This window comes from Phragmites australis, chromosome 13 (genome assembly GCF_958298935.1).
Source record: "Phragmites australis chromosome 13, lpPhrAust1.1, whole genome shotgun sequence".
NCBI lineage: Eukaryota > Viridiplantae > Streptophyta > Magnoliopsida > Poales > Poaceae > Phragmites > Phragmites australis.
Window position 1 is genome coordinate 19351741 of NC_084933.1, and position 70411 is coordinate 19422151.

Sequence of the window (70411 nt, forward strand, 5' to 3'; positions counted from 1 at the left end):
ATGTATAGTTTATAAGATTGTTCATTTACGTTAAAATTTATATACGAGAACTAAGTAAAAATAACTATAAGATAGTTGAAAAAATCAATGGATGAATAAGTAACTGATGAAAGGGATAGACGTAAGACGCCTTATATACAGCTGGTCTCAGCTTTGTTGCGGATTTTAGAACCAGCAGCTCTGCACTACACGAGTCGTTGCTCTGTTATGTTCCATCCTGTGAGCGGCACCAGCTACCAGCGTGGATAGGATGGCCATTGGCGGGGCCGCGTCTCCTGTCCCTCCCAACAGCTCGCCGGCCGTGCTGGCTGCAGGGCCTGGAGCAGCCCCTCCTCCAAGCCCACGGCGCCGTGCAGGCGCGCAAGGAGCCAGCGGCGGGCGACCACGAAGCGCAGTGTCGTTCCCCGGAGCCCGACGGCGCCACCTTCGTGCAGACCTGCTTCAATGGCCTCAACACCCTCTCCGGTGAGTACAATCTTTGTTGCAAGCTTCTCGCACGGAGAACGGCTTGTCAGGGTTGCCAAATTTGTTCGACCTTGGTTGTGCAGGTGTGGGGTTGCTGTCCATCCCGTATGCCCTGTCGGAGGTCGGGTCGCTGAGCCTGGTGCTCTTGCTCGTCGTCGCGGGGGTCTGCTGCTACACGGGCCTGCTCCTGCAGCGGTGCATGGGCGCGTCGCCGGCCGTGCGGGGTTACCCGGACATCGGCGCGCTCGCGTTCGGGCACAACGGTCGCCTAGCCGCGTCAGTGTTCCTATACGCGGAGCTCTCGGTTTCGCACTTGATTTTAAAAGAACAACTTAGATATATTTTACATGTATATTAATATTATGTTAAATATGGTGATATCATAAGTGAAATCATTACAATATTATTATATAATGATATAGTTTATTAAAAAAAGATATGTAGACCTTAAAAAAACACTATGATAAACTACTAACAATAGCGGATCTTTCATCATCTACATGTGTTATTCAGAAAATGTCAGCCTAGAACATGATCTCTCGGTCAAAGCCTTCCTCCTTGAACTCTACTTCATCACCAAGTTCTGAACAATAATAGGTCGCAGCGGGGTAAATAGAAAAATAAAAAAAAGGATGAGTACACAGAGTACTCAGCAAGTGTGAAAAAAAATATGATACGGAGATTTAAAAGAAATGCTTGACACAAGTTTACTGTAATTAAGCCATCCTAACCTAAGAATTAAAAAGGCATAGCAGACCTATTTACTATGTGTGATGACACCAATATTAAGGGAAACAGCTCATCGGATTCCATTTAACTACCAAACTCATCAGGTATCCCACAACTTGGCTATCAACTCATCGGGTTACCACCACCCGACTACCAGAATCAACCATCCAAGATCCCCCACTAATCATGAAGAAGTATAAGCCCGCTTTTAACCGTGAGCACGACTGATATATCAATTTTACACTCTGCAGAGGTTGCATATTTTACTCACGAGTCATGATTCTCATATTGCTTCCACTTCCAGGGTGTAGAGTTAGGATCTCACTACAAGATCTTTACAAAGCGCCTCTAAATCTGCGTACACTAATTAAGGTTTCATCACTAACATGGATTCTATCTACTGCAAAGGCCCTCTCTTGTGCCACTCAATAGCTAATTGGTACCTACAGAATAAGGAGGACATCTAATTAATTGGTCAGATCATATCCATATAAGTCTCGTGGTTACGCTGTTGTGCCAAGTTACATGATCCACAAAATAATCCTTAGGATCTAAAGCAGGTACTCGTATATTACCCAATACACGCACATCAACCATACTAATCAAATCAACCTGACTAGATCACTCTAATTCATGTTACTACAAAAGATTACCCAAACCAATTTATGTTAAATAGACGATTAGTCAGGTCATTAAGTAAATCATCCATATCCATGACAGTGGAGATAAGCAAATCTACCCAGGACACCCTGACTCCAACATAGGTAACAACTGATAAGGATAATAAAAAAAGTACTAAGTAAACCCTAAACATAGGATTCATATTGACAAGCTTACAATTGAACAAATAAATGGCACACTTTCATACAATGGGATCAATGTGATCAATGACACTTGTCTTCAACAGTAGGTTGCTCACAAATATTGAAGGTCTGATCTTGCAAGTTCACACACTGCTCGTCTCCTATTGCATTCATAAACACTAAAAATAAACAAGTATAAACAACTAAGAACAGTACACCAAACCATATCAAAAGGCTAAAACAAGCTTACTACACGTCACTACGATCGTGTGAGCGTAAGAATTATAAAAAACAGAGCAATAACAGAAAAGTATTAAGGGTTTTAAGTTAAGGAGTTTTTCTATTAAAAAATAGGGACTATTTAAGTAAAAATAGAAAGTTTAGGAACTATTTTTTAATAAAATAATAAGTCTAGGGGTACAAATGTAAAAATAGAAAAGTCTAAGGGTTTTAATGTAAAAACAAAGCTTACAGGGGCATTTTTGAGAAAATAGGAAAAATCTAGGGACCTAATGCAAAATTATCTAATTAAAAAGATTAACATATTAATTTTAATTATAGAACCCTAATTATCACGCAATGCTAACGTCATAGCTGACGAGGCCTGCTGACTCGACTTGGGTGGCTGACACGGCCGACATGTGTCGACACGTGGTGCTGACGGGACTACACTATCTGACTAGGATTATGTGCACACATGGCAGTTTCCTATTGGCTCACGAAGGGGTACGTCTTGGATCTAATCATAGTCGTACACTATACAGATCGAACAACCAGGGCGACTAGGGAGGGAAATGGTGGTCGACGGTGATCGGAGAGAGGCGGTGCCATCGTGGATTTTGCCAAAACTTTGCCCTGGCTATCCGATCTGCACCAAACACAACAAGGAGTGGTGAAAAAGAATGAGAAGGCGACGGGGAATCTCATCGAGGGCTTCACGGTGGTTGCAGGCGTCTCGGCGATGGTCGGCGACAGAGAGGACTGGGCAGCGATGATCGGAGCTCGACAGGAAAGTAGTTCCGGCGGCGAGGAGAGGGAGCCGAGGGTCGGGAAAGCTTCTGAAGATCAAACGATGTCGAAGAGATGGTCAACAGGCCTCGGGGTGCAACGGAGAAAGCTAGTGATGGTGCGCGGCAATAATGCTCACCAGAGCTCGACGAGGGATGTTCCTCGTGCCCCTGCAAAGCTGACAGCAGCCTCAGACGCGTCGAGAAGGGCTCGGTTACGGTGGTCATCGCGCGACGGAGCTTTAGGCGGTAATGGCGGCTCAATGATGGTGATGAGCGGATGAGAAGCAACAGAGAGGGAGGGCGAGGTTGAGAACGGCTTTATAGGCATGAGCGGTGGCGGGAAGGGTGCACACACAACGAGACATGGGGGGACGTGTGCTGGCTGGTTTCAGCCCAATGACGAGGCGCAGGGGATGGGCCGGGCCGGTGAAAAGAATTGGGGCGTTACACTCGTCGCCATCGGGTTCCTGATACTGGAGGGGGACAACCTAGACAAACTGTTTCCCGGCACCAGCCTCAGACTCGGCGGGCTCGTGGTCTCCGGGAAGCAGCTCTTCGTCGTGCTCGTCGCGGTCGTCATCCTGCCGACGACGTGGCTCAGGAGCCTGATCGTGCTCGCGTACGTGTCAGCCAGCAGCATGCTCGCGTCGGCCGTCGTGATCTTCTTCGTGCTGTGGGCAGCTGTGGTCTACGGCGTCGGGTTCCATGGGAAGGGGAGGATGCTCAATGTCAGTGGCCTGCCTACTGCTCTGGGCATGTACACCTTCTGCTACTGTGGGCATGCAATTTTCCCAACACTCTGCAATTTCATGAAGGAAAAGAAAAAAGTTCTCCAGGGTGAGTAGTAGACTAGCAATCCATTATGTTGATGTCACCTAAGAGTGAAGACATAGCTAAACATGCTGGCATCTTTTAGTTCATTTTATCTCTGCATTTTTTGGTGTTAAATTGAAAATAGGAGATAACCAACATGTAACATTTCTTCTGACAAGAGTTTCAGGTACCAAAAGAGGGAACTGAAATATAACTACTGTGCAGTGTTTCTGAGCGTCATTGAATCAACTATTTGATGCTCAGTCAATCTGATACAAGCCCTGATTGTGAAGTACTAATCTTCAGTAGGCTTCTTCCAAAAACTTTAGCCTTCAGTAGTAACAGCTGTCCTGCACATCGCATCATCACCGATTTATAATACTGCATCTAGTACCTCGGGAATTAGCTACTTTGCAGCTTTATTGTTTGGTAACAAATTGATGTGTCAATTATTTTGTCCTCGCGTCGAGCTTGTAGCTCGGTGGTTGGGTGCGAGTGGTACGTGACAAGATCCTCTGACGTTGTGCAGCGATCACTGACATGTTAGACCTACACGTCTGAGCCTACACGCAGTGATCACTGCCCTCTGACGTTACGTCAGAGGAAATGCTTCCGAGTGGCACGCCCCGACGCGCCCAGGTTCGAGTCGTGTTTTAAGACTCACGGGTAGTTAGCGTGTGTGTTTGTTACTAATTTTTTTGTCTTTTACAATAGTGCAGTATTGAACAGTAGAAGCAGAACCGCAGAAGATGTCTGACAGTGACCGAGCAGAATTCTATACAAGAAATATAAATTACAGTATCAAAATGCGACTGAAGTAGATAAATCTTTATACTGCCCCTGATCGAATTTAGCGTTGTGTGTCTTATGCTTGCGTAGGTGCTGGTCATGCTTCGTCGCCTGCACTAACTACGGTACTCGGCTACCTCATGTACGGTGACGACGTCAAATCCCAAGTGACGCTGAACCTCCCCGAGGGGAAGATCAGCTCAAAGCTGGCAATCTACACCACGCTGATCAATCCGTTCTCCAAATACGCGCTGATGGTAACGCCGCTCGCCACGGCAGTCGAGGAGAGGCTGCTGCTCGCTGGCAACAAGAGGTCCGTCAACATACTGATCAGGACCCTCATCGTCCTCAGCACGGTCGTCGTCGCCCTCACGGTGCCCTTCTTCGGCCGCCTCATGGCGCTCGTCGGCTCGCTGTTAAGTGTCATGGCCTCGATGCTGCTCCCTTGCATCTTCTACCTCAAGATCTTCGGCGCGGCGCGCTGCGGCAAGGCGGAGCTCGCGCTGATCGCCACGATCATCGTTCTTGGTTCCCTGGTTGCGGCGACGGGGACTTATTCTTCTCTGGAGAAGATTGTTCATGAGTTCTGAAGAGGACATAAGAAAATACCTACGTCGGGATTGGTGTTCTTTTGTAGGCCTGTAGCAGTGCAGCTCCATATCTCAACATCAGTAGACTAGTCTCAATAAGTTCTTCGATGCTGTAGACAAGGTCATGTACTTCTTTTGTAAGAAAAGCTTGTAGTCAATTGCCATTGTAGGAAGGGCTCCATCGGATCCGGCTGTAAGAAGTAAATAAATTGAGGCATTTTATTGAAGCTGCGTGAACTGTGTCGTTTACTACTTTCAGAGGTTCAGGCTAAAGCCTAAGCACTAGTGGGCGCAAATTTTATCCTAAACCAGTCTTCTTTTGGCGAACTGATGGTGTTTTTGTTTCCCTAACGAAATGAACATGTGTTTTGGTTGGCTCAACAGAACAAAAACTCACGTCCAAGCAGTTATTACTGGTAAATGAAACAGAGATGAACTGGCACACCAAAGTGTCAGTAGGAACGAAACAGGGGCAACGGCCGCAACACAATCACATAGACTGCCTTCATCATAATAAGCTAAAGAAGCTGCAAGCCTGCAAGAAGCCAAGAACTAAGTTCTTCTGTTGTTCACCATGAAAAGGACGAAAGTACATACAAGATACAGACAATTTCGGTAGACTAGATGTCACATGATTCAACAATTCACTACACAGGCATCTCACATCTAGGAGAAGCTATTCCTTTTTCTGAAGAACCAGAGGAGCATTGGAGCATAGCTGCAGCGGAGCAAACGAAGGATGATGCCTCGCGCGCATCAATCAGAGGGAGATGAAGCCTTCCTTGACGAGGAGGGCGAAGATGAGGACGCCGAATCCCGCGGCGATGCACTGCGTGCTGGACACCACCGTCTGCTCGTACGCCAGCAGCGTCACGGCGGCGCCCACACACCCGATCAGGAACCCGCTCAGGTTCCGGTCCATGATTCCGCTGCCCGCCGCTTCTCCTCTTCTTGCCGTCGCTTCCTGCTGCTCCTCCTCTTCTTGCCGCTCGGATGCTGTGGCAAGGGACGGGGGTTGGGGAAGGGGAATTAAAGCTGCAGAGTCAACGTCTTTGGTGCTGATGAGGGGGAAAGGAGTCAGCTTATGGAGGGTTCGGAAGGCCGGGGGTGCCGTTGTCAGACTTGGGAAGCGTCGATTCGGGCGGGGTCTCAAGTTTTCAGCACCCTTCACCGATGAGCAGAATTTGCTTACCGGTTGTAACGAAAATGGTTCTGTTAAATTATAATTTTAATTTTAATGATTAATACTAATTTAGTTATTAAAAGTAACATATTTGTTAAGAATATATGTTATTAGGGTTTATAGATGTAATACATGAAGAATTCATTGTAATCGAAATAAAGTTTGGTTGAATTAAAGAAATCCTAATAAAAATGACTACACCAGAAGGTCTGGTGCAAAGTAGTTGTGAACGTCGGAGTGCTTTCTTGCCTGATGTTTTTATATGTCGGATGATCCGACGATGTGGAGATATGAACACCATAGTATTTTTGAGTTGAAGCTCAAGGATGGTATACGCCGGGAGGTCTGGCGATCGAAATGTGCATGTTGGAGCATACATCGGAGCATTTATTGCATATAAGATGTCAAAGTTTGATTTGGTGTAGTTCAACACGTCGGATGGTCCCGCGATGAAGCAAAACAACGTCGGAGTATTTTGTATTGAGCAAGGCGTGGGATAGCTTAGTTGAACACGTCAAAGGTCCGATGATAGAGCTGGTGAACATGTCGAAGCATCTCATGTTTACATTGGTTTTAAGTGAAGTTTCAACGACTAGTTTTTAGAAGGTGTACACGCTAAATGTTCTGGTGACTACAATCTAGCTACACCGAAACATCCGGCGTATATAGAGAATTTGAGCTGTTGGGACAATGGCTAGTCTGCGAGGTTGAAGCTATAAATATACCTCCACTCAATCATTTGAAGTTGCTAGAGTCCAGAAAATCTCATATACACTTAGAAGACATACAAACCATCAAAGTGCTAAAAATGATCATCTAAGGTGATTAAGCTCACCATTAGAGCGTGACTAGTACTTATAGGTCTAGAGAGAAGTGTTGCTAGATGGTGCAACCTAGAGAGTGGATCAAGAAGTGATCCAATCGTATACTGAGAGGTATGCTGATGTCTTGGAGTCTTGGTGCCTCATCGGTAACTTGTTGACCCTCCGACTTGATGTGTAGCGACAGCAAAAAGATTGTGCGGGGACGCAGAGACCCTTGTCATTGTGACTAAAGCTCTAAAATGAAGACGACGTACAAGTGATCGGAAGAGAGGTTCGTGGTCAGATCTCGCCTTGGTGGGTTGGTGACTCATCGAGCTTGAGGCATTGTCATGGTGACTAAGTAGCTTAAGAATCGTGACCGAAAGAGACTTGGTGGCCAGGAGCATATCCTTTATGGATCTCCAACGTGAACTAACAGTGGTTTGTGTGCCATCGATACCGTGAGATAAAAATCTCTTGTGCCGAGTTTATCTCTCTATATTATTTACGTTTCCGCACTTATATACTTGTAATTTACCTTGCTAGAGTAGGTTGCAATCCTCTTAAGCATAGAGTAGACATACAGATAAATATAGAGCATATTTAAATAGAAATTGAGATAGTTTTATCCTGTGAAGTTTTTGGAGTCATTAGTTTCATAGTGTCATAATTCACCCCCTCTTAGGACATCAATGTTTCCTACAATTAGTATCAGAGTCTCGTGCTCTTGATAGGATTAACATCCGAGAAACGTAGAAATGTCCCAAAAAAATTAAAATTCTAATCAGTACAAGAAAGGGACTACGACTGATACAATTTCACCAGCATAGATGCGTGCAAGCTCATCCTTACCAGATAAAAAAAGTAGCTTAATTAAAATTTAGTACAACTTGATAGGCACAAAAATGGAACTACAAAATTAAATTGCCTAAACAAACCCTGTTTGTAAAACTATAAAAAGAGATGGCCCCCTTTATGAAATCCAGGACAAGGTAAAATCGGTACTTTGCTAGACAAGTGTCAAAAAAGTACAATGTTTAATATTGGCAATAGGATGCCGCTAAAAATATAGCATCCGAATTTGGCAACAAAGAATGAATACATAAATGGCAATTGCCTACCTGAAAAGAGTAGCTCAACTGCACTACAAAAGGATGATCAACTTTTGTCAGTATATCTCTCTCGGCTTTCATGTACTCAGCATGATTCTTCTCTAAAATCTTGTCCTTCGTCATAACTTTCATTGCATATATTTCTGAAGTATCTTTCTTTCTCACCTGATAGACTTTGCCAAATTCCCCTTGGCCAACAAACTTCAAGACTTCAAAGTTATCGATTGAAGTCTAGCATTTACATTCTGAAGAAAGTCTATTATGCAGGACCTTATGCAACTAAATTCAATAATAACAAAGAAAACACATCAAGGAAAGAAACATACCTCACAAAAAATCATGAAAAAAGGATAGGTAATGCTTAATAAATGTAGGAATGAGATTGACGACTAGAGGGGGGTGAATAGGTCTCTCAACAAATTTCTTGCGAAATTGATGGCATTCTCCTCTTTGGATCACCCAACGCACTTCAAAACTCAAGTGGAACCAAAATAGAGAGAAGTTTTAACAAGAGAAAATCGAGGCAACATGACTTCACAGATGGTATATTAACAATAGGTTCCATTTAAGATTAATCCATGTGTCTTAGCACTCGAAAGATCACAACTTGCAAAGAAATAAGAAAAGTTGATTGTATAGAGGCAAGAGAATTCAAGACTCCATCATATAAGCGTGTGTATGCAAATTTATGCCTCTAGCAACAAGAAGAATGACCTCACAAGGTGCTGAAATATCAACTCAAAATAAAAAAAAATCAAATTCGAAAACCAAAAAACTTGCAAATTTGCAAGGGAACCAATAGAGGGAAACTAGAAAGAGGTGAGCACAATAACATAAAGAAAAATAAATTTCATTGTAGCAGAGGTCAGTCCTATTTTAGACAGATTACAAAGATTTTTCTCACAAAGCTCTTACCTACTACATAGGCTAAGTACTCTTCTTCCTCATCTCTAAAATCCTAGCATAAGACTCTCATATGGATGGCACAAGTGGCTCAAAATGGCTGGTTCCTCTCCTCCTATAGCCCTACCCCTCTATTTATAAGCCTAGAAAACTTGACCCCTAGGTTTCCTAGCTTTTTTCCAAAATACCCTTCTCTTGTAGTATATTCTTACCTATCACTAAGAGTATTTTGGTCCATTTTCTTCTCGATTCATCGAACGGTCGTGACGCTTTCACAACTTAGCTTCGTCTCGACGCAAGCTTCACGATGGTGCCACATACTTCTCCAGTCCTCCCACGGTTTTGAGGCCAAACCGTGAAACCCTAGCATGCTTCTCAAAGCGTGACTCCCCACTTGCTTACACCTTAAGCAAGTACTTCGATGTCTATGCGTGTACTCCATCTTGCAATCCTGACCACCGATAAGTCTCTCCCGCTCCTGATCCCTCAGTCGCCTTGTCACTTGCACCGATATCCCTTTCACTTGACTTTGTCAACACACTGTCTCCATCCGCTTTCCATGCTTTGCTTGATCTCCACGTGTTCAGCTAGAATAAACCTTGACTCCGCATGGCCTCCTTGATCGTCCGGCACCGAGCACTCCGCTTGGCCCCAATCATCCGGCCATTGACCGTCAAGTTGCATCTATCACTTGCACACCATAAGACAAGAAAATACATATCTCTAACTCCAACTCCAGTTAGTCCATAATCAATGCTCAAATGAAATTCTAAATCAATTCAAATCACATTAAAACTCAAGCAAAACCAAATATCATCAAACAAAATAAATACCGATGTTAATCACTCATCACAAGTAACCAAGTTATATTTCAACTTGGTTTCTCAATCTCCCCCCTTGATGAGGGCATTGACAACCCTTAAAGCACACAAATTTTGGTTTGAAGAAATTAAAACAAGATAAGCTCATTCAAATGATAAAAACTCGAGAAAAAGTAAAATATGTCACTTGGCATAATAAATCTTGCAAAAACCCTAAGAGAGGCAAAGACAAGGCAAAAACCTCAAAAGAGCAAGAAAAACATAAAAACCCAAAAACTCCGCTTTCGATCCCTCGGGCTGCCTTATCACTTCCACCGGCATCCTCTTCACTTGACTTTGTCAGTATGCCGTCTCTATTCACCTTCCATGCTTTGCTTGACCTCCACGTGTTCATCTAGGATCACCCTTGATTTCCCCTAGCCTCCCTGGCACCAAGCACTCCGCTTGGCTCTGATCATCCTGTCGTCGACCACCAAGTTGCATCAATCACCTGCACACCATAAGACAAGCAAACATATATTTCTAATTCCAATTCCAGTTAGTCTATAATAAATATGCTCAAATAAAATCTCAAATCAATTCAAATCACATCAAAGCTCATACAAAACCGAAGGTCATCAAACCAAATAAATATCATTGTCAAACACTCATCACAAGTAAATCAAGGCATATTTCAACTTGATTTCTCGACAAATGAAGTGTGCATCTAAATTTACCAATGTCCTTGCATTGCACATGCCATATGAACTTGAAATATAACCAGAAAGACATTCAGTAAGTACAGGTTAAAGATATATGCAAAAATTGTTTTGATAATAACCAAAATGTCATATGCAGAAAGCATGATACCATATGCCAAATGTCACAAAAAAAGTTTGCTAAAATATAAATTGAATGTACAACACAAATTAAATTTTGGGTTATAGATGCAACAATCTACAAAAGGAAGAACAAAATTGACACACTACAAAGTAGGCCATCAAATGTTTTTTCATGCCTTATAATTTACAAAGAATGTCTATGTCACACCCGATTTTAAGACCAAAACTAGATATAAACTATATGTATGTCAGGATCAGTTTATTCATATATATAGCAACGTCATCAGTGCATAACAGACATAATGCTTCTTATTACAACGTTATTTAATACAAAATGACCACACCCGGGTCTAAAAGAAAAAAAATACACCACAGCGGAAAAGAACAGTGCAGCTCCATGCAAACAGGCAGCCGACCGGGAGCTCCACAAGCCTAGAACTCGGCATCATCTTCAGGGAAATCATCCTCAGGGAATTCTTCAAAAATTTCACCTTCTGAAACAACAAGCATGAGTATTTCTAATACTCAACAAGTGGGGGAAAATTAAATTTGATATGGTGGCTTGAACCAAGGTTTCCTATTCTCTAGGGTTTCATTTGCATAAAAGCCGATTTTATCTCTAAACTATGGAAAAGCAAATTTTATTTTAAAATTTAAGGAAAAGACGCACAAAAGATTTTCTTTAACATCCGAGAATTCAACCAATTCTCAACCATGAAAGACAACCACCCGACTAATCATGTGAGGGTCCATGCTGCTCATAACCGTGAGCACGGCTGAATATTCAGTTTGACACTCTGCAGAGTATGTACACTTTACCCACGAGTCGTGATCTTCTCTGTTGCCGGTACCTTACACACTTCCGAGGTATGCACCATGAGATCACTACGAGGCTTTTCCAAAGAGTCTCCTAGTATGCACTTGCCCACTGAGGTTTCACCGCCGTACATAAGTTGAGTAACCCTCCACCCCAGAAGCCCCCTCTTGTGCCGGGTAGAATCGGGAAGTAACCCTTCCTTATCTACACATCCATTTGGCTCATACAACACTGGGAGAACATCTAATTACTAGGCCAAGTTGTACCATATTGGTCTCGTGGTTGTTCTGTTTACTATGGATGGTCGCTCCACGAATCGGTCCTTAAAATGGTCTGGGCAAGACCGCCAATAATCCCATAAGGGTAGATTACCAAATATTTTCAATCAACCAACCATGCCGAGAATACCCCTTTCTTGCTCAAAATATTTCCAGTCAACTCCCTTAACAACATCAGTTTTCATGTCAAATTTCTTATATCAACTTCTAGTTCACAACTCATGATTCATCACCTACATGCTACAGGTTTATCTAAAAGCATGGCTAAGCATATACATGATGTTATTTTAAGGATAAAACATCTAAAACTAACACTAGTATTTGCTATACTACCCATTTTGTAAAACAGCGTGCATATTGGATAAAGACTATCTTTATATAAAAACTGGGTTTGCAACATGGTCAAGACACTTACCTTCGACGAAGTGATGCACATGTCCTTCAAAATCCTCTTCCTGGAAGTTCCCGAACTCCTGGACTAAATCGCCTACATGAGCACACAATCATACATAAGAACAGTACACCAAACCGTCCTAAAACTAGGGGAAAACCTTATAAACAGAATCTACACGTCGCTATGAGAATATGAGTGCAAAGATCGCCTAAATCAGAGCTACAAGCAAAAAGTTGTGAGCGTTTCAAGTTCCAGGGGTGTTTCTATAATTTTTACTTATTATCAGAGAAAATCCGAATTGTTTTTATACTGGACATTGGATTCATGATGTCATAAACATTTATTGATTTATTCTTCTATTAGAAAAAGATGTGAAATGGGTTCATGAGCCCATGGACCAGGATGGCCGGTCCACGAGTCCACGGTGGTCCGAACTTCAAAAACAAAGGGGGTTTTAATCCTGGCCGTAAAAGGGAGATCGGACCGCCGAGGTTGATCTGGGTTCGGTACGACAGCGCGAACGGCTGTCGACGACGGCGGGGTGGTCGGAGTGCGGCCGGAGTTAACCGAATCGGGCTCCGGCGGCCGGGCTGCTCCGACGAGCGGCAGAAAGGAGTGAGGGGAGTCCGGCGAACTCACCTCGAGCAAAAGGAAGGCTGGAGAGGCGTCAGGGTGACCTGGCAACAGCGAGGGTGGCGGCGGCGGTCGGTGCAGCGGCGGAAGGGAAGCTCCGGCACTCGAACGACGACGGCGAACCGCGAAACCGAAGCCGGAGGGTCCTATGAAGATGATGGACGGGTCAAATTGGCCGGAGACGGTTCGTTCACGATGGCAATCCGAGAGAGAGAAGAAAGGGCGTAGAGGGTTGGACGGGGCGCGCAAGAGAACGGCGAACTCAGTGGTTTCGGATTTTATAGAGGGGAAGGAAGGGGGGAGGGATGCACGGCCAGCCGGACTTCAATGCCGGAGCTAACTCCATACGGCTGGAAACGGCAACGGACGCCCGTTTCACCAAATTGAAGAAGGGAAAAGAAGGGGGAGGGGCACGTGGGAGGCCGCAATTGAAAAACAGCGATGACGGCGTTAAACAGGGAGGCGGGCGGACGGAGGTGGGAGAAGGAGAGCCGTCGGCTCGATTCGGCGCGCGGCTCGGCGGCTGGCTTCTGCTCGGGTGGGGCCCACGCGGCAGAGGGAGGCGACCGGCTCGGGACGCCAGCAGGCCGGCTCAGCCTGCGGGCCGGCACAGGGAAAGGGAGGCCAGCGGCCCATGCGGGAGAGAAAGAAGAGGGGAGGAGGGGGTTTGGGCCGGGGAAAAGAGAATTCGGCCCGAGAGCATTTTTCTTTTTAGGAATTCTTTTTCCATTTTGATTTCAAATCAATTCCAAATGAGTTTTTAAAGCGGCGAAACCTAGTGAAATTTGTAAACTTTTTCCACCCAATAAAACCTTATTGCATCTACAACGGCATAAATACAATCAAACAATTTTTTTTCCTAGGCCAAGTTAATTTTAGAAATTAATTTCCTATTGAGCTAAGTTGCAACACCTGATTAATTTCTAGTAAAATTTTAAATTATTGCAAATATTGAATTTTTGGGTGTTATAGTCTACAACATGCATTCACTGAAAGCAGGTCTGAGCTGAAATAGTCATGAGGTAAACTTCATCATGATTTGTCCAATCATTACTTGACCCTTAATCTACTGAAAGGACCATCCAGGTTAGACAAAAAAATTTAAGGCTGCCAAAGCACATATGTTGTTGGTAACTCTCTATTTCTGAACTTCCTAAAGCAGTGTTGCGAGTACTGATTCCCCTCATCGAAGTTTTCCAGGATGCCTACCGCCCTAATCTCCTTGGTGACCCTGTTGGATAACACATGCATCCAAGCATCAGAAGGGTTGAAGAATGAAATGTATATGATCTGGTAGGATGGCCAGATCTGATATGCAACGATGACCCTGACATCGCCAACCAAACAGTCAACAATAGGATGGTGTTTGTCCCTAAGTTATGCCTATGATGGCGAGATGTGTAGGGGCCAAAATCAGTTTTCTCCAATTCGATCGGAGGAAACAATTCTAAAGGCATTTTTCAGAACTCAAGAAACTCCATTTGAATCACATGTTATTTTCTCTAATTCAACAGGCTCTAGAGTAAGTAATTTTTGCACAGAAAATTTCTCTATGACTACGTAAAAAATAGGATGGGAAAACACAAGCTCTAGAGTACGTAATTCTTGTGTAGAAAATTCCTCTATGACTACGAAAGAAACAGGATGGGAAAACACAAAACGAAAAATAAGAAACAGGAGCGATGATGGATCCAGATGTACCTGACTTCTGGGTCGGTGGTGAGCGGCTAATGAGCTACATCGTGCAGATGGCCACGGCCGTACCCATCGTGATCTTTGCGTTTCCAACCAATTAGAAGGTTTTGTGGCTCGTGGAGACAACGAGGGGCCGCTTCAACCACGCACACGTCGGAGATTTTGCAACGAAGAAGCGTGTTGTCACGTCACAGGTGGTCACCAGCACTGGTTTGTCTCCCAGGTCCGGCGGCAGTGCACCTAGAACGAGGGCGAGCGGCCGAGCATCACGTAGCGGTCGGCAGCGGCGGTCGTAGTTGGTGCTCTTGTCAGAGTCGGAGAGCGTGGAGTAGGCAACGTGGACATGGATGAAGTCCTTGGTGGAGGCGAGTGCGGGGTGACGTACCACCACCTTGATCTCTGGCGCGCTAGATCCCGGGTGGAGGCCGAGGATGTCATAGAAGGAGTTGGTCGTGGCGGTGGCGATAGTGGATGAGGAGGGGGGAGAATGAGGTGGAGAGTGGTGGCGGCGTGTGGAAGCGAGGGGACGGGGCAACGACTACCTAGTAGTTCATAGGGGAAAATCCAGCTGCTACCACCCGGATCTGAGAGAGAAAAGCAAAACAAAAAAAAGGAGGAGAGAGGAAGCAGGAGGAGGAAGGAGACGTGGAGGACACCACTTGGTGGCCAGTGGCGGTGGCGACGGCCATCATTAGGCGAGTGAACGGGGGTGGTTGGGCTGCAGTTGTGACACCGCTTGCCACATGATCGAATTGGATCTTTGAGAGGGAGAGGGAAGGAGCGGAAGAGGGTTGCGGCGACACGTGGTTTTTTCATAGGAGCTCAGATTGGGAGAGGAATTGAAGGGGGAGCGACATGCAGAGATTATTGCGGAGTGACCACCTATCAAAACTTAGAGAGGGGTGGTAGGACGTCCTGTCTGGTGCGGAAAATAGTATATATTTTTTAATTAGTAGAGATTATAATTATATTCTAATAGAAAACAATGGTCAAAGTTGCATATCAAAAACTGTAAAAAGTTAAATGCTACAAGTATTTATGATCAGATGGAGTATCACCCGACCATTGCTCTACGAAGCCTTTAACAAAGGAAAGATAAACATGATGTCATCATAGGGGGGTCCTACAAAGTGGTACCAAAAGAAGAAGCAGACCGGGAGTCGACATTGCAGCTTAGGTTTGGCAATGTGTTAAAGGAATGCTTAGTTGAAGGAATTAGAAATAACTAGGTTGATTGGCGTGTCTACACCGCGCTGTTTTTTTTTTGTTGCACAAGCATGACAAAAGAAGACTAAAAAATTAGGTTCACCAATTTTGAACATCTCAATATTTATTTATGAATTTATCAATATTTAACATATTTACTTAATTATAGGGAAAATATTAGTACTTTCATGCATGCACATAATTTTAAAATGCAGACGAAAGTAATATGAAACTAGCAAAATTTGTTTTATATTTTTTTTGAGTTTTAGTATTTTTCTTTGCATTTTAGATTATTTAAGTAATTTATTAATATAACTAATATTCCTTTCGACATTTTTCTAAAATTTCCTGAAAATGAAAATTATACATATACGTACACGGATATATATAGGTACGTATATGTATACATATACATATATATATATATATACACATATACATACACGTGTATGTATATACGAACGGAACTCGCTGCTGCAGTAGCTACAGGAACATACTCTGAGAGGCCGCAAATTCCTGGACCTTTAATATATGTTATAGATTATTGCAACTTGTTAGCCTCATTTGAGCAAGTAAGGGCAGGTGCAGAGTCAACCAACGCCAATGTGAGCTTTAGTTGGTGTCAACAATTGATTGTCAAAGCCACCTAAATCACCACCTCTGGCTCTGCCCTTTATGATCGAGCAAACGAGCTGTTGGTTTTGTTGGGGCGTATGCTGGTTATCCTATTGTGGAAACCTCAAAGCTATCATGCATGTATAAGAAGGCCTGACCACCGATAGCCATCTCATCGCAAACACGAATCACCTAGCAATCAACTTCTTCAGTAGCTTGTTATCCCAGCATAGTTGGGTCGGCGCTCGGGGAGATACGCGATGACGAAGGACGTCGTGATTGAGCATGGGGAGAGCTCCAAGGCGCCCTTCGTCGCGCCGGTGGCGGCCGGCGTCAACCGCGCCGTGTCCATCATCGACGTCTTCCTCCGGTTCATCGCCATCATCGGCACCATCGGCAGCGCCATCGCCATGGGCACCACCAACGAGACGCTCCCCTTCTTCACGCAGTTCATCCAGTTCGAGGCCAAGTACAGCGACCTCCCGTCCTTCACGTAAGTTGTCACTGCTATATACAGGAAGCTAGCCTTCAATTCAATCACGGCCGGTACACTTCAGCTCTCGCAGCATTGCAAACTTGATGCCACCATGCGCAGGTTCTTCGTCGCGGCGAACGCAGTCGTGTGCACGTACCTCGTCCTGTCCATCCCGCTGTCCATCGTGAACATCATCAGGCCCAGCGCGCGCTACAGCCGTCTGATCCTGGTCTTCTTCGACGCGGTAATAACGTCGCTGAATGAAGAAGCGCTTGCTGATGATCAGTGATAACCGACAGTGGCACAGTATCTCACGCTACTTCGCCTCGTCGTTTCTGTGTTTGAATCAGGCAATGCTCGCTCTGCTGACGGCCGGCGCGTCCGCGGCGGCGGCGATCGTGTATCTGGCGCACAAGGGCAACGTGCGGGCTAACTGGTTCGCCATCTGCCAGCAGTTCGACTCCTTCTGCGAGCGCATCTCGGGCTCCCTCATCGGCTCCTTCGCCGCCATGGTCATTCTCATCGTGCTCATCTTCCTGTCCGCGCTCGCGCTCGCCAGGCGCCACTGATCACGGTCAACCCACCGTGGATGCTATTCGATCGTGCATGCACCAATATTAACGCATGCCTCTGTTTTTTGTTGTCGCGACTTCTTTCCCAGATATGCTTTGTGTTGCTCTTTGGAATTGCTCTCTTTGTAACTGTCCGGTGTGGTCCTTGAACTATGAAGGACGAGTCAAATTAAGGTTTGTAGTGTGATGATGATTTTTTTTTTTTCAAATAGAAGGGGACGAGTCAAATTAAGGTTTGTAGTGTGATGATGATGGTCGGAAAAAAAAAAAGGAAATATGTGAACTATACAATATCTCAAGCTGGATATGTTATGGGTGAGATGCGGAAATGGATGTATGATCGAATTGTACAACTGCTGGCTCAGCCACGGCCACGGCAGAAGAGTCTCAAGCGGGACAGCGTCGCTTGCCGTCAGCGCGGCACAGACGCAGCACTCGGCTCCCTCCCCCGTGGCTGCGCGCCGGCCGTCGAGGTAGTGCAGGTACACGCACGAGAGGAATCCCCACACGGCCATGAGCATGGCCACGGCCTTGATGCCCGTCATCCTGTCCCCTAACAGCACCACCGCGAACACCGGCACCAGCGGCAGCGGCAGGGTGCCCGTCACGTTCGTGAACAGCGACGACACCCTCGCGATCAGCCGCACCGTCCCCGCCGCCGCCGCCTGCCACGGCACCGCCGTCCCCACCAGCGTCAGAGCGTACCTTGCCCTCCCGTTCTTGAACGACGCCATCTCCCCCCGGATCGTCCGCCACTCCCGCGTCGCCAACAGCCCCACCACCGACACCACCGACGCCACAAGGTTCGTGTACAGCTGCATCGGAACAGCCGCACGCCCGCACCCAAGGCCGTCACACGGGCCCACGGGGGCAACAACGACCAGGCCACTGCGCCCGAGGCCACGGTCCTCGCTCCGCTCGCATCTCCTTCTCCCACTCTCTCTCTCGTTCCTGTTGTGGTGCTCGGCTACGAAGAACCAGCGGCGGCGGCCTCCGCTCAACGGAGAAGAACCAAGCCGTTTGAAGTGCATCTCGGTTAGGGGAGGAAATAGCCTCACGGTTGGCCTATCTTTGCTCAGCAATTCAACAATATGGAAATTTACTGCGGCTTGGATTTCTCAGCGTCTCAGCGACTCATTTGCTTGGATTTTTCTACAACTAACAAGATGGTTACGTGCTAATAGTGTGGCTAGACTCATTATAATATCTATTTTAGCATCCTTTTATCGTAAATTCATTAGCCTAAAATCGATGTATATTTAATTGTTGTATGATTTCTGAATTTTTCTAATGAATTCGGTCAAATATAGTCATATATGATTGTTTAGTTGGTCATACAAAGACTCTCCTTGCCCTCCAACACCTACCATGATGACCGCAAACTACACCACCCAAGCAATGCTCTCTTGTCTTGACATGCTAATCCATGACTTTGTTAGTGTCACTTATCATTGTTCCCTTAATAGATTCAATCAAACATAGTCGGCTTTTTTAGTTGTTAGTAAAAAATTCAGACCTTGCCCTTGCCCAATATTCTGCTATGTTGGTCCATACCTCCATGGCTTCATTGATGTCATATGTTACTCTGCTGTTCGCCACTCCATCTCAAGCTCTATGGGTTGCGCTTTGCCTTGCATTGCAGGGTCCTGACCCGACTCCCTGGTTCTATCATGATAATCCATGACTATGACTGTGTCATTTGTTGCTACCGCATATCAAGGTTTATCGAATGAATTCAATTAAACATATTCCTATAGGGTTCTTCCATTGGTTATACAAGGACTTCGCCCTCGCTAGCTTGTCGCTGTGATCGCGAGCTGAATGGCTAAGTCTGGCTCCTGCATTAATCCACTGCTTTTGTCGATGTCACTGTCGTTGCCACAGGTCACCACTCTACCATCTCTAGCCATATAGGTTAGGCCTTGTCTTGCGCCTGCCTAACGTCGCGACGTTGAGCTGTGGAGTCCCCTAATCCAAATTTTCATGGATACAACCAACTTAACAACAAAATTCTATTGACACATTTTGCAGTGCAAATTTCTCACCAAACATTCATATTTCAGGACGTATGACTGGAAGGGAGAGAGAGAAAGAGTGTATATATAAAACACTAACATATGTAATATTAAATTAATCACATAATCAAATGATATAAGAACCTGTTTATATGGATATGGGTTTGCTTGTTTGATCTTTGTCTATGTCATTTGCAATGGATAGATGGACTCAGACCGCCAGATGCAATCTCTTCCCTAGAAGAACAGCGGAGAGCGCAGCTTTGTCCGCGTCGACGTTCCATCGAAGAATCTGTTTTTCCAACTTGGGTTGACAGTGCCTCCTCGCGGACACGGCGTCCGACCACACACCGTCATCGTCTCCTCCCCATCGAATCCGACCGCCTCAGAGCCCGTCTCCATACGCTCGCTAGCCGCTTCCCTGCGTTGTGCCACTGTCTTGGCCTCGCGCTTGCCGTTGTTCTCACCGATACTTGCTAGCCGCTTCGCAACGCTATTTGCTAGCTGCTTCCTGCGTCATGTTGCGCTCTTGGCCTCTGCTACCAATCGAGGGTGGTGCTGAAGCGTACCAAGAGCTGGTTGGGCAATCTCCACACCTCCTCTCTCTTCAACATGGGAAGGAATCTGATTATGAAGAATTAGTTTTCTTACAGATTTGGATGGAAATGTCTCTAGCCTAAAAATTTACTATGCCTCGGATTTTCCCATGGCTTGAAATTTACCATGGCATGGGTTTCCATTATGTTTCTGCGACTTGTAAGTCCGATCTCCCGGCTTAGTCAGTTTGGCCATAAAACTACTCAATGCCAAGATTTTCCCTATGGCTTGAACGCCGGTTTGAGCTAAAGCCCATAATGTTACTGCGACTTGTAAGTCCGGTCCCCCGGCTTTGTCCATGACTTTGTTTGGGCCTAAAACTAATTAATTTTCCATGGCTTGGATGCCGATTCAGGCTATAATGTTTTGCGACTTTGTCCTGACGTGGAATGCTCAGCTACATCCTTTATTTTGTGACAACTCTTACCCCTCAAGCGCCTCATTCGGACACTTGGGACCCGAGGACAGGGGCTAATGTTGGAGATATCTCTCCAGCATACGTGGATTAAAGGTTGGCTATCTGAAGAACTCGGAGGCATGAAGACACGTCACCCGGGGAACTTGAAGGGAGTCCAAAGACCAGAGGATCTAAACCTCCAAGGCGCTAGAAGATCCTATAAGGAAATACGCCAAAAGATATCGGGTCCCGCACCCCACCAGACCCACACACAGTAAACCTGACAAGTGAGGTAAGCAGATGACAATAGCACTGTATTTCTTTAATGTACTATTTTTACCCTTAGTCAACCACCAATCAATCTCATCAACCGAAGAACAACACATTCTTTTATACATGGCCTCCTCTAAAACTTATATATACCCTATATAATTCTCTCATAAAAATGACTCAACTTATTCAGGGTTTTCCTTAGAGGGCTTTGGACGTTGGGTGCCTCGTGATGCTACACCAGTATAAATATCGTGCCTTCTTTGACTTTCAGACGCAAGACTCATAAAATGGTCAAACATCTCTCGCTCATATTTATGTGGCTACAAAAGGCATCTCGACCCGAGTCTAATCACGTGAATGCACTTACCCATGCTCGTTTATAACAACATGTATGGCACAATCTACATCAGAAGCCTCGAATCGTTCTTCTGCCATGCTGCTGTAGATACCTTTTGTTTGGTAGGCCCAATCTTTAAAGAGATTTCGCAGCTCACCATATTTTTAGAAACAATTCTATAGTCTCATGTCTAAAAAAAATTTACGTAAGATCATATCTATATTATTTATCTTATAATTTAATAGTTAGATTGAAAAGAAAAAATAAAATAAATATATATCATGACAGAAAAAAAATCTTTTATAAGACAAGTTCTATAAAATTTTATAAAATAGACATCTTATAAAATTTAAGTAGTTTGCGCTCAGAGAAAATGCACGCGGCCGGGAAGCTTTCCCTGCCTCGCAGCGCCTCCGCCTCCTCCGCTCGTCGAAACAAGTCGCGACTGCCTCCGCCTTCGTCCCTCGCCGCGGCGCGCCTGCCCGGCGACCAAGTGAGCCTGCTGCTCCCCCACCCATCCTAGGTTCCCCTCTCCTCCTCCCACTTGGGTTCCTCACCTATTTTCTCATAGATCTCAGGGCTGCTGACGGGCCCGCTGCTGAAGTACCTCCGCATGGCAGGTCCTCGCCGCCGTCGTCATCAGCGACTCCAGATCGGCCCTTCCGACGGTATCTCCTGCACATGCACCTTGAAGGCAACCCGTCAACCGCTAGCTCAAGATTGAACATCTGGTTGTAGTGCTACAAAGCTATACCGAGCTTATTAGTACAGACAATTGTTGGTGATAACTCAAATGTGCGTGTTCGATTCTTGCTTATTGGTGTTAGGATTGTTCGATGGATTTTTTTTTTGGCAGAAAACTGAAATTTCTTGGTTCTTCTCAACACTGTGGTTAGGATTGTTCGATGGATTTTTTTTTGGCAGAAAACTGAAATTTCTTGGTTCTTCTCAATACTGTGGTCTTCTCATCTCCATTGTTTCGATTTTTTCTGTTTTTTTAACATAAGGATAATCTTCTCTGCTCCTCCCAAATGCAGACGGGGATTTTCTCCTCGCTGCAGTTATCCTCAGAAGGCCACCCAAAATCCTCCCTAGGGTCATTTGCCCGTGGATTTGTTCCCTAAGCATCCAAACAAGCGATGTCAAGAGTTTTATTATTAACAAGTTGATCTGTCGAGGAGGATCCTGATTTGGCAGTTTCACTTGATTGCTTCGCATGAAATTTCAAGCGTTTGGCTCCCAGAAATTAGCTCTAGAAACAAGTAACAAAGGGAATTTGATTCCAAGTATGAGGACGATGTTACGGCAATCTGGCTGCCACTTGAGTCTCAACTAGGCCCCTATTCTCTAGCGCTAACTGCCCTGCCCTGCCCTGTCCATCCAGTCACTCCGCCGCATCTTCCCCCACTCCGCTGCATCTTCCCTGGCCTGCTGTCTCTGCTGCACGCCTTCATCACGCTTGTAGCCTCCGGCCCCGTGCTGACAAGGTGTTCCGCCTCATCACCGAGCAATTCCTCGCCCTCGCGATGGAGATACACATCGAGTACAGCGGTGCCGATCTATCCTATCCGCATCTAGATCATATTGCGCGGTGCGCCTTCTCGATCTAATGTCAAAGTTTTTGTAGGCTTTTGGTGCTCGCTTCCATTACTTGTGATAAATCTGCCAGGGAATTTTTGGATCAGATAACTGAGGGGCTTTGGATTTGGGGTGTTTCTTTATCTTTTTTGGAGAAAGTTTATTGGTTGTTCATTATGTTGATTTTTCACAAGTAAAAAAAAAAAAAACTTGCACTTCACCAATTCCATGTGACATGCCAACAGAAAATTTGTGTTTGGTAGTACTGGCTGGAATCAAAGTCAGATTCAATTAGAAACGGATGATTTGAAATCTCAATGAAAAGTAGAGTGGACTGTACTAGATTAGTTCCTGGAAATTGCTAGAATGATTTGGATTCTAACATGTGCTAGGCTATTTGGACGAAAATCATGGTGTGTGCTCAATTGAGTAGGCTTTCATAACATATTCCACTTGGAATTTCTGTTTATGTAGATAGTAAGCATATCCTAAAATTTCTCTATGTTATCTGTTCATTGTTGCAGAAGCGTAGCAACGCTTTGGTGTGCTGACAATGTCCATCTTCCGCTCTGTTCTCCTGAGAGTAGTAAGGTCTAATGGTTGGAGATGCTTTTCTACTGGGGTCCCTTCTGATCCTATAGCAGAGCTAAATAAGGTTAGGCATTCGAATGTCTTCTGGATTTTGTCTTTCACTGCTATTTATTTATCCTGTTATCTAGATAGTATACTGAAACTAGAGTACACAGTCTGCACATTGGCACATTCTATTTGAAACTTAAACGAAACGGAACACAGTAACAGGTTCGGTACTCCAGGTTTCAGACAAAACTGTATGTGCAGTTTCAGTTGAAATCAAACCATTACCTGAATAGCTGATTGCTTATGATGTTACTCACAATATGGTATTTTGGTGCCTCGACTAAAATAACGTCTACATGTTGTCAACCAAAAGTTGGGACACACTTATGTTACAAGTAGAAACATTTACAGCACTACCACAATACCAAATTAGTGAGAATCGTACCATGTCCTAATGCACTTGAGTTGTGGCCAGTTCTTATCTATACTTTTATGACGAGTAATGTGCCATTTTTACTTTCCAAGTTGTGCTCATGAGTTAGAATTTGCCACTTAAATTTACGGTCTTAGACTCTTAGGTGCTGAATTATAGTATTCTGCAAAATTATAAAAGTTCACAATATCCACGAAAGCTAAATATTGGTTTCTAACTTTGTCTTGTGCAATTTCTTCATAAAAGTGTGTTTAAATAATTGTCCTTGGGTATTGAAAGGAATTATTAATAACTATCTCGAAATTTGCGATCATAGGAAATGGAATCAATATTTGGAGAATCTCCTTCACCCAGTCTTTTAGGCTCAAGTCCTCCCCAGCAACCAGCCCAGCCCACTTATGGAGCTGAGGGTTCACAACCGGTTCTTACCCATACCGATAGCAGCGGGCAGGCGAAGATGGTTGATGTCTCACCCAAACAAGACAGCAAGAGAGTTGCTATAGCCAGCTGCAGGGTTTTGCTAGGACAAAAGGTGTTTAATTTGGTGGCATCAAACGAGATTGCGAAAGGAGATGTCCTTACTGTTGCAAAGATTGCTGGAATAATTGGTGCAAAGCAAACTAGCAACCTCATACCCCTGTGCCACAACATTAATCTTTCCCATGTTCGTGTTGATCTTACTCTCAATGAAGAGGATTCTAGTGTCGTTATAGAAGGGGAAGCCACAACTAGCGGAAAGACAGGGGTTGAAATGGAAGCAATGACTGCAGTAGCTATTGCCGGCCTCACAGTTTATGACATGTGCAAAGCCGCTTCAAAGGACATTTGTATAACAGATGTCTGTCTCCAGCACAAGTCTGGGGGCAAGAGTGGGAATTGGTCCAGGAATTAAATTATTGCTCTGAGCATATGAACTGCAAGCATGATTTGGGCATCAAAAGGTTTTCTAGTTATCACACCAAAAGGTTTTGATTTGGCTTTGAATGCAGGCTCCTCCTTGAATGTTTTTGAGACATCATTTGAGCCTCTGTACTCCTATTGTGTTGTAGATATATTGTTCAATGATTTTAGAATAGCTGGTTGTATCAATTGATTTTAATGTATAGTTGGTTTCCTTGGTGCATTATCCATTGTAATTATCCGTTCTTGTATTTCCCATCATCCCTGGCGTTCAAAATCAAATCATATTGAAAACTGAACCAAATTTGCCAAAATGTGTGGTACATAGGGCACATGGTCTTACTTTTATTTTTAACGTTCAGAAAGCGTTTTTGTTTACTGGAGGAAACAAAAATACCAGATGTACCAAAGTTATCCTTTCATTGCCTTGAAGTACCATATTCAGATATACTCTTTCCAATCTTTTTGGGTAATTTTCTTGAGTAACTTTTACTTCTATGCCATTTTGGATTTCAAGTATATCTGTAGGTCACTTCGGTGACACATCAGTACGTGGTATTTCAAACTGCATATCAATGTTATCCTGTCGTTTCACGTTAATTTGAATAAAAAATGGTATCCATCAACATCATAATGAAATAATTTGAAATTGCTCGGCATTGAACGAAATTTAATTGGTAATATGTATTTTAAAAAATGACATATTTAATTAATCAAATTTCACAGCTGTATCTGCTAATCGTGAAAAAACAAGACTGATGCAATCTTCAGTTGGTGTGGCGTTGTAAATAACAATGTCGATTATGAACAAAAATACATCTGACAATCTTCAGAGATGTAGCTCAAGTCTTATCGTCTGGGTCTTGTATCTGCTAATCATGAAATACAAGACTGATGCAATCTTCAGTTGGTGTGATGTTATCAATAACAATCTCTTGATCTCACTGTGGATGTATTTATCCATGTTTCATTACATTGCAGCAAAATGCTTTCCTTCATAAACATGAGCCAGTATCCCACTCTGCTTTTCATGTCGTACCCAGGTCAGCTTGGTGTGCGCAGGCAACTTCATTATCTTCGGGCGGGCGCCTTTGTATGGACTCAATGTCTTGTGGCCGCTTCCTCCAAAACATGGGAAATGAAAATCCTAATGAACAATTGCAGATATTATTTTGTTTTCGTCCAGCTACTTTATGATGAAGAGGCATGCAAACGTTCAGAACTTTTCGGCCTAGTTCATACAACCCAATGAAGTCAGGTAATGACAGAATCTTAACCCTAACAATTGCCCAACTACTGTGACTTGGTTCATAACCTACCACAGATATCATTTTTCTTCCTTTAGTTGGTATCACCTCTGCTTTCTGTTACTCTGATGATGCTATGACTTTCTGATCATACAGGGAAAACATTTATATCCTCATGTGCCCAAACGTGGCGACTGTTTAACCCGTTGGCTGAACATGCTGGACATGAGATATTGACTCAGAGAAGAAGGGACAACAGAACATCAAGATCAGTTTAGGTGATACTTCACATTTTGCTTATGTTTTGTTATTCTCTGACGAATTTATCTAGCATTTGTTCAGCGCGTTTAGTTTAAAGCTCAAACATGCAGGAGGTGAGACAATGACTGTATAGCATAGAGAATACAAATACCCTGTCATGTTTCTTGGTTTCTTTGAAGCAAATAGTTTTGCTTTCAGTTACTTTCTGCTGATATGAGCTGTATTATCAGTTACGGCTGCAGGCACTGTGCGCCCATGCTTACATTGAGAAGAGCCAGACAGTCCATGAAATGACGCTATTGATGAACACTGCAAATCTGAAGTAGTTGGGATCCTTATATCTATATTAGCATTCAAATGGTGACAAATGAACACCTCCGTTGAAGGTTTGGGTATGTGTTCACCTGCATTTGTATTATTGAGATGACATATTGGATGACAAGAGGTTTTGCACTTATTTGTTGTGCATCACACCTGCAATGTGGCCACCTCATCGACGACTGGAAACAGACACCGTAGATCCTGTCTGACATTTCAGTTATTTATTGTCATTGACCAGAGATTGGTTATTGGAAGTATGCTTTCTCTGATGACGCCATCTGAAAATGTCAATTTCTGCAAGGCCTCGTCCCAACCACTCAGAAATTGGTGTGCTGGCCAGTGGAAAGAAGAGAGTAAGCAGCTACCATATGACAAATGCTGCACCAGCAGATTTCGGTCAATGACCCTTAGCGTCTACATACCCAACAGATCTTGCGTATCGCAATTTGACCGGCATTCGATTCTGAACAGTGAGTGCCTTTTTTCCCATTCAGCGCCATGGTAGCATCTATGAACCACATGTTATGAATTCATGCAAATTATACTGTTTTGCAAATAGTCGGATATACTTTGAGCGAATAGGTAAAGATGATCTGTCTGTCTGGCAAGCATGGAGAAATCCAAGTACGATGCTTCTTTTCTGGTTTCTGCTATTAGTTGCTAAGCGCCTAACATTAGCATCCTGATCATTTCTGTGAAACGATTCTGTGGTTTCTTCACCTTGAATCATCACGTACCTACTGGTTTAACATGATTTTTCTGAGGGATAGGTTCCAGAAATGGTGGGAAAAGAAGCTAGCACATCAATTAGGATATGATTATGAACTTGATATATGCTGGACGTCATTTTCAGCTAGGAGGTTTGGTCCATTTGGATTGGCCAAACTAATGAATGCGTTTGCCGTGCGTGCTCGCGACGGGACGAGAGACGTGAAGATTCGAAAAAACAGTCGGGTCAAAAATTGCAGACATGAACAAGTAAAGGAGATTAAAGGAAGGTAGTGTTTGTTCTCTTTGTGGCCAGTGGGGCGAATTGTGCTACAGTGATCAATTAAGGCGCCTTTTAAAAAACAACTCCATATATATGAGAATAATAGTTGCTTGGGTGTACCTAAAGGGATTCGAGATACGTAGAGAGAAGTTGCAGTGCATCGAGTTGTAGATTTTCATGTGATTTTGCGCTCACTGGATAATATTTAAATCTACATTTAACGCTTTTGCCTCCTCCATGACATCTGATGCTAATCGGTAGCACACATCAGAAAATCACTACTTGTAACAACGAGTCCTGGAATACACACGTACGTGTAAACCTGCAAACGCTCAAGAACACAAACGCACACGGTACATCCTCTTCCTCGCAATATCATATAGAGCAAAACCGGAGAAGCAGCACGTACACATGGCAGATAATCATCAGCTTGGCACGATCCAAAGCCACGACGCAACTACGAAAAGATGCAGAGATGATGTTCTTTAAACAAGCGTTCCTTTCAGAAGGTTTCTTTAATCAAGCGAAACGGGACGAAAGAAAAGCTTACTCGATCGCCGGCCTCCGACCTCCTGCGCATCCCCAGAAGTCGTAGCAGCCGCGCACACCGTCACTGGGCCAGTCCGGCTCCGGTTTTCCATTATCCTGACAATTTTCTCACGTCGTGTCTCCGGTGCAGGTGCGGCAGTGTGAACCGTTCCGCGCGAGCAGACGTGACGCACGTTGCACGTACATGCCCGAAAGCGAAATGGCCGTGCCGAGTCGCGGTGCGGAGCTCCACCGCATGCGTGCGGGTGGGTGGACGTCGGCGGGAAAAGCGTATCATATCGCCCGCACGCGCGGGACTCCTCGCCCGGCGGCGACACGCGTCGGAGGTCGATCGGCGCGCACGTCGCCGTCTCGCCCCCGAGAGCGCGCGCGCGGCCGGGGCTCGCGGGCGATCCACCGGGAATGGAAAGCCGTCGCGCGCCCGGCTTTGACTTGCCCGTTTCGGGCGCGCGCCTGTGAAGGCGCAGGCTGCAGTGATGAAGATCGGCGCGTTTTCCGTGGATGGCGGCATGGTGTGTCACCGCGACACCAGTGCGGGTAGGCGCACGGCCGGACACACGGGAAAAATGGTCGGCACGGCGCAGCGCGCGCGGAACAGGGGCACGGCGCGGGGCGGGGTGTGGTGCGGTGCTCTCGTGGCAGGGCGCCGTGCGTGGCCGGCGCGGCGAGATCTAGCGAGACGCTCGCATGAACCAGATACCAGATTACCAGCAAGCCATGACGGCATTAAGCTGCCCACAGCTGGGAATATCCATTGCTTACGATGGAAGATTAAGCATAGCTTTCTATCCAAGAATCGCAGCTTAAGTTCATGATACTATCTGAGTGAAGTGTCTAAAAGTCACAGGCTATATGGTCACATCCGTGGCCGTGCAATGATTGGAATCCGAAAGCCACGGCTAGTCGGCTAGCTCATGCGTAGCGAAGTGACCAGTGACACGGATCATGACTAGGGAAGAAGCCCCTTTGTCTGCTATTGATTTCGAGAGGACGGGAGCCATGCCAACGTAGACTGGGGCAGGCTCTGGAGATTGCATTATATTGATAGCCCATCAACATGCATGACAGCGATGACACCACCAATCTTACCTTGGCACACAGGAAAAGACAACTCCACAAGAAGATGCGGATACACGAGCTATCTTGATCGTCTATCTCTCCCATCTGATACGTATTTATCTATTAATTCTCCTATATATACTATAATTTTTTTACCTACCATTCTAACACGAATCTTAATATAAATAAACGGTCTAGATAATGAATGATGCATGTGGTTGCAAGTTCTAACTGGCTCCTCCCATTTCTACACAGATATGGCTTATTGATGGCAAGATTTGATTTTTATAGTGACTATTGCAGTGAAATGGGATTAGTACCCGCAACCAATGAATAGTATATCTAACCAACGATTAAGATCTTCGACCAGTGAATGGTACTTGTGACCATGAATAGTACATCTGACCAGTGATCGGTATCTCTGACCTGGAACAATACTCCAACCAGTGAACAATACTCTAATCAGTGAACAATACCTCTGATCAGCGACCAGGCGACACAGATAGATGTTAGGATTGAGAATGTAGTCAAATCAAAGAAGGCCAAACTATAATAAAAAATACTCGAATCGATATATGTGAATTTACGTAGTTGAATAGGAAAGATATATTAGTTACTGAGAGTTTATGATAAAAAAGCATAGCTAAATCATATCTATAAGTTTTATTCGATTTGTATTAGGAATCCTAATCTTATACGGTTAAGTTTTGACATCCTTTAAATATGAGAGAGTCATGATCGATTGAAAGAATCAACCAATCAATCAACAATACAATCGCATCTATTTTTTACCTAGCTCCCGTAGCTCATCCCTCCTTCTTCCTTCTCCTGCTGCTACTCGTTCTTGATCTCGATGACCAAGAACAAGCCATCGGTTGATCATGCCCTAACGGGTCCTTCCCGAGTGCGATTTGCTAATGAAGATCTGTCGTCACAATACCAGACTACGCTTCTCAGATACTGCTCGCCGGGTTAGTTATCCATTACCGGTTTGCTCGTAAATCGGTCGCTCATTACCACAAAAACGCAATAATTATCTCTATTGTTGTACATTCTGCACGTGATGCTACGGATTGCATACGAAATGCTAGTGTGTTGACACGAGGATCTCTATTTTTGTGCCAACATGGCTCTAACTTTCCGAGTCGCGTCTGTGGTAACATTCGGTCTTTTTCTGCATTCTGGCTATGTGTTGTTAGCTGAAACTCATCTGGAATGACGTTTTTCAGGTTAAGTTTGTCTCTACCTGAGTTTTTGATAGCACCAGAGATTCACGATTGATGCACCGATCGGCAATTGATTAGAGCTTCTACCTTGCTGAATTAATTGCAAAAACTGCTGTGAAGAAGTTCAGTATAGCAAAGGAAATTGCCTCTGATGCTTGAACTCTTTTATGAAAGAATATCAAAATTCCACTGTCTATAAGAAATATATTATATTAGTAATTGTTCAACAAAAGAAACCTCCTTCTTTGCTCTTAAGCCCTAAAAATTACCATGTTAATCATAGAAAAAAGAAAGCAAAATACCCTTATACATGCTTACAAATTATCTACCATTGCCCTTACGAAACAATTAACCCAAAATATCCATATATCTACATTAAAAAAATAAAGCCAAATGCCGGCAAAATAGACAACATACTTTAATCTATTATCTTAGCCAAGTACAGAGCAGGACATTGGAGTAAAACGGTACATGAGGGTACGGGCTACACTACACCGGGCTTGAACAATGTAGCTTAAGGTCGTAGCATTAGGAAGTGTCAAGGAAAGACCATCTACAGACTGTGTAAATGATGGAGCGTGACCTCCCGATCTAAACAAAAGTTTTCGACTGGAATAGTGAAGAAAAACTAGAATAAATGCCAGAGAAGCAGAATCTATATAAAATAGAATAAAGAGATGATGATGATGATGCCCAGATAGATGAAAACATCGTTACGGTAGCCTCATGTTCGAATTATGCCCATCAAGAAGCAAGCACAGTTAGTAAAGCCCAAATTTGTGATAAAACTAGGATGGTATAACGGTAAATGCATAGTTGGATGATACTAGTCACGTAATTGCGCGGGCCTCCCTGCTATTTACTAATCGATCGGCATGCACAAATAATTTTAGAATAATCTATGCATTTTTCTTTATACAAGACCACAAAACTTAGTCTCTAGATTATTAGGCATGCATTCGTCACTCACAATATATCCTCTAGAGGCGACAAATAATACATTTATCGCATACAAGTCCAATTCAAATTCTGCAGTGGACACCCACAGGGAATAACGCACAGTAGCCCTGTCTTGTACATATATCCGTGTAAGCCCCACAGCTCCAAATTGATCCTTCGTGCCAGATGGCTCTGCACTTCTGTAGGGACGGTCTTTAAGAAACGGACGAGCACATTATTGGATTGGATTCTCGGTCTCTTTGGATCGATATGCATTCAAAACGTTCTGATCATCCATTTCTTGTCACCTGTGATCAGTGTGCTGTCTCTGAGCATCAGCTGGATTGGCCTCAGCTGGACTCCTGCATCCTTTTGCGTCGGTAGGAGGCCAAACTTCTAATAATTTGGTAAAACGGCAGGGAAGTCTTGACATCAAGCTCATACTATATCCGTGTGACCGCGTGTGTGTTTAGATTAGTACAATCGCAGAATCTGGTCTGTTCGATTGTGCTCTCAATCTTCTGAAGATGCAGAAAGAAGTGATTAGTCTGGTCGCTTTCTTCGGTTCCCGGGCTTATGATGCGCATATACAAATATGATTGCTTAATTGATGCATATAGTAGGCATAATAATTTACTGTAAGACTCGTTCAGAAGAGTGTAGAACGATGAATTCAGTGAATCCAGAAAAGCTTAGAGTAAAACATTTTGATCTTGCTGGTACAGCAAACCCTGACTGTGAAGGAGCAGGTTATAATTGGTCAATGAAACAGCAGTTGTACAACCATCTGCTCCCTATTAGGCAATAATTAAGCACCCACTCATCTAGTCATCTCCCAGGGAGTTCCTTCACACCACGCCTCTTTCTACTAAAAGGACGCCGTGCCGTTTCATCAGTATTTAAACCCAGCACCTCCATCTCCCATTATTTTCCTTTGATCACTTCTCTCTCTCTCACCTTGAATCTGTGCCTGCTCTAAGAGGTAATAAGCTTATTGCCACTCCCCCGCCCCCCTCTCTCTCTCCTCGATATGCTTCTGTTTTCTTTCTCTAAAAACTTCCTCAGAGTTCTGTCTACTGAATATATACTTCTTGTTGCACCTATTGAATTTCATCTGTTTGCTCTTTCTGCTTGTCCTGCCATGTACTTTTTCATCCATTTTTTAAGATCTGCCGATTTACTTGGTTCCGGAGGTGTTAGGGATGTTAATTTGTACTCGTACTCGTAGTTGGTGTTGCTACCTCGTCTCTGAATTGAATTATCTGAAGTTCTAGTTTATGCGAATCTTCCATGTTTAAATGTTTCAGGACAGCGGTTGTGGTTGGCAAAACAGCAGAGACGCCAGCCAGCTCTGCCGCTGCATAGCGAGCAGGAGGAGCAGCCAATGGAGCAGGAGTTGCACCAGCCCATGGACCTGCCCCCGGGCTTCCGCTTCCACCCGACGGACGAGGAGCTCATCACGCACTACCTCGCCCGCAAGGTCGCCGACGCCCGCTTCGCCGCGCTCGCCGTCGGCGAGGCCGATCTCAACAAGTGCGAGCCCTGGGACCTGCCATGTAAGCGCTCACCCAAAGCATCCTCCTTTCATGTGCGCCACGTTGTTGTCGCACGAACTGTATGTACCCATCGATCTAAAGCAAGAGCATGGTGGACTTGCGCATGCAGCACTGGCGAAGATGGGAGAAAAGGAGTGGTACTTTTTCTGCCTCAAGGATCGTAAGTACCCGACAGGGCTGAGGACGAACAGGGCAACGGAGGCCGGATACTGGAAGGCTACAGGCAAGGACAAGGACATCTTCAGGGGCAAGATCCTCGTCGGCTCCAAGAAGACGCTCGTCTTCTACAAGGGGCGGGCGCCCAAGGGCGAGAAGTTCGGCTGGGTCATGCACGAGTATCGCCTCCACGGCAAGCTCAACGGCGCCATCCCCAAGGCCACATCCAAGGTTGGATTTTTTATCGTCTTGAATTAGCATGCGTATGTGCTTAATTCGCACCGGATCGATCGATCATGTCTGATAGATTCTTCCTCTCTTAATTTGGGCCGTGTCTTTGTGGGCAGAACGAGTGGGTGCTGTGCAGAGTGTTCAAGAAGAGCCTCGCAGGAGCAGTACCACCACCAGCCAAGAAAGGCGCCGGGAAGGTGGACGACATGGCCATCTATCACCTCCCCCCGCTGATGGACATGTCCGGCTCCGCCGCCGTCAACCCCGCGGCGGCACACGTGACCTGCTTCTCCAACGTGCTGGAGGGCCAGTTCTTCAACCAGACGGCGCCACAAGCCGCCGCCGTGGCCGGCGGCACGGACCATCTCAGCCTCGTCTCCTCGTCCCCGTGCTTGGCCAGCTTCGCGCAGTACGGGCAGCTGCACCACGGCGAGAGCCTGGTGCAACTCCTGGAGAGCAACGGGTACGACGACATCGCCTCCTACTCGGGCAAGCAGCCGGCGCCCTGCAAGGGCGAGCGGGAGAGGCTGAGCGCGTCGCAGGACACTGGCATCACCTCCGACGTCGTGAACCCCGAGATCTCTTCTTCCTCCGGCCAAAGATTCGACCACGAGCAGCTGTGGGGCTACTAAGCCTTACGCACACCGCGTCAATGGCGACTAGCATATATAGTAGTACTGTAAATAAACCTGTGAGAGCGATCGACGCATCGAGCTTCGTTCCATTTGTTCGTGTGCTTGCAGATTACTAAGCGATTTGGGGGTGCAATTAGCACTGCTGTATTCGTGATTTGGTGCAATATTTCCCTGGTTGATACCAATCAAGCTATGGATGGTTACCTCTGCTAGCTAAGTAGTTAGTTAGTTAGTCTCAGTTAGTTGTTTGTGAAAAGGGGCTAGTGTGATATCATCCTGAAGTGAACGTACCTAAAAGTTTGACTTGCTTTGATACTAGTAGCAGCCATAGCACTCCTATCTAATCTAGAATTTAAAGCTTGATTTGTTGTTGCCTCAGGAAAGTACGCACGCATCATTATGCTGCTGCCATTGACCCATGACCTGCATATCTCAACCATCACGCACAAATCTAAGCCCAGTTGCTGGTCACTTCCACGGTTCCATACTTCCATTGTCCTTGGGCGATCACACTGCACATGATGGTGAGCTAGCTGTTGGCCATGTATACAGGACAGCTTAGGAGGGCACAAGAACACGCAGCGCCCATGTCGCCGGTTCGGTTCCCTGCCTTGTCTCCACGCCGGCGGTGTGGGGGCCGGGCCCCTAATCATACGTGCACCTCATTGTCACACGAGGCCCCCCACGCCTTGATTGATGGCGGCTCCTCCACGGGCGGGCCGTGCGTGTTGCTGTCGATCGGAATCCTGATGGCGCCGGCTCATGAGAAATAATAAGGGCAGCTCCGATGCTAGCTTTAACTATTAGAGCTGTTCTAAAATCATCTCTAACTATATTTTTTTTATTTAATTCTCTTTTTATTTCACTTTTCATTCTTACCTTTTTATTTTCTCTTATCTCCAACAGTTTTTTTCAACGGGATTGAATTTTATTTTGAAGAAAATAATTTTAAGAATTTTTTTGACAAAAACCTAAAAAAACTGTTGAAACGCTTAAAAAAAATTAAACTCTAACAAGAATCGGTTAGAATAGTCTAATATCGCGGCAATACGGCGGGGCGGTTAGGTCAACTAATCGATTGGAGCTCGCATCTCGCGGTTGGACAGCAGGGGAGCTCGCCAATGGCGCGGGGACACCTGCGAGATCTTCTTCTGTCGCAGGGCAGTAGCACCGTACCCCGATTAAATTTATGATATCGCCTTTTGTTTAGCGTGTCTCGTATCTCCTGGACATCTTCCCCGCTGGAGTTCTGTCCCTCCCTGTCGATTAAAGATTTGTGTTGAGACACGAGACAAGCTTTGATTTGACAAGGCATCACACTTGAGGGTTAGTAAAAAAATGTCTTTATAAACAAAGTACGACGTGGCTGCCATATCTTTCATATAGCTACGCGTAATAATATTATCTTTAATAAAAAATTTACTATGAATACGATGTACAAAATTTGTAGATTACTTTTTTTTCGTTTCTAGAGGCTACTGCAATAGAAATCAAAGGGAAGATATCCTGAATGTTTGTCACTGTTTGGAGTGGTGGCGATACAAATATTTGTTAAGAATAAGTGGTCGAATAATTATAGATTGCAAGCTTAATGTTTTATAATCTTCATCATTTGGTTTCCGGTTTTTGGGAACTTTGTAATAATGCACTTGGCCATATGCACTGAACGATGTAAAAGCTGGAATTTATTTCCCTTATCTAAATAAATAAATAAATAAAATGTGATGAAAGCCAACACACATAAATGACTCAAGCTTGAAGTGGAAATGGATAGAAATGAAACACCATGAATGATTTTCTGGACCAAAGTTCTCTTTCACCGTGTATCAACGATCTGTATTTATAGTACCTTACAGATGACAAGTGTACATGTATACCCTTATGACAGGGGCTAAGATACAAGTTGTCGCTATACAACCGAGACCTAGGGTCAGCATGAAAAATATTACTTAGTTTCAGATAATTTTGTACTTACTTTGATGACATAATTTAGCCATAGCACTATAGTTGTGTCAAGTGGCTGCCATGTGCGGCTAGTCGCTTAAAGTGTCAAGAGGTGTCAGATCGGCCATCAATTAGACCGACGTTAAACGCTGATCACTTCATAGCAGGCGGATGATAGCTGATGCCCCCCCCTTCCTGCTGATCTTTCTGGGGGTTCAACCGCCTCACTAAGGTCTCCAGAAATTAGTACCCTCCGGAGGTCCCTAACCCTCCGAAGGCTTAGAGTTCCACAAAGAGTCCAAAGTACGTAGGTTTCGGAAAGGCTATGAAGCCAAACAACCTTCAGACCCAGACAGACAGAACCGATGCGCGTCAAGGGTTCCTAATGGTGACCCCAACATGGTGAAATCTATATCCATAGCTACTCAGTTCGTCAAAAGCGCGTGCAGATTCTACAAAGCATAGCATCACCTCTCTCTCTCTTTTTTTTTTTGCCTCATTTAGTAGTAGTATTGTCGTTTCTCAAGGTACTAGTTATGTACTCATGTGTTGCTATGGTACCTTTGTTCAAACTCGTTTGGTACTATTGCGATGATATAAAACAAGGAGGAAAACTATACTTATAAAATAGTTGTATAATAAAAAATAACATATATTATAGTGATAGTCTAAATTGTTTCACCCTAAACATACTTACAAATAAATATTAAATTGTTTCGTGTCAAACATAAATACACAAACGGCATATTGATACTACAAAATCTAATGTCATGGAAAACAAAATACATATATGAATCACAAACAGGTAAACGAGTATAGGTGACCATTTCATTATATAAGAGCTAGAAATCATTACTCAGGCATCCATGGTAGCAAAAGGATCATGTGAAGGTCCCACATCATGGCCAATGGTTCTCTGAACCAAGCGCTGCAAGTTAGCCATAACCTTGCACTCTATCTTCGATTTCTCCTCATAGTTAAACATGCTCAACGCCCTCTTATTCTCAGCACTGTAAATGAAAGAACAATGACGTCATCTAGACAAGGTGAATAGGGATTTTAACAAAACTTCGCCATTTTTACTATTTGGTCTAAACTTGCAGCAAAAATAAACTAACGAGTTTTTCACAAGTGAAAAATCTAAATATGTTAGACTCAATTAGTGCATAATTATTCTAAACAAATGTGAAAGTTACAATCCTAGAGTGTGACAAAGATTATTCAAATTAAATAAGATAACTCTAATATGAAATTCTGAAATCGTTGTTCATCGAAAGTTTCGATACTGTTTATAGAAAGTTCCAAATTTTCAAATTAGAAGTTCTGATCAGTTTAAAACATCATATTTTAGAATTATAAAATTAACTCTATGTACATATAAACAAGCATACAAATATGGATATCAAAGTTAAGTATAAGAGTAAGTAAATACGGAAGCAAATGATTTGTTACTGAAGTTTGGATATCCACCGATATGCTATGTCTCCATTAAGAAAACTCAGTCACATTTGAGCCGGACCTTTTTCAACTATTTTTCTCACGAGGTTGCACACATGCACTCCTCGCCTCCACTATGGCCAACTCTTTCTCCACTCTGGAGATGGTGAGTTCCGCAACCACTTCCGAGCCTCCTCACAATCTTCACTTGAGGAGATCGCCGTCAATCCACCATCGAGCCGTCTAGGAGACGGTGGTCTCCAAGAGTAACAAACTTCCGAACTCGTGCATGATCAACACCGAGTGCTCAAACACACGTAACATATGCAGCAATCCGTGGGCTACCAAAGCACCACACCCCTTACACACACCTCTCTCTCTACTCACTAAGCCACTAAGGTTTGATTTTCACCAAATCTTGTTAAAGAGGGAAGGGGAACACTCAAGGTGAAACACCAAGTTCAAAATACCTCACAAGAGCAGCACAAAGCCCTTTAAGCAACCAGCCCTACGAAATGAGGCTTAGAGGTATTATACCCCACTCTAAAAAATTAGCCATTGGACAGATTCTGTATTGATTGGAACTTCCGATCCTCCGATCAAAACTTTCAATCCCAAGAATACCAATGATCGGAAATTAACCGTTACGGCCCTTTTTCAGCACACATCGGAACTTTCAATGCTTAGATCGGAACTTCCAATTAGCAACAACCCCAACTGACAACCTAAGGCTTTGAGGATATCGGATAGTCCGATTTAGATTGGAACTTTCGATCAAAATATCAGAACTTCTGATTATAAACTAATTAGCAAACCGAGAGCGTTGAATTCCTAAAACATCGAAATTTCCGATTGAAATTGGAACTTCCAACCTTACACATCAAAACTTTTGATTTCAGCACAGCTGATACTCTGAAAACGACGGTAACTTTTGATTTCGATGTCCGATTTTGACAATTTTAGATTCTACAGAAAGCTTATTTAGAGGGTTACATATTCCTACTAAATTCATAATCTCAAACATATTTGATCAAAGTTAGAAAACCTCCAAATACCGATTCAGACACTTCCACCTATTGTCCAAAGCTTAATCCCCCAAAATTAAACTAGAAACCACATGGAGCATACCAAATACCACTGAGGCTTGGCTATAACCACTTTTCGTCACTTAGGCCAATAACACAAAGGGTTAGATTAAAACAACGTTTAGATACTCTGGACTCCTAAAACAAACTCTCAACACAAACACATCACGCACTAAACTCATAATTTGAGCACTCGATACAAGGTGGAACACCAAGTTCACATGGATATTACCACGGAGGATTATGCTTTTGATCAAGAATGACAACGGGATGGATCATGGATGATGAGAGGTTTGCACGTCGAAGCCAAGGCCGGCTCCCTGTTGTTAGCCACGAGACGATATCCCATCTCTTTCTGAAAACGGAAACCATGGCTAGGAGCACAGAGGTTGGTTCTCTTGTCCCTCTCTAGAAGTGTCTGTCATCTATTATTAATCACAATCACCAGTCTCATGTACAGTGACTGCGTAGAGAGGTCCATCGCGATGATGTCCTCGATCGATCTGTTGCATCTCATAATCTATTATATTATTATTTAAGAAAAAAAAGAGCTATTAAGTTAATAGAGGAAAAATCTAGATCACTCATTATTAAAAATCTAACGTTATAGATTAAACCAAAGAACACGTATCAAATACGATTAATAAATAGCTAAATTCGAAAATAAAAAAGTCCATATCAAATACGATTAATAAATACCTAAATTCAAAATTGAAAATTATAGAAAATTAACAGTCTGATTTCAATATGGTTTGAGAAGCAAAATATCTGAATAAGTAGTTCGAATAAAATAAATTAATAATAATTAAAATTAGGGTTAAAATAGAAAAATAAGGATCCTATCAACTATAGTATTATAAAAAAATCAAATTATTATATAATAAAACACTTAAATAAAAAGTTCACGTAAAATACAATTAATCAATAGCTAAGTAAAAATTAGATTAAGAAGCACAATACAGCTTAAGGTTATCACATTAAGAACAGCAGATGATGCAAATATATTCTGATTTTGGTTATATTGTCTACACCTGACGCGCGATTTTGACAGTTGATTAAAACATATACAAATTGAACAAATATGTGTATACAATTCAGTACAAATTTGGAGCATAAATAAAAAAATTCCACTAACATATTTTTTATTTATTCTTCTAATTTTATGTGTTTTGTAACTAAATGATACTAACCGTAAAAACTAAATAGACTAATTTTTAATAAAAGTTATCTGATAAAATATTACAACGAGACTAGCCACGCTTTGCTAGTTGATCAAATATCAATGGTCAACACTAGCACAGCTTAGCGAAGACCAAGGGGAGCCTTGCCCCTCCTAATAACTTTAAAATCCTTAAATATAGTATTGATGTTAGATATAAAACATGTAATCATATAAAAACTAATACACAATAGTTTAAATGGCTCTCTTAATTTTGGTACAAGCTCCGCCACTTTCAATAGACAAGACTACCTTCCAGAAGTCCGATGAAAGCAGAGCCATCGACGCTCGGGTGCAATATTCAACAAGTGTATGTTGTAACATTTCGTAACAACATGCGCAACAGATGGGGTTCATGCTCGGCTCGATCAAAGGCTAGGGTTCATGCTTGGCTCGATCAAAGGTGTTCGGAAAAAGAAATCTCATCTTCTCGAAAAACGGGGTTCATGCTCGGCTCGATCAAAGGTCGTGTAAGCTTGGTAAGATAGGCTCGTCCCAAAGAATCTCGATAGCTAAAGCTCAGTAACATATATAAGCTCAACAATATAAGGTTAGCTCGATTATCTTTTTACGGCACCATCCTTGTCCAATACTAACTACCTTTTGTTATAATTAAGGGCGAATTATCTTTTTTTAATGTTGACGAATTATCTTTGGATGGATGTATCACTATATTTATACTACTACTCAAATCTGACTTTGGATAGATTAACAATTTAGTTCCTGTGGGCAAGCTAGTAGTGGTTTTTAGGATTGAATCAAAATGACACAACAACAATACAAAATCGATTCGATTTGTGCTCAAGCGTGTGGCAACCCTGATATATCATGGAACCCAACGAGAGAAACAAAAAAGAAACGAGCAAACCCTGCCAAAGAACAAACATCAAGTGGCCATGCATTAGCTAGATTCCAGCTCTGGTGCGTCAGGGCCTCAGGGGAGCTGTCAAGCCGTGCCATCGATCTCACAACGAGAAAATATTCCAAACCTCTCAGCTTTGTAAGCTTCTGGTCACTAGTTCCACACTTCCATGTCGCCATGCACACAAGCAGCACAGGCTCGATCGCCAGCTCGTGCTAGTTCATTCAGCTGCTGATGACTTGTTGCGTGCAGGTGTTCTTGGGCTCTCGGCAATGGCGGAGGGCGTCAGCAAGGCTGGCATGCGAAGGATCCGTCAATCGATCCATATGCATGGCGGTCACGGGAAGTGCAAACTTTTCCATCGATGGGGATATGGCTCAGGGGCTCAAACCCAGTTGTGGCTTACATGGGAACAGGCTAGCAATACGCGTGCAAACGTACCGATCAGCACGTTGTTTTCACCGTGAAATGCCGAAAATGTTGCGTCTCCGCGGCGTGCAGGTTGATCGTTCACGTCGACGCCGAAACTGCACCCGGCCGTGAAGGAATGGAACGAGCGCAGCAAGGTTCATTATATCGCACGTACCGGAACTCTATGGATCCATACTTCGAGTAGAACTTTTGATTTCAAACTTTCAAATCGGACTCCAAATCTCAACCTGAATTTTGAATTCTTCAGTTGGGGAGGCTAGTGTGTCCCCATCTCTGCAAGTGGAGCGAGCGCGAGGCCATTATCGTTGGTCGTTGACGAGGACACCTCTGAATCTCTCACAACCATACCGTGGACGAAGCCGAAGCGCGTGCTGGTCGCAGGGCGCGGACGAGGCAGAATACATTAACCGCTAACTACGAGCACTTCACAACAGGTCCACCACTTAAAGTTTTTTTTTGTGGAAATTAGGAGCTTTATTAATTCGATATGGTTATGGATACGTCAATGAAATCTGGTGGTTCGAGCAGCCACATATGTCTGCATTGGCCCTACAGTACACGCATGCTTAGGCCTTGTTTGTTTTTTTATTGTCATAATCTAGATTTTGTAGAGAAACTTTTTACTATTAGATTGTGAAATTTTATAGTACAATTTTATTTGTGCATTGATAATTTGTTTTTATTTTGCTTTACGGCTATAATCTATAATTAGAATAAAAAATAAACATGACCTTAACTAAACAATGGGCATCCAAATTACTGCTCCTAAACTATTCCCATGGCGAAAGGAAACAGAAAACAAAAGAATCCTCGCCTTAGCCTGGATCTTCTGAATAATCATCGTATAAGGACTGCGACAGGTATCTGCAGTTTGTTTATGTTTGCTACCTCCAAACAATCAGAAGCGAGCACACTTCGGCCAGGTTCAGTTCCTCGTTTGCAGGCAGCAGGTTCAAGAATTGCGGATAGCGAACTGATTTGGTGAAGGGCAACAAAGGATAACTGGGCCTCCAGGACCTGTTGTAGGCCTCGATGATCGAGAAGCTTATGAGGCCCAACATGTGACGAGCAAATAATAAAAAAAGAGGGATCCAGTATTTGGTTCCAGGACCAGATAAGGATACCCTCTCTCTCGAGCCTAGCTACAGTTTTTATTGAACAGTAGGATATTCCCTTATTAGAGATATATTGAAAAGAACAAAAAAATAGTAAAAAAATGCTTCTCGCCGTCGATTCAGCCGATCCCTCGCCTTTGATAGCCTCTTGGCGTTGGAGTAGGAGGATGATCTGACCCCCGGTGATTAGGTTAGCATATCTACTATATAGTTTAGTAGCTAGGTTAGGAGATTAGGTTTTTCGGATGGATTCAATGCGATATCGACTAATGATTTTGTTCCCTCATGGTGACTCTGGTGGATGCATCGATGTCTGCTTCGGCTTGTTCACTGATGAGGAACTCTGGAGGCTCTTTTGTCCTCGATGTTTCTGGCATCAACATATGGCGTGAAACTACTGAGATTAGTTTCCTCGGTTTTTTGAGGTGCATACAGATCGAATCTCTTGATCTGAGACTTTCTCCAACTTGCTGGTCTTACCATGTTGGCTCCCGGTGATGTCGCTACTTCCTTCAAAATGGAAAGGTGCATTCTACTCTGTCTAGCGGGTTGTTCGGTTCATTCATTGTTCCTCCAAAAGCTTTGGAATGTTGGTGACTAGGACCTGCGTTTGTATTGGTTCTTATTTTTTTAGTTTTTTTTACTTATTCTATTCCATTTGTAGATAGAGAAATAATTAAAGGAGAATACTTAATAATACAACAAGATATTTATACAAAACACCTATTTCAAGCACACGCAAGAAAACAGTAGACAGTCAAGTGAAATTCAATCTATAAAATAAATTAATCTATGAACGACACTGTTGTGTGAAATAGCATAATGCCAGAGGATCATTACCGCGATATAGGTCTGCCTATACCGTAAAATCAATTTTTGACAGAATAAAAAACATATCAGGTAGAATCGAATAAAGTCATCCCTTCTCAAAAAAAAATTAAAAAAGGATCCGGATTAGGACCGGGGGTATTGAACCCGACGTGAATCGAACACGCAACCTTCTGATCTGGAGTCAGACGCGCTACCATTGCGCCACGGATCCGCTGGTGTTCACTTCAGGGAGATATTAAGTAAATAATTATAAGTGCAATGTGAACATCGCGCGTCTCATAGAAAACAAAAACCAAATCCCAAGATGGTACTGTAGAATACTTGGGCGAGCTAGCAGCGTTTCTGTTTTTGCCCGGAACAATTTACCCCCGCGGTGCGCACGAGTGCAATCAAATTCTGAAAAGCTCACTTTTGACTCAAAGATCTCTTTGCGCTCATTTAGATAGGTTCGGACTTTAGAATTTCTGTCTACCTAAGTAAATAGTTGTGTTCGTTGAATTTTGATTGTTGAGTTTTATAATAGATTTTTAATTCCTTAGCACACCGAAAATTAGAAAAGTCAGTCAAAATATGTTTCTCATCTTTTAGTTTATTTTAGTCACAGCCAGTTACTTAGCTAGCCAAAAGACATCAAAAATCAGGTCTACAAGCTAGCTGTTTGAATAGCTTCTAGCCTTTTTTTACGAAAAAGCTGATAAAAACTATCCAAACGGGGTATGTTTAGCATGTGGCTTTAGAGATTTTGGAGAAAAAAGTTAAAAACGATTATAGTTATTGAATTTTGGTGGTTAGTTTTACAATAATTTTTAGCTTTTCAGTACAATAAAAATTAAAAATGCTACTCTTAGTTCTTTTTTTAGACTCAGTTTATTTCAGTCACATCAGCTTCTTCAGCCGATCAAAAGCAAAAAAAAAAAACTAACCCTTTAAATAGTTTCTGATTTTTTTGAGAAAAAAAAAGAAAAAAATCTATCCAAATGGGGCTTTATAATCGCTTGGCACCATCCGTGTGCTGCAGCTACAATTGAATGGACAGAGAATCAAGGTTTTGCTTGTGTTTTTGGCAGATATCACTGTACCCGATACTCATCTGGGATTAAATCACATGTTTACTTTTTACGTGTCTTATTAAGATGAAATTTTCTTTCAATAGTAGATAACGTATCCGTCGATAACAAGATACTTATGATAAATTTGACAATCTATTAACTTTGTATCTTCAATCTTTAGTATGCGTTGTATGAATATGTGTGATAACTTGAGCGTAGATACGTCTAAGTGTTGTAATGATATTTTTTTAAAAACTAAATTAATGATAGTAAAAGTATATTTAGCAGACCTCTAGCTAAAAAATCTTGGAGCCCGTTATCTTAGTTTTAAAAATTTTAAAACTAAAACTATGAATAGAGTGATGATCTTTTTAATTGATATATTATATTCTTATTTTAAACTAAAACCGATCTAATCCCCTCCTCCTTCGACCCAAGCCGCAAACGACAGAGCAACAGACACGCCCACTCGATTCGCGGTGCATTAACACTGACAGGAAGCCGGCCGGCCGAGCGCTCGCCGCGACACCCATTCGCCGCTCGTCTCGTGGAGAATCAAGTGCGGTGCGCGGACGGCCGCGCGCGGCTACGAACCGAGGCCGAGCCGGCGGCCCGACCCAAGCTGACTGACCACGTACGGCTGGCTCACCTACCCCAGTGGCGCTAGCGGCGTTCGCCGGTCCTTCCCGTCGCAGTAACCACTGGCACGTGACGCTGTCTTCGCGATCATCCGCCGATGGAATCGAAGGGAGGCCGACGTTGGTTGCGCCGTCCCCCTTTCACAATTCGCACGCACGCACGTACAAATGTACCGACCACTGTAGCGTGATTCGCCGATCCGAAGGATCCGGGCGGGCGTGAACTAACAAGCTCGGTCGTGCTGCTGTACCTCCCGGCGCCCGTGCAGGGACTAGTGAGAGCGAAAGAAAACTGCTCTCTCTCTCTCTCTCTCTGTGGTTTAGTCGCCTCAGGGTCAAGAGACAGAGAGTACGTGATACCATAACGATACATACAACTCCACATCAGAATTTTCCTCTGGGAAATCGCATGGTACGTAATAAGTTGGTATTGACCGAACCGTAAGTGTACGTCCAAAACTTACGACTACACCAGTACGGCGATACATGACAGCCATTAAGGTGTAAGACCAGACCTGTCGTTCGCTACACTGACCCAGAGCATCTCTAGGCACGCAGTAGGTACGCCATTGTCGTACTCAACTGCCGACCGGAACGATCGATCAACCGAATCTCCCAGCACTGATAAAATAACAAGTTTACAAGTTTATGCGGCAAGCAATTTATCGAATTTCACACTAATGCTACTCCAGTAGTTACAATATTATTTTCTTAAGAACTAGTAAGGTGGTTCATGTTAATAGCGTGGCTAACCTCGTGTAATATTTTATCACGATAATATTTAATTAAAAATTAGTCTCTTTAGTTTTTTTATTAGTGTCATTTAATATAAAATGTAAGAAGAGATAAAAAATAATGTTAGTGGGAGAGAAGATTATTTATGCTATAAACTTGTACCAAATTGTATCCATATAATTGTTTAATTTGTATATATTTTGATCAACTGTTAAAATTGTGCGTTAGGTATAGGTAGTCCAACCAAAATTAAAATAGGATTTTCTTGCTTGGTGGCTGTTTGATGCGATGACTTTGAGCTACACGTTGCTTTTTAATCTATTATCTTAGGAAAAAATTTAATTTTTTATTTTTTTATTATAAATTGTAGATATTGATTAATTGTATTTATATATTATTTATGTATTTGATTTTTATAATAATTTGATTTTTTTTCTAAAACTACATTTGATTTGGAGCCTTCTTTTTACTATTCTAACCCCAATTTCAATTATTATTTATTTTATTTTATTTGTACTTTTTATTTAAATATTTTGCTTCCCAAATCATATGGAAATTGAACTGCTAATTTTTTATAATTTATAATTCTAAATTTAACTATTTTTTAATCGTATTTGATATAGACTGTTTAATTTAATCTAGACCGGGAGATGTTCATAACAATCAATGGTATAGATTCTTTTATTTTGTGGTCTTGAGAGCAAACGTTGTAACTACTTTTGCCTCTCAAATAATAAGATAATAGATCATATCGTGCATAAAAAAGCATGCGCGACCTAAAGCACAAGAACTAAACTATCCCAAACATTTCCATGCTCTTTGGGCATTTGCTTTTTTGGGGGTGAAAGCTCTTGGGTATTTATTGATGGGGTGTTTGCTTACCTCAGTATGTAAGTTGATCGCATGGTGGTTAGCCAGGTTAATGCACAATAAGAGATCAGATTGACTCAAAATTAGCTAGCGCAAACCTACTTTAGGACCATTGTAGAAGTATCTAACTCGAGTAGCTACTAAAACGACCATTAAAAGTGCATAAATGTGATATCAATTGGCATGGTAAACAATAACAAAACATGCATAAGTATCCGCATACATTGTTATCTCGGCCAGTCCATACATCTACAATTGTAATTAGTTGACGTAGAATGTGCAAAAGAAGTGTTAGATAACCCGCCTTACTTGGCATTCAGCAGGGTGTAGATATGTGGGAGTATGATGCACGTTAGTCAAATTAAAGTATGATGCATATGTAGGCTCATAAAAAAGGAATTTATTTTATCAATGTCAACTTAAATAAATTTGTTATTGAATGTGGATTGATATTTGATTATTTGTTTCAATACCTCGCTCTCATTCAAAACATTATATTCCATCGAGGCCCAAAACATTGATCCAACCTCCTGTGGCTGATGGCCACAACAAATCCTAGACGACCAATTGTCAGAAAAGAAATGTATTGTGTATAATTGTATATATCCAGGATCATAATATTGAATGGTTTGGTACACCGCTTGTGACCAAGAAATAGTGTGACATTGCATATTTGAAAGGAAGTTTGGATGCAATGGCTTAATTAGCAAGGGCATTCAACAACCATAGGCCCAAGCTCTTCTAGGATGGTTGTGAAAGTAGTATCTAACTTGAGTAACTACCAAAGGAAAATTAAAAGGGCATAAATGTGATGTCTATCATTATTATGAACTACAACAAAACATGGAGAAGATTCCGCGAATACCACTATCTTCAAGGCTCTCGTACTTATATAACTACAACTACGCCGATGCAAACAGTGTTGAAGATGTGTTAGACAACCCTACCTTACGATATTTAAGAGAACGTAAATACGAAGGATTCATATTTAGATTGTAAAATTGTTGCATAAATGTCGGTCCAGCTACAACAAAACTCTGTTTTCATAAAGTGCAACTTAAACAGAGTTTATTCAATGAACTTGCAAACTATTATGTATGCTATCATATCATTATTAGAGAGACAGAAAAATGATATTTGATCGCGCATCTCAGTTTCTAGTGCTCGCTCAAAGCATTCGCTTGCCCATGCCCTACCTATATAATTCCCAACCTTATATCAACCATTGGATGGCCAGTTAGCCTAAAAGAATTGCACGGTATATAGCCAAGCCAAGATCAGAATAGTGAATGTATTAAGGACAATCAGCAAGCAAATTTTCTCTTTAGATGTGGACAATCAAAAGAGGAAGAGGAAAAAGGTTGCACACCTAACTTTTGTCTTCTCAGCCCGGTGCGCCCGTAGGCCAGGAAACCCACAGAACCGGAAAAGAAAATGACCCTAGAAAAGTTTGTCAGGACCACGTTTTTTGCCCAATAATAATCAAAGATCATGCAGACGCATTGATGTGCTGCTTTTCCTGCGTTGCATGTTCCTTGACGTGTGGATCTTGCATGCATGACCATGTACTAGTATTACTGTACATTGTAGTATACCGGCAGCACAATATAAATTTCCACTTTTTTAAAAAAGATATCTTTTGCTTCGTCTTTGGAGAACACAGCAGCAGCAGTATACTGCCAGTACCAGTACGTATGGCTGCACATCTTCAGCACTATAAGCATGCATGAGATTCCTCTCGCGATGTCAATCCGCTGTTCCAGCCAGCATATGCGTGAACATTGACCGTGTCAGTATGTCAACAGTTGAATTAACTCACACTTCACCTTGGTACTGTCACTTGCCATGCGTCCACTGTTTGGTCTGATCTGAGCCTCTGAGGCTGAACTCCTCCATCGGTGAAATCTCCAGCTGGAGCAGTTTATTTACTGGAGAACCACCGACACTCATGTCCATCCTGAGTTTTCTTTCTTTCTTTTTGGAAAGGAAATGTCTATCCAGAATCTGACCATCGATGGGACCCAGTGTCAGTCAAAGATCTGTCCCCTCTGCATCTTGCAAACAGAAAATAAAAATCGTTCGAATGTACACCCGCTAGCTCTCCCGGCGCAGGATGTACATTTCCTCTTTGAACGAGCTAGATGGCACAGGAAGAAGGGTTGCATCTAGGCACATCGATCGGCGGCGAAAAAAATGGGTCATGCTGCTTCATACGGCGCGTCTTCTTTTATTGATGCCGTGGCCGTTTCGACACACATTGCTTTCAATTCCTAAGACGGAACAATTCCGGAACGTACGCGGTCGCAGTCTCAGCCCGTCCGAGAAAACGTCGTCGTCCAGTCTGGTGCGCGAGGCCACATCGCGTTTCCGAAACGGTGGAAGGCGATGTGAGAGGATGGACGCATCGGATACCCTTTTCCCGTTGCAGACTAGACGCACAGCTCGTTCTAATGGTACCGATCTACTTCGGTAGGCGATTGAAGCTTTTGCCCACTGCATCTGCATGCCCCAATTAATCACCGGCTCAGAGTGCCAAATCACCGGACCGATCTGCGTCTCCGCGGCCGCAAATGTACGCACGTAGGGCGTCAAATCAAGCATCGACGGTTGGAATCGAACGTGACGGGGGAAAAAAAGATGGGTTACTGGCCAGGACGACGGTTGTGTTTCCCATCGTGTCGCATTCGGATCGGCAAAGGTTGTGTGATCGCCTAAGCAACTGGGTGCCGAGAAAAGGTTGAGAAGTGTCCACGGAAGCAAGGTCGGGTCTACCCCGTGATGTGACTCGGTGACTCTTACGTGTAAGCCAAGGGTAGTGTAGGGCAGAGCCTCTGCCAAGTTGCTGGCACGGATACGCTAAACACACTTATTACTGTTAAAGTATAAATGAATTATTTATTTTTTCTCATCATCAGCTTAGGCTTATTTAATGAAGCAATTCAATATGGTATCAGAACTATAAGTGAATTGTTTATCTTTTTTCACCAACTTATGTTTTTAAGTAAATTAATTGATGTATGCATTTCAATAATCAATGATAGAAGATTGTCGTTTTTGAAGCAGACTAAGCTTCGCGATGGGTACCACGTACAAGTTTACAGGGTGGGGGGGGGGGGGGGCGAAGGTGAGATCAAGTTCAAGCGGCCGGGTAATTCTTCGAGAAGGCGCACATGCGCGACGAATGATTCCCTCGCTGCGGTGTGGTCCGCGTGAGGCAATTGGCCATGGGAGCAGCGGAATAAATGGCAAAAGACATCCTGCGTACCGCCACCCCCAGGCCTTGCAATTGCAGGTTGGCAGAATTTACAGAGTGTTCAGTGTTGGTACAACTTGAGTCTTCGGTGTTGTTCTTTTCCTTTATTACAGCGCAGTTGGTAGTATGCTTTGCGTTAAGATCTCTGGTGGGCTAGACAATTGGTCTCAAGAGCTTGATGGTGAGGTACGGCGTACTAACCACGTAATTAAGGAGCGCAAAAGGGTGCCTTTCTTTGGTCCCTCCGGAGCACTGACGAAGTTTCTGAAGCACAAGCTTTACTGAAAGTGCAAACCGAAATATGGGGGGTACTTACTCAGAACAAATTATTATGAGCTAAGTTCGGAAACCACCTAAGCCAGGACGCATAGGGCTCAACGGAGCAAACTCGATATGGATATCATTAGGAGATCTGTGATCAGCCGCGGCAGCGCATCATGGTGGCTGCAATCAAGCATTCAGGAAACAGGTAGTAAATTCTATATGACTCTACTCTATTTATATCATTCATCCTGTGATACAATAGTTAAGGTAAAAAGAAAGAAAATTGATACATGTTATCACATGAGAGAGAATTTTTTTTAAAGATCGATTCCTATAAAATTTGCTTTCCCGAAAACAGCGCGTAACCAGGAGCCGATAGCGGGATCGACACCAAACCGAGCAAGGAAAGAGCTAGAACTGACGCCACTTATGAGCACGGCACCGGAATGAATGAGTTAAACAAGAGGGTTCCCCAAAACGCCGAGGGATCGCAATCGAGTCAATCGTCCAAACGGATAGGGCAAGTCCTATTTTCTCGCCCGTCAAGGAACCGGGGCCGTGCTGCAATGCATGCCGATAGACCGCAACTGCAAGCGTCGCGGCGTGCAGGACGACCAGCGCCGAGTAACTCAGCGCCCCGGCCGGCGCCACGCGACGTCGACGCGGCCTCTTCCTTGCAACTTGGTGCAATGAAGAGATGGACGCAGCCCCAGTTTGTGGCTTCAACGGGTGAAATCATTGCGAGATCCGATCCGATCGATCGAGGCGCCGTGCCGCCGCCGTTGCGAACGTGCCCGGCCCGTCGGCGGCCGTCTCCCTGAACCAGCCGTGTCTTGGGCGCAAAGAGGCATATAAAACCGTGCGCGCTCGATGATATACTAGCTAGCTCGGGAAGGAACGTGTTGTAGCACACTATACGTTGCGCATGGACCAGCAAAAATGTGCATCCGCTGTGTGCTGGAAGGAATCGTACGTTCGCATATTTCTACGAGATCGTTTTTTTTTGTGCATCATCTGATACGGTGCAGCGAACCGTGCGAGGTTCTCTTTGCGTGTACGAGCTAGCAGCACAGCGCCTCATGGGCTCATGGCCGATCGCGCGACGGCGATTGGGGAGGGTCGTGTACATGCCGGGTCGGCGGCGACGGGCACAGGAAGACGACACGCCGTACGCCGTCCACCTCACAGAGCCACAGTGCAAGAGCCCGGGAGTCTGGACCATCAGAGCCCGGCCCCCGGGTTAAATGCACGCCCTCTGATCGGGTGGATCGCGATTGGCAGCGACGGTTCCGCTCCGGGGAGGCAGGCGAAATGCCCGCCCTGCCCTCGCGCCCCCGGCACGCTGACAGCCGGGCCCACAGGCTCTGCACGCGCCGGGATCGCGGTGCCCGAAGACGATATCGCGCCCCGACCCCGACACAGGCAACGCCACCCCTTCCTCTATTTATGCCTCGCACCGACCTCGACACGCGCAACCTGATCTGAGCTAGCCAGCCGCGCTACACAACACAGCCCAGTGATCAGTGCGTCGCTTTCTCGCTTTGGCACTCTGCCTGCTCACTGCCGCACTGCTGCGCTCGTAGTCACTTGCACTGCCCTGCTGCCCAAAGGAGGATCTCTCGTAGTCAATTATCCTGATCGGGGAGCTATTAAGGGAGAGGAGGGAGGGGAGAAATCGAAGGGAGTGTGAGCTGAAGATCAAAGGAGACGAGTTGCTACTGTTGCTGCTCAGAGACGGGAGGGCGATGGGGCGATCGCCGTGCTGCGAGAAGGACGGGCTGAAGAAGGGGCCGTGGACGCCGGAGGAGGACCAGAAGCTGCTCGCCTACATTGAGCAGCACGGCCACGGCTGCTGGCGCTCGCTGCCCGCCAAGGCCGGTGAGCTAGCTCCGCCCGCTCGCTCCATTGTTCTTCTTCGGTGGCCTTCCTGTCTAGTAGTAATGGCCGTTGCGATCTTAATTCGCAGGGCTGCAGCGGTGCGGTAAGAGCTGCCGGCTCCGGTGGACGAACTACCTCCGGCCGGACATCAAGAGGGGCAAGTTCAGCCTGCAGGAGGAGCAGACCATCATCCAGCTCCACGCGCTTCTCGGCAACAGGTGAGCGATGGATCGTCCTACTACTTTGCACCCAATATATCAGTTAATCGCGCAATTACGGTGGGAATTTGACCACTTCATCCTCCGCACGAATTTTGACTGGTAGTTCTAGTGGCTGAACGGCAGGTCAAGAGCACACTATCAAACGTGCTGCACCGTAGTCTTGCCACATTTATGACTGGGCAATGCCAGAGCGAGTACTTAGGCAGGGAGAACCACGAGATGGGGAGCATTTCCGAGGACTTGCAGTCACCGTACATATGTTTCTGCAATATTTTTGCACAAACCACCGATGAATTTAGACATCAAGCTAGAAATTTTGCAGAAAAGGAGCCATGAACTTTTTTAATTTTACCTGCTGCATTGCTCATCTTTTGCGTGTCGAACAGCTACTGATGAGCTGCGTGACCTGACTGATCAATGCATATGCATCAACTTGGGGAAAAGTGTGAAAAAGCTGGGCCATGGGAAGCTTTGCCCCAAATTTTCCTTTCTTTTTTCCTCATGATTCGGCATTCAAGCTTGACATTCAATAAGGCCGGCCCCCCGTCATTGTGGACCTTTGGTCTACTGTAGCCACCTGCTCTCTTGCCATTTTGACTCACACTTCCTGTCACTTCTGCATTGTGTCTGTACCAGGCCAGGCACTCGTAAGTCGTAACACCTACAATTATTTACGTTTGGAGAAGTGTTTTTGACGTTGCCAATGCAGTTCGTAGATGTGAGTGCTGAAAAATTCGTGGCGTGTATGAAGGTGGTCGGCCATCGCGACGCACCTCCCGAAGCGCACCGACAACGAGATTAAGAACTACTGGAACACGCACCTGAAGAAGCGGCTGGCCAAGATGGGCATCGACCCGGTCACGCACAAGCCGCGCTCCGACGCGCTCGGCGCCGCGGCCGGGGGTGCCGCTGGCGCGCAGCACGCCAAGGCCGCGGCGCACCTCAGCCACACGGCGCAGTGGGAGAGCGCGCGGCTAGAGGCCGAGGCGCGCCTGGCGCGCGAGGCCAAGTTGCGCGCGGTCGCCGCCTCGGTATCGGCGCCGCACCTGCGTCCCCCCGCCGCTGCGCACGGCCTCGACTCGCCAACGTCCACGCTGAGCTTCTCGGAGAGCGCGGCGCTCGCCTCGGTGCTCGAGGCGCACGGCGCCGCGGCGGCGGCCGCGCGCGCGGCCATGCAGCCCATGCAGGCGTACGAGGAGGCGTGCAAGCAGCAGCAGCAGCAGCAGCAGCAGTGGGGCGACGTCGACGCCGCCGCGGACGCGGGCTTCGCCGGGGAGGGGTTCACGGGGCTGCTTCTCGACGGTTCCTTGAGCCAGGACCTGAGGCCAGCGGCGAGGGACGAGGAGGCGGACGCCGGCTTGCAAGAGACGGAAGAGGAGAAGAACTACTGGAACAGCATACTGAACCTGGTAAACTCCTCGTCGGCGTCGGCGTTGCCGACGTCAGTGGTGGTGCCCGCGCCCGAGGCGTACTCGCGGGTGCCGGAGTTCTGACTGGTGAACTTGGACATGTTCGCCTGCACACAGCCGGGCGCACGACACAGTAAATAGTTAGCGGTGATTGAGGAATAAGGTGGAATCATGATTGAACTACTAATATTAGTAGGTTATCGCGTTCTTGGGTTAATGTGACAATACCTTGATTAAACATCTGAGCTAGAAGGCGGTAACGACTTTAGAATTTGTTGCCTGTTTGTGTGGCCAACTTTCTTATAGACTCTGTAAAATTGTGACCAGAACATCTCATCTTGGGTCTGTAATTCGACAACCATCTTCATCAGCAATATAGTGGAGCAATCAAGTTGGATTATTGGACTCAAAAACATTTGAGTACCTAAGATTCCAAAACGACTGTACATACTTTCGATGTTGTGTATTATACTGATTATGTACTGTGTAGTGGTCTTTGTATTCTGGAAAAGGAATTCTTGTTTTTCTTGGGAAGCACTGGAGCAGAGAGAAAATGGTAGTCACTCGCAACCGTAGGCTGTAGCAGATGAGATCGGGTTGGTCTGCATTTCGCCATCGATAGACCTAGCACGATGTTGGGCCTGAGCTTGCAATAGACCGGCCCATAACCGGCCTGGCCCGGCGTTTATCCATCCCCATTCGGCTTGGCTTTCCCCATCTAGAGTCCAGCATGCCAGAGCAGAGCTCACTCCGGGAAGAGCAGGGGAAAGAAGATAAGAAGGCTCTCGCGCAGCATCGTCTTCCTCTTATACCAAGGTCAAGGGATTCTCTTCACGATCAGATTCCCGTCATGAAGGAATTCTCGTTCACTTCAGCACTCCTAACAGTTTTTCTTCACGGTTCCCTTCACGACGGGATTCCCAAGGTCATTCCCTTCAGAACGGGATTATCTCTCTTTTCCCTTCGCGATTCCCTTCCAAGGGAAGCTGTTGGAGATGAGAAGAAATAAAGGGAATGGGTACAAGAAAGGGAATCGGGAAGGGAATAAAATGAAATGAATATGGTTAGGGGTAGTCTTAGATCATCTCTAACTATATTTTCTTCATTTTGTTTTCTTTTTTATTCTCTTCTTTGTTCCTGTTCTCTTTATTTTTCTTTCATCTCCAACAGCTTCTCTTCAAAGAGAATCACGACGGGAAAAAGAGAGAGTCTCGTCCTGAAGGGAAATGACCCTGTGAATCTCTTCGTGACGGGAACCGTGAAGGAAAACCGTTGGAGCGCTAAAAAGAATAAAAATCCCTTCACGATGGGGTTTTCGCCCGCGACGGGAATCCCTTGGGCATAGTCTTATCCGCGGAGGGAAAACCTTGGCCCGACACCATGCTCTCAATGACCGTCCACTCCACCACCACGCCAACCTTGTCCCCCCGTGCCCACCTCTCCGTAGCCAGACCTTCCACCTCCTCCTGCTGCACCCGCCTCGTGAGTTTCAAGAGTAGGAGGCTACCCCTTCGCTCGCTCCGAAGCTTCGCTGCCGCTGCCACCAAACCCGTCGAGTCTGAGGAGTCGCTCGGCGGGGAGGGAGAAAAGTGCAACTAGGTGGAGGTGGGGATGCGATCGCCGCGGAGGAAGGGGAGGAGGTAATGGCCTTTCAAACCCACTAGGATTCGAGTAAATTACTTGGGTCATTCGTTGTCTGTTACAACTAGAAGCCAAGCAGCAAAAAATTATGTTCTTTTGGTCTTTATCAATGCCCAAGGATTTCAGTGAAACTCTACTGCAAATGAGTTGGACACTGATCACCAGTTTTAGGTTTTTGAATTGGTTAGGTTCAAGGTTCAATACGCCAATTGTCCTTGGCCAGTTTACTGTTTAAACTGAAATTTGGTATTAGTGAAGCCACGGGTGTTAAGGAAAATATGAATTTTTTTATGTTTTGGTGGGTCTTTTCTCTTGTGGACTGGTTGGCCCATTGGCCTTTGGCGCTGCTCTGGCCCATGCGGCTAGAGTATATGTGTTGGTGTTTGGTTCAGCTAGGGTACAAAGAATAAGAACAAGTCCAGGGAGAGTGAGGAGGCAGCAACAGCATGTGGGAGCCGGCGGTGGCGTAACCGCCCTCCCCGTTCCCTTGGGGAGACGGGTGGGGATGGATGGCGTCATGGCTCCTATTTGTAGGCCATCTCTACTTTGCTTGTTCATCGTTTTTTTTGAAAATCCTCTCTATGTTCTTGCTCCCTCATTGATTTCTTCTTTGTTTTTGGGATTCATCTGGAAGCTCGGGCTTTTGGCTTGATGGTCTTGAACCACAAGAGATTGGTGGAGGTGCTCTATGCTTGGTGCTCGTCGGAGCTGTGGTTGCTGAGGCTCGCCCGGATGCGCTGACGCAGTGCGGTGAGGCCTGGTATCTCTGCCATCTAGCGGGTGGTGGTTGAATTTCCGGGACAGCGACTATTGAGCCGGGCCTTGCTTTGATTACGAACTCGTTCCAACGATTCTCCTTGTGAGTTTTCATCTTCTTTTTGATCTGAACAATCTGGATGCATGGTTATAATGCTTAGTGATGATCGAATACAGTGAAATTGGATTAGATAATTGAGTATAATAGACACGATCTTGTTGGTTCTCCGATTACTAAAAGGCATAGGCAACAACTGGTGTTTGTGCTTTGTTTCTATATGATCGGTTCTGGTATACTGATTTTTGAGATTCTGTTGTTTTCAGCTTACTGCCTAATTGCATTGAAGGAAAGGAGAATAAAGTATGCAGGCTAATCAAATCTCTGTATGGTCTCAAACAGGCCCCTAAGCAATAGCATGAAAAGTTCAATACTACACTGACCTCGGTCAGCTTTTGGGTTAATGAAGCCGATAAGTGCGTGTATTATCGCTTTGGTGGGGGTCGAGGTGTCATTCTATGTTTATATGTGGATGACATTTTACCATTTGAGATTGTCGGTGTATTTAGAACCAGGGGTCCCTAAGTCCCGAGGCCAGACCGGCCGTCCACCACATATCACCACCCTGCAAGATAGGTAGAAACAGAGTGCTCGGGAGAGAGTGCTCGGGGCTGCACGTGGCAGCCCCCGAGGACTCGGTGCCCCGAAGGTCCCGCTGAAGTGCTCGGGAGAGAGTGCTCGGGGCTGCACGTGGCAGCCCCCGAGGACTCGGTGCCCCGAAGGTCCCGCTGAAGTGCTCGGGAGAGAGTGCTCGGGGCTGCACGTGGCAGCCCCCGAGGACTCGGTGCCCCGAAGGTCCCGCTGAAGTGCTCGGGAGAGAGTGCTCGGGGCTGCACGTGGCAGCCCCCGAGGACTCGGTGCCCCGAAGGTCCCGCTGAAGTGCTCGGGAGAGAGTGCTCGGGGCTGCACGTGGCAGCCCCCGAGGACTCGGTCCCCCGAAGGTTCGCGCAAGCTCGTTCAAAGACTCGAAGGGCCCCGTCGTCAGGGTGTCATCCAGTCAAGGGCCCGATGCCGCATTTAATAGGCGCGCGTGGCCTGACATTCTGACATCCTGACATTCTCGGCTGCCCACGCCCCAGTGTCAGACCCTGCCATGCAATGGCAGGGGGGCGTGGGTCCATTAAATGCACGGGTCCCGTCCCGTTTTCGCCTGCGCGCCTCGGGATAACGTCGCCAGAATCGAAGCGCTCGGCCTGCCACCCTGCCCTGGCAGGAGAACAAGACAGGGTGGGCGCACCGGGCACCTCTGAGGCTGTCCGGTGGGCCCTTTTCAGAGCACCCCGAAGCTTCCGCAGCGGCTGGTGGTCGAATGCACGCCGCCTTCCTCCACCGCCCCTGTCACTTCGCCAAAATGAAATGATTACGCCTTTCTCCGTGGCACCTGGGCATTCGCGTCCCCTCTTTCCCATTCAGGATATGTCGAGGTCGGCGCATCTATAAAAGGAAAGGATGGAGGACACCGAAAAAAAAAAGAAGAGGAGCGTCAGTCGAAGAACAAGAAAACAACAGCCCCCGATCGCAAGACGATCAAGAGACCAGCTAGCTAGAACATAAGAGCCTCCAGCTCTTTGTAAACAGCTCTCCTTGGAGAACCAGATATATCCTTGAAGGATCCCCTTCAAGGATAGATATAACACTCATACAGGAGTAGGGTGTTACGCCCCGCGCGGCCCGAACCTGTTCAAAAACCCGGTGTACCCGCAAGCCAGCGCATTTACTTCCGTTCCCGCTTTTTTCCCGTACAAGCTTTTCTAGGATCATCCCCCCGGCCGAATCTCTAAAGAGGGGTCTCTCGGGATCCCTGCGACAGGAGTTCACTCTCCGACAGCTGGCGCGCCAGGTAGGGGGGAATATCCCTAGATTGTTTGTTTCCCTTTTTTCTCCACAGGAAAAGATGGCCGGTGGGCACCGTCTCCAGCGTTCCGGCTCCACTTCCAGTAACGGAACGCCGCCCCACGACCAAGAGGTTTTTCCCGCCCAAGGGGATCAGGGCGCTGGGCCCATCAGCGCCGCCGCTGCCGGCGTACTCTCCGACCCCCAGCAGATGGTCGGGGCCCCGGCCGCTAGGTCCGCCTCTGGATCACGTCGAGCGCCGCCCCGGCGCAGGCTAGCTTTTAGTGAGGCCAGCCCAGGGAGCGCCTTGCTTGCAGCGCAAGCCCTCCTCAGGCACCCTCCCATTCGGGCCACGCCAAACACTCCGGAAGGCCGGTGGATGCAAGATATCGCCGCTTTGGTCGGCACCGCTCGTCGCCAGGTGCAGGTCGAGAGCCCTCGCGCCACTTTTCAGCGCGGTGCCGCCAGAGTCGGCTCCTCAGCGGGCAACACCCGCACGGGCCGAGGGGCCTCCAGGCGGAGCGCCATCCCCCAGGACGTATCCGAGGCCCGGGACCTCCGTTTGCGTCTCGACGAGCGAAGGGGCCACGAGGATGCCCGGGTCACTCTCGAGCGCCAGCGGGAGACCCGGCAGGGGGTTGGGGCAGAGGACCAAGCTTCCTCTCTCCCGGTCCACGACCACCGGGGATCCCCGGCTCGCCGTTCCTCTCCACCAAGAACCCCCGCTCGTGCTGCGGGGTACGGCACCGGTTGCCGTGCCTTCACCACCGAGCTCCGTCGGGTGAGGTGGCCTTCCAAGTTCCGCCCCGAGCTGCCGGAGAAGTACGACGGGTCCATCGACCCCGTCGAGTTCCTCCAGATCTACACGACGGCCGTCCAAGCGGCCGGAGGCAGCGAAAAGGTGATGGTAAATTATTTTCATGTTGCCTTGAGGGGTTCCGCCCGCTCCTGGCTTATGAACTTACCCCCGGGATCTATCAGCTCCTGGGACGACTTGTGCCACCAATTTGTGGCCAACTTTCAGGGTACGTTCGCACGTCCCGGGCTGGAGTGCGACCTCCACGCCGTCCAACAGCAGGAAGGGGAGACGCTGCGTCGATTCATACAGCGTTTCAGCCAGGTTCGCAACACTATTCCGCGAGTGGCCCCCCATGCTGTTATTGTTGCTTTTCGGCAGGGCGTACGTGATGAGCGGATGCTCGAGAAGCTAGGTACGCACGAGATCGAGACCCCTGCGGAACTTTTCGCACTGGCCGATAAGTGCGCCAAAGCTGCGGAGGCCAGGGCATGGCATGCTCCTCGCCCCGCTTCCGATCGACCAAGTTCTTCCCGCTCTGATAAGCGGGAAAAGAAAAAGAGGAGGAAGCGCGAGGCTGCTCCCGTTGAGCTAGCCCAAATCCCCGCTCACGGGGAGCCACAAGAGCCCGATCGCCGGCAAGAGCGTCGGCCGGATGCCGATCGGCGCCCCGTCAGGGCCCCTGCTCGGGCTCCTTCTCGGGCCTCTGCGCCCGCGAGGGCCCCAGCGCCGGCTAGGGCGTCAGCTCCAGCAAGAGCCCCGGCCCCTGGCCGGGCTCCTATTCCAGCGAGGGTCCCCGCTCCCGCGGGGCCCGAGCCAGGTAAATGGTGTCCCATACACCTGACCAGATGGCACGACCTCACAGAGTGTCGTACGGTCAAGGGACTCGTGGAGCAGCGCCAGAGGGAGCGCGACGAGTCTCGCGGGGGAGGCAATACCGAGGTCATTCCCAACAATGCCGAGCTCGGCTTCCAGGAGCCCGAGCATGCGGTTGCCTTCATCGACGGAGGCGCCTACACACCCTGCTCGCGCCGTGGCATCAAGGTCATGCGGCGCGAAGTATGCTCGGCAACCCCGAGCGAGGAGGCCGCAAGACCCCTGAGGTGGTCGGATGCTCCGATCACGTTCAGCATGGCCGACCACCCCGTCAGTACTGCAGCTGTGGGGCGGCTACCTCTGGTCGTATCTCCCACTGTCTGCAATGTCAAAGTCGGCAGAGTGCTGATCGACGGTGGTGCCGGCCTCAACCTCCTTTCCAAAGAGGCTTTTGAGAAGCTGCAAGTACCCTCCCGACGCCTAAAGCCGTCGCTCCCCTTCTGTGGAGTAACGCCCGGACACTCCCTGCCCCTCGGGCAGGTTGAGTTGCCTGTCACGTTCGGGAGCCGGGACAACTTTCGTACGGAGTGCGTCCTCTTCGATGTCGCGGAGCTCCCTCTCCCCTACAACGCCATCCTCGGGCGTCCGGCGCTCGCCAAGTTCATGATGGCCGTGCATTATGCATACCTTACAGTTAAGATGCCCGGCCCCGCAGGCTCTATCTCCCTGATCGCTGACTCCGGTGGCGCTGTCTCCTGCGCCGAACAAACCTACATGGCCCTAGTCTCAGCGCAAGCCGAGGCTGATGGCTCTTCAGGGGGCCCGGGACCCTCTTCATCCAGACCCCGACTCGCCGCCGACACGACTGTTCCAACGAAGGAGGTCAAGGTGGGCGAAGACGCTACCCAGGTTGTCCGTATCGGCAGCGACCTGGGCAGCAAATAGGAAAGCGCGCTCGTCGCCTTCCTCCGGGCTAACGTAGACGTGTTTGCCTGGCAACCGTCCGATATGCCCGGGATCCCTAGGGAGGTGATCGAGCATCACTTGGCCGTGCGTCCGGACGCCCGCCCAGTGAAGCAGAAGGTCCGGCGGCAGGCGCCAGAACGACAGGAGTTTATCCGCGAACAAGTCCGCAAGCTCCTCGACGCCGGATTTATCCGAGAAGTTCTCCACCCCGACTGGCTAGCAAATCCAGTCATCGTCCCGAAGGCCAACGGCAAGCTTCGCATGTGCGTGGACTACACCGACCTTAACAAGGCTTGTCCTAAAGATCCTTTCCCCTTACCTCGCATTGATCAAATCATAGATTCAACTGCGGGATGTGATCTTTTATGCTTCCTAGATGCAAATTCCGGGTATCACCAGATTCGCATGGCCGTAGGGGACGAGGAAAAAACTGCTTTTACTACCCCGGTGGGGACTTATTGCTACATGTCAATGCCTTTCGGCCTGCGCAACGCTGGATCATCCTTCCAGCGCGCCATTCGCATCACACTTAACTCGCAGGTTGGCCGCAACGTTGAGGCCTACATCGACGATCTCGTGGTCAAAACCCGAGACCGCGCCACCCTGCTCGAGGACCTTGCCGAGACTTTCAACAGTCTCCGCTCTACCCGCCTCAAGCTCAACCCGGAGAAATGTGTCTTCGGGGTCCCGGCGGGCAAGCTCCTTGGTTTCTTGGTCTCTGGCCGAGGAATCGAGGTCAATCCGGAGAAGATCCGGGCCATCGAGCAAATGCGACCCCCGGTTCGACTCAAGGAGGTCCAGCGCCTCGCCGGCTGCATGGCCGCCCTCGGGCGCTTCATCTCTAAGCTCGGGGAGCGGGGGCTCCCCCTCTTCAAGCTTCTGAAGAAATCCGGTCGTTTCGACTGGACGCCGGAGGCCGAGCAGGCCTTCCGCGACTTAAAGAAATACCTTACCTCGCCACCCGTTTTGGTGGCTCCTTCTCAAGGTGAGCCCCTGCTGCTTTACGTTTCGGCCACTCCTCAGGTTGTGAGCGTAGTATTGGTGGTGGAGCGAGACGAGTGTTCAGGGCCGGGTGCTGGGTCCCAGCTCCCAGAGGCCCCCGATCACTCACCTGTCCTCGTGGCTCCCCCGGAGCGAGGGGTCGAGCCCGAGCACACTGCTCTTCCTAGCCAAGGAATCGAGCTCGAATGCCCGGCCAACCCCGACCATACCGCCGACCCTGGGAGCTGTAGCAGCCCCCCGGGTGGGGCCACCGTCCGGACCCGCCGGGCACAGCGACCGGTGTACTTCGTCAGCGAGGTCCTCCGGGAAGCCAAGACAAGGTATCCTCAGGCTCAGAAGCTGCTCTATGCCGTGCTCGTCGCCTCCCGGAAGCTGCGCCACTACTTCCAGGCGCACAAAATCTCAGTGGTTACCACTTATCCACTGGGACCCATTCTCCGGAACCGGGAGGGCACCGGGCGCGTTGTCAAATGGGCAGTAGAGCTGGCGGAGTTCGATCTACACTTCGTTAGTCGCCAGGCAATTAAAAGCCAGGCGCTCTCCGACTTCTTGGCAGAGTGGACGCCCGTCCCCTGCGTCGACCCAGAAGAGTTTTCTGCCTATCCCGGGCGCGACGCGCTCGGGTACTGGGTCATGCACTTCGACGGCTCCCTCTCGCTGAAAGGCGCAGGGGCCGGAGTGGTTCTCACCTCCCCAACGGGTGAAGAGCTCCGGTACGTCGTACAGTTGCATTTCCGCGCATCCAACAACATGGCGGAGTATGAAGGTCTCATCGCCGGCCTCCGGGCTGCGGTGGGGCTCGGGATTCGTCGCCTCCTGGTCAAGGGGGACTCCCAGCTGGTCGTCAACCAGGTCTCCAAGGAGTACCAGTGCACGGATCCTCAAATGGCGGCGTACGTGGCCGCAGTCAGGAAGCTCGAGAAGCGCTTCGATGGCCTCGAATTACGGCATATCCCTCGCCGCGACAACGCTCCGGCCGACGAGCTCTCTCGCCTGGCCTCATCACGTGCGCACGTCCCTGCCGGAGTCTTTGAAGAAAGACTCGCACGGCCTTCCGTCCTGCCTGCCGAACAGGATGAAGGGGAAACCTCGAACTCAATTCAGGGGACCCCGGCGGTGCCCTCAGTGGGAAACCCCGTCAGGGCGCCGCCGTCCGGCGAGTGCGCTGTGCTCACCGAATGTTCTCAAGATGCCTCGTGGATGTCTGACATCCGAGGGTACTTGAAAGAAAGGTTCCTACCCGAGGATGAGGCGACTGCCGAAAGGGTTGCTCGGCAGTCCAAACGCTATGCCATAGTAGACGGGGATCTCTACCGACGTAGCGCAGGAGGTGTCCTCCTAAAATGCATCTCTCGGGCAGAAGGCGGCGATCTTCTCGCTGAGATCCACGAGGGCGAGTGCGGTGGCCATTCATCGTTCCGCGCGCTGGTCGGGAAGGCCTTCCGGCAAGGTTTCTACTGGCCCACAGCTCTCCAGGATGCTTCCGAGCTGGTTCGGCGCTGCAGGGCATGCCAGTTCCATGCAAAGCAGATTCACCAGCCCGCTCAGGCTCTCCATACCATTCCCCTGTCATGGCCTTTTGCGGTCTGGGGTTTGGACATTTTGGGTCCATTCCCCCGAGCAGTCGGGGGCTATGCATACCTATATGTCGCTATCGACAAATTCACCAAGTGGCCGGAGGCAGTCCCAGTCATCAAGATAACCAAAAGCACGGCGCTCCAGTTTGTCCGCGGTATCACTAGCCATTTTGGTGTCCCCAATCGGATCATCACCGACAACGGCACCCAGTTCACTAGTGCCTTGTTCGGGGACTATTGCGAGGATCTTGGCATCAAACTTTGCTTCGCTTCCGTCGCTCATCCTCGGAGTAACGGGCAGGTCGAGCGTGCCAACGCAGAGATACTAAAGGGCCTCAAGACCCGGACCTATGACGTGCTCGCTAAGCACGGGAAGGGATGGGTGGATGAGCTGCCAGCCGTGCTATGGGCCAACCGGACTACGCCAAGCCGCGCTACCGGGGAAACTCCTTTCTTCCTCGTCTACGGCGCCGAGGCGGTCCTCCCCTCCGAGCTTACTCTAGGCTCCCCTCGAGTGCACGCATACTCTGAGGGCGAGCAGGAGCATCAAAGGCGCGACGACGTAGACTACCTGGAAGAGCGCCGGCGGCGTTCTGCTGTCCGGGCGGCTCGGTACCAGCAGAGTCTGCGTCGTTATCATCTGCGTCACGTCCGGGCCCGGTCTCTCGAGGTGGGGGACCTAGTTCTCCGGCGCATCCAGTCGCGCGAAGGAATGAATAAGTTGTCCCCTGTGTGGGAAGGTCCTTTCACCGTAATTGCAGTCCCCCGGGCAGGTTCTTTCAGGTTGGCGACGAAGGAAGGGCAGCCACTCCCGAATCCGTGGAACATCGAGCATCTTCGACGCTTCTACCCGTAGACGGTCAAGCTCGCGGTTCAGGTTGATAAGGCCGGGGGCTTCTCCCCGCCCGAGCAGTCTGGAGGCTTCGCCCCGTGTGGTAAATTGCTGTCACCCAACCTTGTAAATATCGTACATTCAGTATTTTAATAAGCAATCACTATGTCAAATTATATCTCTGGATTCCCTATGTTTAATCTGTCTGGTGAGGTGCTCGGTTGTGCGAGAAAAAGTTCGCTCTCTCATTTTTTCCCGTTGACAAAAGAATCCCAATCGGTATACATGCGAGCAGTCGCCGCTGACTTACGTCCGACATGGTAGGCTGTGGTGTTCGGTGTCGTGACGGGCTCCCGGGCACTAACCGAGTTTCGGGGCGCTCTGAGTAATCCCATCACTCGAGCTGCTCGAGTAGGCCGGAGCTCAGGCCCCCGGAGCGGGCTGTCGGTGCTCGGTCTGGCCTGTCATACCCGGGCGCCACCGAACCATAGGACCTCTAGGTTATGCCTCTGTCCACCCTTGTCTGCCGGTTCGGGTATTCGAGAGGTCTCGGGTCGAAAAAACGAGAGCAGTCTATGGCAAGTACCGCACTAACAGAGCGCACCAGACAAAGAAATTCTATATTCTCTCTTTCAAGTCACAGGTCGGCAATCACAAGCAGTTCGGCCGCAAGGGCTTCAATGCCCCGGTCTCTGGTCGGCCCCAAGGGTCTTCGGGTGGTCCTACCGCCTAGGCTTGGGTGGTCGAGATCACCCGACCCTAGGAGCCTCGTATGCCTCTGAGCGCTCGGGCGCTCCGTTGAAAGAATCAAGTCCCCGGGCCCCCGAGCTCGGAATCAACCCCTTCTGGATCGGCTGGCCGGAAGGTCGACGGCTGTCCGGTGAGTGGTTATGACCAGACAAGTCTGTTTTCAGTGAATTTATGTTCCCGAGTCCTTCTCGGGGGCTCTTGCGCTTTAATCTGCTCGGTGAGGTGGTCTCCTGGCACGCAAAAACCCTGCCGCGTGTCGGCTTTTTTCCAGAACGACAGAGCGGTTCGTAGAAAGGAGTACCGTGCGTGCGGTAACGTCTGACCGAAGCCCTTCGTGGTGGTCGTGGTGTTCGGTCCGCTCGTAAGGACCCCGAGCACTACCGGGTCCTCAGGTGCCCTGGGTAATCCTATCACTCGAGCTGCTCGAGTAGTCCGGAGCTCAGGCCTTGGGGGCAGGCTGTCAGTGCTCGGTCCGGCCCTTTTTTGAGCCCGGGCACCACCGGACCGCGAGGACTCTTGGTCACATTCTCGCTCACACGCGTCTCCCTTCTACCGGCTGAGTGGTCGCAAAGTGAAAAGGTGTCCGCTGGGCACGGCGTGTTCCGGGCAGGGCCGTTCCATCTCCCGAGCAACGGAGTCTGTGTCTTTGTTTCTTAAACTAGGCAGTACGGACTCGCGAGAGCTTGAAGGCTGGCTGCGCCAACGCCAGCAACCAGAACAACTTCATTTCTCGGGGATGGGAAGGTCGGGAGCGGCCCGACTGAGTACTCCTCGGGACTTCCAGGCGGAGCGCCAGAGGAAACATCAAGCATACAGAGAAATTGGAGTTGCGAGCCCAAGGAAAAGCTGCCATTATATTCACAAGACATAGACAAAGCATTTTTCTAAGGGTTCACTCCTAATATTCACTCCTGCATCTACAACAAAAAAAAAAAGGGCGCCGAAGGCCTAGTCAGCGGCAGAGGCGTCGGCTGAGTCCTCTGAGTCGTCCCCGGGGGCTGGCGGTGGCGGCACCTCTCGCCTGAAGCCGGCCGCCACCGCAGAGGCGGTACTCCTAACCGCTGCTCGGGCGACCTCCTCCTCAGCCTCGACCACTCCCTCCCGCGCCGGCTCCAATGGGAAGTCCGGGTCCCTGCTTCGGTAGCAGGCCAGGACATGCTCGGCCACGGCTTGGGCCAAGCCGCGTCCCTCCCGGGCGGCAAGTTCCTGAACTGCCCAGGGCAGGGTCTCGAGGCGCTCGCAGACCTGCTGCAGCTCCAACACTTGTCGTGCGGGGCCGTCGCCCTTCGTGTCACCGACAAGCCGCCCAAGACCACCTTTCTCCATGGCCCGTCGCATCCGCCGGAGTATATCCTCCAGCATCTGCACGAGGTTGACCCGCGAAACAAAGGCTGCCTCGAGCTTCTCCCTGGCAGCCCGCAGCTGTGCCTCGAGTCCCTGGTCCTCGGCCGGACCGGAAGAACCGCCAGCTGCGGCGGGGACGGCATCCTGCTTCGCCTTAGCCACCACCTCGGACAGGGCTTGTTCACGGGCGGTCAGTTCCGCCTCGTGTTTCGCATTCTCTTCCGCCCTGGTAGCCGCGGTGGCCGCCGCGGCAGCGGCTTCGCCCTCCCGGCGACTCAGCTCGCCCTCTCGGCGATTCAGTTCGCCTTCCCGGCGACTCAGCTCATTCTCCCGCCGGGCCAGCACCTCCTCCTGCTGGACCACCGAATCCTCCCGGGCTCCGAGATCAGACGCTAATAGCTCGTTATCCACTTCCCGGATGGAGACGTCCTCTTCCCAGCGCTTGACTTCTCCTCTGATCTTCTGGAGGTCGTCTTCCCAGCGCTGGAGGTCGGCGCGCGTCGTCTCGACCGCGCCCTCTCGGCGGGCCAGCTCGGCCTGCCGCTCCTCTGCAAGCCGTTCCCGGGCCGTGACTGCCGCCTCCCTCACCTGCGCCTGCCCCATCCTGGCAAGGGCCTCGGCCGCCTGCTGCCTCGACGCCTCAGCCAGGCGGGCGGCGTCTTCTCGTTCCCGCGCGGCCTCTGCCCGCGCGGTCCTCAGGCCTTCTCGTTCCCGCGCGGCTTCCGCACGGATGTCCTCCAGGAGCTTCTGCTCCCGCGCGGCTGCCGCACGGGCCTCCTCTCGGGCGCCCGCCAGCTGCGCCTTCTCCAGTACCAGGCGGGCGTGCTCGGCCTCGAGCTCCCCCTCCTTGGCCTCCACCGCCGCGCCCAACTGCCCGACTGCGGCTCGGACGCCTTCAATGGCGGCCAAGAGGGGATCGGCAGGCCGGCCAGGCACTGCGAGCGCCGGTGGGTCCCAGGCTTCTCCGCCGGATGCCTCCAGGGGGGCCGAGCTCTCCACAGGGCCCTGTGCCGCCATCCGCCCCGGGCTCTGCCTGCCCGGGGTAGGCTCCTCCGGAGCCAAGGCCCCGGACGGCAGCTGCGTTCCCGCATCAGCCGCCTTGCCCACCGGCCCCGGCGAGGCATCCGCCTCCACCGTTCTCCGCCCCGGGCTCTCCGCGCCCGGGGTAGGCTCCGCCGGCGCCCTTCCGGTAGTCGCCGCCACCGCCTCTCTCCCTATGGCCGCCACGTCGATTGGCGCCTCCACGTCGATTGGCGCCTCCGCCGTTCCTACACTGGCCTCAGCTGGCGCAGCGGGCAGGTTCGGCTCTGGCCTTGGCGCCTGCTCCCTCTCCGTCGCCGCAACGCCTGCGGCCGGCCTACGGGAGACAAGTAAAAGTTGTCAAAACTTAGTTCGGGCCGAAAGGACCCATGGAAAAGCAAGAAAAATGACTCACCGATACCGCCATTTGGCCGCTGGGAGCCTAATGTCCGGGTCCGGTGCCGTCGGTCCGGACCCCTCCCGCCGCCTCTTCCGCTGAGGGCTCGGCTGGGCCACCGCGCGGGCCTCGGGTGCCGCCGCACGAGTCTCGGTCTCCGCCGCGCAGGTCGCAGGCGTCGGCGCGGGCCCCATCCGCACCAGGCGCGGCTCCAGCACCGGAAACGCCGCCGCCGCCGTCGGCGACGGCGGAGACTCCGGCAGCAGGATCAAGGCCCGGGGTTGTTTTCCCCGGTCTCCCGGCGTCAACTCTTCAGCAGCTTCAGGGGCGCCCTCTTCTCTGGCGCGGCGGCTACTGCTTGTGGCGGCCCCGTCGCCAGCCTGCGCCGAGCTGCCAACAACCTCCTCACCCAGGAGTTCTTCCAGCCCGGGGAGCTCAGAGGCCTCGGGACTCCGGCTTCTTGGCCGGTCCACGGGCCCTTGGGCGTCAAACTCCGGCAGCCGCCTCATGATAGCCACCTGGTCGGGATGGGCGCAGAGCGCCATCTCCGGCCACGGGAGCTCCGCCCGGCTCATGTCCTCCGACCCGGTGATCACTCGGGTCATCCCTCGCAGCTCCGCCTGCCCCAGATCCCAACTCGCGCCGATCTGGGTCCTAGTGATGTCCTCCGGCCCGGTATAGAACCAGCTTGGTCGGGCCCGCTCCCGCAAGGGCGCCAGTCGTCGACGCAGGAAGTCCACGACCACCATGACAGAGGTCAGCCCGGACTCGCGCAGCTCCAAGATGCGCTCCAGCACCGGCTTTAGCCTCGCATCTTCTGGCGGCGGCGCCTCCCACGTCGATCGCCGAGGTTCCGCCGCCTTCTCTGGCAACTCGAGCCGCTCGTGGGGGTCGATGTCGACGAAGAACCAGTCCCGTCGCCATTCCTCCCACTTGCTGCGCACCACCTGAGGAATATAATGGTCCCCCAGGCCTTCCCGGAGCCGAAGGTTGCAGCACCCCGCGACGTCCGCCGTGGAGTGCCCCCTCTTCTTCCCCACCGGCCGAAGGACGAAGAAGTGGCGAAGCAGCGTCGCCGACGGCATCACCCCCACGAACATTTCGTAGAGATGTGCGAAGACCGCCAACGCCACGACGGAATTGGGGCTTAGGTGCGCCATTTGGATGCCGTACGTCTCCAGCACTTGCAGGAAGAAGGCGGAGAACGGCGGCACTAGCCCCGCCGCCACGAAGGAGGTGAAGAGGACGGTTCGTCCAGGAACGGTCGTCGTCGGCGTCAGAGTCGCCGGCCTCACCACCACAGCACCCTCCTGACCTTCCGGCACCAGCAGCTTCTTGATTTTATCCGTCGCCTCCTCATTCCTCAGGCGAGATTCCGGCAAGATGCTGTCCGGAGTCCTATCCCGGCGTCCTCCTCCAACCCTCGTCATCTCAGCGGAGTGGAAGGCGTTTTTTGGTGGTGAAGAGAGAGAGAAGGAAGAACGCTCCGGTCGCCTGGGAATTTCCTAGGGGCTTCGAAGCGCAAAGGAAGCAGGAGCACGGGTGCGAGAGAGCGTGAAAAAGGGGAACGGACCGATCCATTCCCCCTTTTATATCTCAAAATTCAAAAACTGCCGCCCCGGACGGTTCGCTCGGCGAAGCGTCGCCTCGGTCGACGCAACTGTCAGGCGAATCTCCCGCCGATCGCGCGATGTCAGCGGTTGCCAGGCGTATTTTCCTCGATCTGCGCGGCGACCGCGCGGGCCGCCCGTATGATTATCGTGCCCCTCGGAAGTTGTATGGACACGCGACCACTCATTTTCCCGTTGGGGCATACTTGATGTCTAAAATCCGCAGGGGCCACCTCTCGAAAGCTTGCCACATGGCATCCGGCCAGCCTTGGCCTCGGTCGCGACGAAGGGCCCATTCGCAGTCTCCGTCCCATCGACTGCCAGCGGGCCCGGGGGCTACTGTCGGTGTATTTAGAACCAGGGGTCCCTAAGTCCCGAGGCCAGACCGGCCGTCCACCACATATCACCACCCTGCAAGATAGGTAGAAACAGAGTGCTCGGGAGAGAGTGCTCGGGGCTGCACGTGGCAGCCCCCGAGGACTCGGTGCCCCGAAGGTCCCGCTGAAGTGCTCGGGAGAGAGTGCTCGGGGCTGCACGTGGCAGCCCCCGAGGACTCGGTGCCCCGAAGGTCCCGCTGAAGTGCTCGGGAGAGAGTGCTCGGGGCTGCACGTGGCAGCCCCCGAGGACTCGGTGCCCCGAAGGTCCCGCTGAAGTGCTCGGGAGAGAGTGCTCGGGGCTGCACGTGGCAGCCCCCGAGGACTCGGTGCCCCGAAGGTCCCGCTGAAGTGCTCGGGAGAGAGTGCTCGGGGCTGCACGTGGCAGCCCCCGAGGACTCGGTGCCCCGAAGGTCCCGCTGAAGTGCTCGGGAGAGAGTGCTCGGGGCTGCACGTGGCAGCCCCCGAGGACTCGGTGCCCCGAAGGTCCCGCTGAAGTGCTCGGGAGAGAGTGCTCGGGGCTGCACGTGGCAGCCCCCGAGGACTCGGTCCCCCGAAGGTTCGCGCAAGCTCGTTCAAAGACTCGAAGGGCCCCGTCGTCAGGGTGTCATCCAGTCAAGGGCCCGATGCCGCATTTAATAGGCGCGCGTGGCCTGACATTCTGACATCCTGACATTCTCGGCTGCCCACGCCCCAGTGTCAGACCCTGCCATGCAATGGCAGGGGGGCGTGGGTCCATTAAATGCACGGGTCCCGTCCCGTTTTCGCCTGCGCGCCTCGGGATAACGTCGCCAGAATCGAAGCGCTCGGCCTGCCACCCTGCCCTGGCAGGAGAACAAGACAGGGTGGGCGCACCGGGCACCTCTGAGGCTGTCCGGTGGGCCCTTTTCAGAGCACCCCGAAGCTTCCGCAGCGGCTGGTGGTCGAATGCACGCCGCCTTCCTCCACCGCCCCTGTCACTTCGCCAAAATGAAATGATTACGCCTTTCTCCGTGGCACCTGGGCATTCGCGTCCCCTCTTTCCCATTCAGGATATGTCGAGGTCGGCGCATCTATAAAAGGAAAGGATGGAGGACACCGAAAAAAAAAAGAAGAGGAGCGTCAGTCGAAGAACAAGAAAACAACAGCCCCCGATCGCAAGACGATCAAGAGACCAGCTAGCTAGAACATAAGAGCCTCCAGCTCTTTGTAAACAGCTCTCCTTGGAGAACCAGATATATCCTTGAAGGATCCCCTTCAAGGATAGATATAACACTCATACAGGAGTAGGGTGTTACGCCCCGCGTGGCCCGAACCTGTTCAAAAACCCGGTGTACCCGCAAGCCAGCGCATTTACTTCCGTTCCCGCTTTTTTCCCGTACAAGCTTTTCTAGGATCATCCCCCTGGCCGAATCTCTAAAGAGGGGTCTCTCGGGATCCCTGCGACAGGAGTTCACTCTCCGACAGAGATGGACCTGAAAATGATTAACCAAACCAAATCTTTTCTATCTTAGAACTTCGACACGAAGGATCTGGGAGAGGCTTATGTAATTTTTAACATCAAGCTATTAAAGGGCGAGAATGGTATAATTTTAAGTCAATCCTATTATG

General features: G+C 48.2%; 4 protein-coding genes, 1 non-coding gene and 1 pseudogene across 17 annotated transcripts; 5 read left to right on the forward strand and 1 right to left on the reverse strand.

The window, feature by feature from the left end:
- Nucleotides 1–250: 250 nt before the first annotated feature.
- Nucleotides 251–5407, forward strand: LOC133888640 (amino acid transporter AVT1I-like; annotated as a pseudogene).
- Nucleotides 5408–16642: 11235 nt separating this feature from the next.
- On the forward strand, nt 16643–17810 carry LOC133889176 (casparian strip membrane protein 4-like). The gene is made up of 3 exons (XM_062329647.1): nt 16643–16973; nt 17076–17199; nt 17306–17810. Exons 1-3 carry the CDS (start codon nt 16741–16743, stop codon nt 17522–17524), a joined length of 576 nt encoding a protein of 191 aa, XP_062185631.1. The 5' UTR covers nt 16643–16740; the 3' UTR covers nt 17525–17810.
- Nucleotides 17811–21513: 3703 nt separating this feature from the next.
- LOC133888766 (cyclic pyranopterin monophosphate synthase, mitochondrial-like) lies at nt 21514–24859 on the forward strand. 12 transcript variants are annotated; one of them, XM_062329120.1, is made up of 4 exons: nt 21514–21669; nt 21767–21941; nt 23249–23379; nt 24053–24859. In XM_062329120.1, the coding sequence occupies exons 3-4, from the start codon at nt 23278–23280 to the stop codon at nt 24626–24628; spliced, it is 678 nt and encodes a 225-aa protein (XP_062185104.1). In that variant the 5' UTR covers nt 21514–21669; nt 21767–21941; nt 23249–23277; the 3' UTR covers nt 24629–24859. The 12 variants fall into 12 exon arrangements, with proteins under 12 accessions (XP_062185104.1, XP_062185107.1, XP_062185099.1 ...); XM_062329123.1 differs by having other exon boundaries at nt 21767–21877; XM_062329115.1 differs by having other exon boundaries at nt 21514–21639; nt 21718–21941.
- A 7193-nt stretch (nt 24860–32052) lies between these two features.
- LOC133889688 (NAC domain-containing protein 92-like) lies at nt 32053–34045 on the forward strand. Of its 2 annotated transcripts, none has more exons than XM_062330144.1 (4): nt 32053–32211; nt 32537–32785; nt 32895–33172; nt 33289–34045. In XM_062330144.1, the coding sequence occupies exons 2-4, from the start codon at nt 32614–32616 to the stop codon at nt 33802–33804; spliced, it is 966 nt and encodes a 321-aa protein (XP_062186128.1). In that variant the 5' UTR covers nt 32053–32211; nt 32537–32613; the 3' UTR covers nt 33805–34045. The 2 variants fall into 2 exon arrangements, with proteins under 2 accessions (XP_062186128.1, XP_062186129.1); XM_062330145.1 differs by lacking the exon at nt 32053–32211 and adding an exon at nt 32238–32372.
- An 8826-nt stretch (nt 34046–42871) lies between these two features.
- TRNAW-CCA (transfer RNA tryptophan (anticodon CCA)) lies at nt 42872–42943 on the reverse strand. The gene has a single exon. It is a non-coding gene; the product is annotated as a tRNA-Trp (tRNA).
- Nucleotides 42944–50851: 7908 nt separating this feature from the next.
- LOC133888042 (transcription factor MYB106-like) lies at nt 50852–53462 on the forward strand. Its single transcript, XM_062328136.1, has 3 exons — nt 50852–51419; nt 51508–51637; nt 52392–53462. Exons 1-3 carry the CDS (start codon nt 51287–51289, stop codon nt 53131–53133), a joined length of 1005 nt encoding a protein of 334 aa, XP_062184120.1. The 5' UTR covers nt 50852–51286; the 3' UTR covers nt 53134–53462.
- Nucleotides 53463–70411: the final 16949 nt, after the last annotated feature.

Bases quoted from the DNA above. Each gene is read 5' to 3' on its own strand.
- LOC133889176 (XM_062329647.1), top strand. From the start codon at position 16,741: ATGACGAAGGACGTCGTGATTGAGCATGGGGAGAGCTCCAAGGCGCCC. The intron at 16,974-17,075 runs GTAAGTTGTCAC...CACCATGCGCAG, and splicing joins AGCGACCTCCCGTCCTTCAC to GTTCTTCGTCGCGGCGAACG. The intron at 17,200-17,305 runs GTAATAACGTCG...TGTTTGAATCAG, and splicing joins TCCTGGTCTTCTTCGACGCG to GCAATGCTCGCTCTGCTGAC.
- LOC133888766 (XM_062329120.1), top strand. From the start codon at position 23,278: ATGTCCATCTTCCGCTCTGTTCTCCTGAGAGTAGTAAGGTCTAATGGT. The intron at 23,380-24,052 runs GTTAGGCATTCG...TTGCGATCATAG, and splicing joins CTATAGCAGAGCTAAATAAG to GAAATGGAATCAATATTTGG.
- LOC133889688 (XM_062330144.1), top strand. From the start codon at position 32,614: ATGGAGCAGGAGTTGCACCAGCCCATGGACCTGCCCCCGGGCTTCCGC. The intron at 32,786-32,894 runs GTAAGCGCTCAC...TTGCGCATGCAG, and splicing joins CGAGCCCTGGGACCTGCCAT to CACTGGCGAAGATGGGAGAA. The intron at 33,173-33,288 runs GTTGGATTTTTT...CTTTGTGGGCAG, and splicing joins TCCCCAAGGCCACATCCAAG to AACGAGTGGGTGCTGTGCAG.
- LOC133888042 (XM_062328136.1), top strand. From the start codon at position 51,287: ATGGGGCGATCGCCGTGCTGCGAGAAGGACGGGCTGAAGAAGGGGCCG. The intron at 51,420-51,507 runs GTGAGCTAGCTC...CTTAATTCGCAG, and splicing joins CTCGCTGCCCGCCAAGGCCG to GGCTGCAGCGGTGCGGTAAG. The intron at 51,638-52,391 runs GTGAGCGATGGA...GCGTGTATGAAG, and splicing joins CACGCGCTTCTCGGCAACAG to GTGGTCGGCCATCGCGACGC.